General features: G+C 34.6%; 2 protein-coding genes across 2 annotated transcripts in view; one reads left to right on the top strand and one right to left on the bottom strand.

Moving 5' to 3' along the window:
- The window catches only part of CHAMP1 (chromosome alignment maintaining phosphoprotein 1), an 18717-nt gene extending 8697 nt beyond the window's left edge, over positions 1–10020 (bottom strand). The window contains exon 1 of the mRNA XM_074299625.1: positions 9785–10020. The gene's annotated coding sequence lies outside the window, so the exon portion shown is untranslated. The remainder of the gene's footprint in view (positions 1–9784) is intronic.
- A 33833-nt stretch (positions 10021–43853) lies between these two features.
- On the top strand, positions 43854–69779 carry LOC141560839 (F-box only protein 36-like). The gene is made up of 4 exons (XM_074299624.1): positions 43854–44029; positions 56950–57058; positions 64967–65139; positions 67940–69779. Exons 1-4 carry the CDS (start codon positions 43934–43936, stop codon positions 68105–68107), a joined length of 546 nt encoding a protein of 181 aa, XP_074155725.1. The 5' UTR covers positions 43854–43933; the 3' UTR covers positions 68108–69779.
- The last annotated feature ends 2310 nt before the right edge of the window (positions 69780–72089 follow it).

The following is a 72089-nucleotide window of genomic DNA, read 5'->3' as shown; positions in this document are numbered from 1 at the left end:
GATTTTAGTAATAGTTATTTAATGGATCTGGATACCAGTATGATATTATACAAAAAAGGCAAAATGAAACTCTAAAGTTGCATACTCAGATAAAACTTTGCAGGATACTGGGGTGATTCCCCTCTTTGCCAATGGCCCTTTAATTAACTCATTAGAATCTACTGTTCAATAATCTACCTAAACTTTTCCTGACATTTTCAACTAATACAACTTCATGTTCATAGGTTGCTAATTCATATATTTCTATAATTCACTATATAAATAAATGTTTCTTCTAATTGCAACTTAAACTTTAAGATGCAAAAGTGAAAGGACAGGGCTAGGAATTGTTTTGTAATTAAATCTGTAAACATGTATGGCATACATTTGGTTGCAATGTATCATATTACTTTATCTTGTTCCTATTGAAATTAGTCATTCATGCTTTCTTCTACTGATCTTTCACAATGTAACTTCATTCTCTGAAGCAATGGACAGGCACAGAAGTAGGAGAGATAAATACTACTTATTACTGAGAAGATTTAAGGCTTCTAAGAAGTAGAAGATGAATTTCTACTAGAATCAGGTGATACTTTTTAAATTATTAATCAGTCATCAGAAAGGAAGGAAAGAAGAGGCCAAGTAGATATGAGAGTGTTTACCTAAGCAGTTATGAACCCAGAGAAGAAAAGACAATTAACAGCCAGATTCTTACACAATGTTAAGGGGAAGTCACAAAGGAATGTATTTATCTCAGTAACTGAGAAGACAGACCTATCAGTCTACCTATCTGACTGTTCCTTGTCAGTCTCCCTTGCTGGATCTATATTCAGGTTTCCTCTATTAACTATGGGTGTTATTTAAGGCTATCCTTGGACCCTTTTCTCTTCTTCTCAATATCATTCCAAATGATAATCTCATCAGCTCCCATGGATTCAATTATCATCTGTATATAGATGATTCTCAAGTTTACTTATCCAGATTATGCCCAAAAAGTTATCAAAATGTGCATACCCTTTGACCCAGCCATACTACTACTGGGCTTATACCCCAAGGAACTACTAGAGAAGGGAAAGGGTCCTGTATGTGCCAAAATGTTTGTGGCAGCCCTTTTCATAGTGGCTAGAAGCTGGAAGATGAATGGATGTCCATCAATTGGAGAATGGTTGGGTAAATTATGGTATATGAAGGTTATGGAATATTACTGTTCTATAAGAAATGACCAACAGGAGAAATACAGAGAGGCTTGGAGAGACTTACATCAACTGATGCTGAGTGAAACGAGCAGAACCAGAAGATCATTATACACTTCAACAATGATACTGTACGAGGATGTATGCTGATGGAAGTGGATTTCTTCAACATAGAGAAGAGCTAATCCAATTCCAATTGATTAATGATGGACAGAACCAGCTACATCCAGAAAAGGACTGGGAAATGAATGTAAACTGTTATTTTTACCTTCTGAATCCAATTCTTCCTGTGCAACAAAAAATTCGGTTCTACACACATATATTGTATCTAAATTATACTGTAATATATTTAACATATATAAGACTGCTTGCCATCAGGGGGAGGGGGTTGGGGGAGGAAGGGAAAAAATCTGAATAGAAGTAAGTGCAAGGGATAATGTTGTAAAAAATTACCCATGCATATGTACTGTCAAAAAATGTTATAATTATAAAATAAAATAAAAAAAAAAAAAGAAAAAAAAAAAAAAAAAGTTTACTTATCCAGGCCTAACCTTTCTCATCTGACCTCCAGGACTGCATCTACAATTATCTACTTAATATTTTGAAGTAGATGTCTTATTGGCATCTTAAACTCAACAAGTTTCAAACTGAACTCACTACCTTTCCCTCTAAACCAGTGGTCCTCAAACTTTTTAAATAGGGGGCCAGTTCACTGTCCCTCAGACTGTTAAAGTGCCGGACTATAGTAAAAACAAAAACTCACACTCTGTCTCTGCCCCTCAGCCCATTTGTCATAACCCCACGGGCAGCAGCGGGTAGTTTGGAGTAGTTTGAGAACCCCTGCAAACAGTCTTCTCTTCCTTACTTACCTAGGCAAAGTTATCCTCCTAGTCATTCAAACTCAAAATTCCTCAGTCCTTCTCACCCCCTATCTATACAATTGCCATATCCTTTCCATTATATCTTTGTCACAAAAGGACTTATTACAAATAAGTCCCCTTTTCTCCTTTGACATTAGTATCACAGTACAAGCCCTTAACATCTCAGGGCCAAGACTTCAACAGCTTGATGGTCTTCCTCAAGTCTCTTCCTATTCCAGTTCATTCTCCACTAAGCGGTCAAAATGATCTTCCCAAAGTGTAGGTTTGATCTCCAGTGACTCCCTATTACCTTCATGATCAAATTTAAAATCCCCTGGTAGCCTTCTGAAGTCCTTCATAGACTTAGGATGAAAATGTTATCCCTCTCCAGAGAAAAAACTGGTAGAATCTAAATGCAGATTGAAGCATACTCTTTCTTTATCTTTCTTGTTTGTTTGGGGGTTTTTTTGGTCTGTGTTTTCTTTCACAACATGACCAACATGAAAACATGTTCTACTCAAATGCCTATGTATAACCTATATCAAACTGCTTGCCTTCTCAATGAGGGAAAGAGAAAGAAAATGTGGAGCTCAAAAGTTTGTTTACTTTTAAATGTTAACAACTGTTTTTACTGAGGAGAAAATTTTATATATATAAATATATAAATTTTATTTATTTATTTATATTTAAAATTCTTCATAACCTGGCCTCTTGTTACATGGGTAATGGGAGAGGGGCCTGCCACTCACTCATTCTCTTAAATTTATAATCCAACTATTTTCTTCTCTCTCTTCTAAAATCAATCATGTACTAGACTTTGTCAATTCTATCACCACATTGCTTCAATGAATTCCCCTGCCTCTCTAATCCCACTACCAGCAACCAAATACAGGCCAGCCCTCAACAATACTTAACTGGACTACTGCCTCCTTCTAAGACTTCCTGGCTCTCACATCTGAGTTCAAAAGCATCCACAACCTGGAATCACTCTGCCTTATTATTATTATTATTATTAAAGCTTTTATTTTAAAAACATATGGATAATTTTCAACATTCACCCTTGCAAAACCTTGTCTTCCAAATTTTTTTCCCTCCCTTCTCCCCACTGCCTCCCCAAGATGGCAAGTAATGCAATATATGTTAAACATATGCAATTCTTTTATATACATTTCCACAATTATCATGCTGCACAAGAAAAATCAGGTCGAAAAGGAATAAAATGAGAAAGAAAACAAAATGCAAGCAAACAACAACAAAAAGAATGAAAATGCTATGATGTTGTGACCACACTCAGTCCCTATAGTCTTCTCTCTGGCTCTCTTCAGTACAAGACCATTGAAACTCACCTGAATTATCTCATTGTTGAAAAGAGCCATGTCTCACAGGACAAAAATAGTGAATAACTATAGCAATCTAGTGTTTGACAAACCCAAAGATCCCAACTTTTGCAATAAGAATTCACTATTTGACAAAAACTGCTGGGAAAACTGGAAATTAGTATGGCAGAACATAGGAGAGTTTACCTCTCAGACTTGTGGAGGAGGAAGGAATTTGTGACCAAAGAAAAACTAGAGATCATTATTGATCACAAAATAGAAAATGTTGATTATATCAAATTAAAAAGCCTTTGTACAAGCAAAACTAATGCAGACAAGATTAGAAGGGAAGCAATAAACTGGGAAAACATTTTTTACAGTCAAAGGTTCTGATAAAGGCCTCATTTCCAAAATACATAGAAAATTGACTCTATTTTATAAGAAATCAAGCCATTCTCCAATTGATAAATGGTCAAAGGATATGAACAAACAATTTTCAGATGATGAAATTGAAATTATTTCTACTCATATGAAAGGGTATTCCAAATCACTATTGATCAAAGAAGTGCAAATTAAGACAACTCTGAGATATCACTACACACCTGACAGATTGGCTAAGATGACAGAAAAAGATAGTGACAAATGTTGGAGGGGATGCGGGAAAACTGGGACACATGCATTGTTGGTGGAGTTGTGAACAGATTCAACCATTCTGGAGAGCTATTTGGAACTATGCTCAAAAAGTTGTCAAACTGTACATACCCTCTGATCCAGCAGTGTTACTACTGGGCTTAGAGATCTTAAAGAAGGGAAAGGGACCTGTATGTGCCAAAATGTTTGTATGTGTATAGATGTATAATGATACCTCAGGTATCATTATACCTTTTAACCATATAATGCTCCACTATACATATGTTTCAATCAAAACGGACAACTTTCCACCCTACACAAACTTAGTAAAAAATCTACTCACATTTTACTCCCACATTTCTATGCTTCTGTACAAGCTAGTCTCTTGCCAGTGATGTCTTCCCTCCTTTTTTTCACCTGCTGAATTCTTTTCAATCTTTTGAAAGTCCAACTCAAATATCATCTCTTCCAAAAAGCCTTCCCTTACCACTACATAGCATTCCCAATCCCTCTATTTTTGTCTGCTTGCATTTTTCATTTCCTTCACAGGCTAATTTTACATTACTTCAAAGTCTTATTCTTCTTGTGCAGCAAAATAACTGTATGGATATGTATACATATATTGTACTTAACATATACTTTAACATATATAACATATATTGGTCTACCTACCCTCTGGGAGAGGGTGAGGGGAAGAAGGGTAAAAGTTGGAACAAAAGGTTTTATAAGGGTCAATGCTGAAAAATTACCCATGCATATATCTTGTAAATAAAAAGCAATAATAAATAAATAAATAAAATTTAAATGAAATAAATCTAAATGATAACAAACTCATAATTATATTATGGCATTGTAATTAATTTATGTTAATTAATAATAAAAAATAATTTAAAAAAAATTTTAAAAGCCTTCCCTTATCCCAATGATTTGTAACTTTTCTCCACAGTCTTCTTACTATATTTTCTTCACTACAATTTAATATTCCAGAAAGGAAGTTAAGAAAAGAGGGTGGAAAATCCATCAAGGGCTTTAAAGAGTATCAGTAATATCACAAGAAACTGTTCAATAAGAGGATGACTTAATAGAAATCTAGCTGATTTCCAGGGTACCTTTTAACTCTAAGATTCTATTAATAGACGAATGTAACAGAGGAAAAATAGAAACTATGTGCTATTGGACCGTGGCTTGGATGGCATCAAAATAAAGGACTTCTGGCAAGTGAGAGAATTGTCTTGTAATATCTGAAGGGAAAAAAATGTATATTAGGAGATTCTCAGCTGATCAAAAAGTTTCTAAACTAAGGGGACACAAAGAAAAATGGTCACACAGAACTGTAACGCTAGATTGTCTAGAAGATAGCATAATGGCAGTGTTACTCTTCTTCATATGGCAAAAGTTCAGAATTGAAAACAATTTATGATTTCAGATGTCTATATACCAAATATTGGTAATACTGCAAACTTGAAATTCTAACAAAAGAAGATAATCATAACCCCTTGTGTCATTGTGACTCAATAGAATGGAACTATGATTGGACTATGACCAAAGAATAGTGTTAACATATTCAAAAAAATAGAATTGATGGAAAAGATGAGGACATAAAAAAAAAAAAAAAGTTTCATAATATTTGTTGGTACCTAGCACAAATCCTCTGGACTTAAAGGTCTAAGTTCATTCTCTTTAAATGAGATTCTGATTTAAGTCACATTCTATGTACTTTTAGAGCTGTTTTTAAAATTTTAGTGAAATAACTATCACATAAACAAAAAAGATTTTGATCCAAGAAAACTAGATGACTCAAATATGCAATTCAAACTAAACAATCACAAAATATCTTGATGATAAACAGTAAAGAAAGATTTCTAAAAGAATTAAAAAGGGAGCTTCAAGATCTTAGATTTTAAAATACATGTATGGAACTGATGCTAAGTGAAATGAGCAGAACCAGATCATTATACACTTCAACAGCAATACTATATGATGATCAATTCTGATGGACGTGGCTCTCTTCAACAATGAGAGGATCCAAATCAGTTCCAACTGGTCTGGAATGAACAGACACACCCAGAGAAAGAACACTAGGAAATAAATATGGACCGCAACATAGCATTTCCACTCTTTCTGTTATTGTTCACTTGTATTTTTGTTTTTTCTTCTCAGGTTATGTTTACCTTCTTTCTAAATCTGATCTTTCTTGTGCAACAAGATAACTGTAGAAATATGTATACATATATTATATCTAACATACTTTAACATATTTAATATGTATGGGACTATCTGCCATCTAGGGGAAGAAGTGGAGGGAAGGAGGGGAAAAATTGAAACAAGTTTTTGCAAGGATCAATGTTGAAAAATTACCTATGTGTATATTTTGTATATAAAAAGCTATTTTTAAAAAAAGCACATGTATGAAATGTCAGAGTGGCATGAACATACCATATGAGGCCAGCATCAGGCCCAAAACTAAGATTTTGAAGCAATGTTAGAGACAACAAAAAGGGATATGAAAGAACTTTTTACAAATAAATTATGTTTAGAGCAAAATGATTAGCAAAGAAAAAACAAGAGACAGTGTTTGGAGAAGATGGGATAATAAATTAGAACAGAAAGAAACAGATTTTCTAAAAATTCAATTCTCACAATATAAAGAATAGAACAAATATCATTCAAAAAGTATAACATCAGGCCTCTGGATGTAGAGGATTTATAAACCAAATGCTAAAATAATTTGCAAATGTAATAAAAAAGCCTCCATTTGTAGTTTTTTAGAAAACAAAAACAGAATAAGTTACCAGAAGACTGGAGATAGACAAATTGATTTTTTAAGGGTAAAAAATGGATTCCAGATGTAACAAAGTTTTTAATGTTATTCAATGGTGAAATTCTACAACAAATTTCTAAGCAATGGTTTGTAGACACATATAATAATGATCACTCAGTGCCAACATGAGATTGAGAAAGATTATACTAAACGAACATTTTTATCATTTTTTGACTATTCAGCTGGAAGATGAAACCATAAACACATGTGATTTCAGCATATCAGATAACAATATTTCATGATAACTTCAAGGGATATTTTCCCCAAGAAGGAAAATAAGGGACAGTGGAATGGAGTCATACAACCAGAAGTGAATTAATTGATTGATTAATGTTTCATGGTAAATCTACAGATTCTAGCCTGTCATAAAAATTTCTATCCTTGGTCTATTCTGATCAATATTTAAATGAACTATTTTGATAAAATATAAACTTATTAAATCTGCTTATGACACTAAGTTGAGTAAGATGACAAGATTTCAAAAAGATCCCCCCAAAGTAGAAATGAGTCAAAACAAAGAGTTAGAAATGTAAGAGTGATCTAAATCTAGAATTGCAAAAATCTAGAATTTTGTTTGACCACAAATTCAATAATGAGCCAATTAATAAAAACCCCAAAACAACAAAACAAAAATAAAATTTTAAGGCACAGTAATATTGTGTTCAAATAAAAGAAGACAAAACTCCCACTCTCACTACAGTTGTGAGATTACAAAGAATCACTGAATGGCCATCTAATTGAATCCATATCAGAAAAAGAATGCTATGAATAATATACTAGACAAATGGATATGCAACTTGCCTCAAAATATCCAATGTAAAGAACTTGTGAGGCAGCCCACCTTATATTTAGATAATTTGCTAGGAAGCTTTTTCCTGATACCAAGCTTAAGTTTATAAAACCCCTTTGCACCTGTTGCTGCTCTTTCCTCAGAATCTTAGGACCAAGCAACACAGAACTAACTCTTCTTTTCTGTGCCAGCCTTCTACTGGCTAAACATTCCCAATCAGCTCTTAACCCTAAAGTTGACTCCTCCTTGGGACATTTCCCCCAACTTAATAATGTTCTTCTTAAAATGTGGAACCCAGAACTTACCACAAAACTCCAGATGTAGTGTAACCACACCTTTAATGAAATATAAGATCCCACTATTTCTCTTGGCTGCCATATCATCATACTCAGAGCCTAAGGTTTCAATGTGCTCAGGCAGCCAAGACAGCACTCCTATAGAGTTCATTTTAGACACCATATTATGAGAAGGACAAGGACAAACTAGAGAGCTTCTAGAGGAAAGTAATCAAATGTTAAGAAATCTTGAAACTATTTCCTGTGTAGTGCAGATGAGTGAGCCGTGAGCATTTATGACTTTAGAAGCAACGAGTCTCCAACAAGCATCTATTAGGAAGGAAATACAAGTATCTATTAAACTCTGCTAAGTGCTGGGGACACAAAGAAAGGCAAAAGACTGTCCCAGCTCTCAAGGAGCTTACAAGGGCAACATGATAGTTATGTTCAATTATTTGAAAGTGTGTCATGTGAATGGGATTAGGTTTGTTTGTGTTGCTCAAGAGGGCAGAATTAGGACCAACTGGATGTTACAAGGAAATAGATTTTGATTCAACATAAGAAAGAACTCTCCAACAATTAGAGCTATTCAATGAATGAGGAGTAGGCTCTATCACAAAACAGCAGTCAAGCAGAGGTGTGATGACCCTATCAGGAACGCCACAGAAACTATTCCTAATGTGACTATAGTATGGAAAAATTAATTTATCTCTATGATTAATCAACGAACTTTTCACTTTCAAAATTCCAAGACCCAAATCACAATGTTTAAATCATTCCATTTCTGACTACATATAATTCTAACTAATCCATAATAATTAAAATTACTCTTGTCCTATTCTAATCTACCCACAAAACTCAGCACCTAGTCTCATTTCCTTCTATTATAAATCTACTTCTTTTCCTAAATAGATAAACATTCATCTTTGCTCTGTCATCCCACCACTAGGTTCAGATTTTCCACAAAACAGTTTTGCATTTTTTATCTATGTAAATATATGTATATATACATATGTAAATATATGTATATAAACATATACATATGTATACATGTAAATAAATACATATTTTTTCCCCAAAAAATTATTTTTTTCTCCCTGCACTATCAATTAGCCATTTTATTCTACTTATAATCAAACATAAACATTTTCTGATGGCCAACTATGAGCAAGATATTGTGTAACAAAATTTTGTTGTGTAGCCTGCAAAACAAATTACACCACAGATGAAATTCTAGTAATAGTTTTTTCTAATTTGAAACATTTCTGTCATTGATCTTAACTGGGTATTGCATATATAAATTGATACTCTGTAGTTACAGACAATGGAAAACAGAGAGAATGATCATGAATAAGGCTCTCGGCTTTCAGAGTCTTTTTCACTTGTGCAATCTTGCATTCGCCCCCCACGGGTCTGCTTTCTATCTAGGCGGCAACATCTACAGAATTATGTTTGTTTTAAGCTGAAGAGTAATTGACGAAATGCTTCGGACCCAGAAAAAAACAGGTGGCGAGGCACATCAGCAGCTCACTTTTTTAAAGCTACTACGGCTTCTCCTCAGGAATACAGGCATTTTAAAGGGTTTCTCCTGGGCGGGGCACCTTGCACACTAGGATTCGCGAGACCCGACACCCGTCTCTCCAGTCCCTGTTCCAATATGGAAAAGCCCGAAGATTTTATTCTATATCAGACCCACAAGCATTGGGGGCTGGCACACCAGTATCCCGTTAAAAGCAATGCACGGAAACAAAACACGAAAGGGCGTGAGGGCAGATTCCCCCTCCCCCATCCATCCTGATCCCGCCCGCCCCAACACACATACACATATATATATAAACGCACGCGCGCGCGCACATACACACTCACTACCGCAGCCCCTCCCCCTCCCCCGTTAAGCCAGCTCCGCGCGCGCGTTCCTACCGTGCAGGGCAGAGGGGGGAGGGGGAGCGGCGGGCACGTGGTGTGCGGGGAGAGCCGGGCCAGGGGGGTGGGACCGGGACTCCGTTCCTCGCGGACCGGAGGCCACGCAGCGGCGGTGGCGGCGGCCTCCCAGACGGGGTCCGCGAGCCCCTGCTGCGCGCGCGCGGCTCCTTTCCCGAATGGCGGAGACGCAGCGACTCAGGCTGCTTCTCCGGGTGCGCGAGCGTGCGCGCGGTCGCGTGCGGGAGAAGGGGGGAGGAAGATGGTAACCGGGAGGGAGGAGGGAGGAGGCATGATGGGGGTTGGAGGGCGGGGGATGCAAAGAAAGGTTGGCGCCGCCACTTTCCGCTAAGGCGCGGTTTCTTTGCGCTGCCCAATCAGAGTGAGGATCCCCTGAAGCCTCCGAGGAGGGAGAAGGGGGTGTGTAGGGTGGGAGGTTCTTTGAACCGGAAATGCCCTGGCGTCCCTCAGATATCCCTCCCTCTCCTTCCCCACCCCCGCCGCTGCGCGCGCGCTGGGCCATCACACTCCGAGAACGCTCTGGGGCGCGGTGAAGGAAGCTCCTTAACGGAACCGGCGACGCCGAGACCCAGTGAACCCCTCCCGATGTTGGGGCTGTTGGCAGGAGGGAAGGTCGCGGCCGGTTCGGCCGAGTCGGGATCACAACTTCGTTCCAACCTGCCTGCGTCCCGGAATAGTCTATTCCGCTTTATTGTTCTATGTGGTCCCGCTAGATCAGGGAGTGGGCGGGTGCCCTGGCACCTGGCGGCCTCTTCCCCCCCCCCCCAATTCCAGGCCCCCACCAATTACATCTTCCTTTACACCTTGCTAGCACCGGGATTGGGTTCTTGGCCTTGTCAGTCAATCAGACTTGGCAAATTGAGGGCTTACTCCGAGCCACAGAAAGACACAGGGAGCTGCGTTCTAATGGCGAAAATGACTTGCTCCTGGTCCCAGGGACATGCAGAGTAGATGAAAGAGCGTCTCACAGGCAAGGGGGCGGTGTGGGGGTAAGAACCTGAAAAGGCCCCTGGAGAATTGCAATTTGTGCTGGTTTTCGAGCAGCTGAAAGGCAGGTGCACTCAGTGCGAAAACAGTCGGGGGGTGGTACGCGGGACAGCCCATAGGCCACAGAAGACAAGGGGAAGAAAGCTTTCCACCTTACAGCTCCGGCAAATTGAGACAAAAGGGTTACAGATTTGCAATTCAATCTCCTTAGACTGGTATTTGTATTCTCCTGGCACAGGGACGTGATTGTTGATTGAATTTTTCCCCAAGAGCTCCCTAACAAGATTGAAATCACTTCTCAGTATTTGGGTATGAATTTTAGAATAAAGTTTTGTCAACCAGCTCAGCTCCCTGGTGAATAATCAAAGATCCAGCGACGTCTCCCAATAACAAATATTGGAATTTATCACTATGCTATCTCTACACCGTGTTGTAGCATCCTTGACTGTAAGCTCCTTGTGGGCAAGAACTGTGTCTTTATAAAACTTTGTTAAGACTTCCCATCTCAGCCTCGTTCCCACCCCTTCTCTAGCCAAACTCCCTCTATAATTACAAATGGCCAGTTTGTTTGCAATTTAGGGTCATAGGTTTAGAGGGGGAAGAGAGCTATTGAGACCAGTCTCTTTTATTTTGCAAATATAACTCCCATGAGATTTAGGGACTTGCTATGATTACACCATTAGTATGTGAAGCAGAGTTTAACTCAAGATCTTCCTGACTTCAGGTGACACTTAGCTTCCTCTAAGAAGGAATTTTCCCCAAAGGATGGAAGGTTGAAATGACATGGGTGAAAGAAAGTGCTTGTGTTGTGTGATATTTTCATTTAAATGAAAAATGAAGAGGAAAAAAGACCCTTTCTCCAGTACTTCATTTCGAACTTGTCAATGAGTGATGTGATTAAAAAATTAATAAAACTTTAGAGTTTTGTAAACTAGAATTATCAAACCTGCCATATTACAACCTACAAAATTCTGGATGAGTTTAATCTGCCTGAATAATTAAATAAAATAATTAAATTAAAATTGGGAAATATTTAACAAAATAAAAATACAATAGAACATAGATAATGTTAATGTATAGTTCTCTCAATATGAGACCTCAGAGAACCATATATATAAGCTTTAATAAACCATTTCTATTGAGTTAATCAACACTTATAAATTGGGGTGAAAATGGCTTGGAAGTTTTTTCTGATAAGGTATAGATTCCCATCACCCCCTTGGTTAACTTAAATTTTTTTCTTACTGTTATCTTTTGTTTTTAATATCACCTTCATTTTCGGAATGCATTCCACTTCCACGCTCTACACAAGGAATGATAAAGAAAATTTTGAAAAGGCAATTTGGCAATATTTACCAACAATTCAACTGAGTCAACAGTTTATATCATACTCCATACTCATATTCTCCTACCCCTGCAAATGGAGTAAGATAGACTTTTTCATCTCTTCCTCTGGGATCAGCTGCCTTTATTTTTCAATAAAATTGGGTAGACAAAGATAAGGTACTTAACGAATTGTCTGAATCATCAAGAAATTAGTATAATATTATGAGATAACATAAGTTGTAGGAAAAAGCACGCTTTCTCAGATAAGCCCTTCCCAAATTCAAATTCAGTGTCATTCAATTGGAGATCTTGGTCAAATCACCCTCCATTGCTCTTTTGGTGGTGGCCCCGATACTCTTCAGGAAATTCCAGACTGGGAAAAAGCCTTCAAAATGATTTTATCCAGTTGGAGATCTTGGTCTGATAATCTCAAACTGCCTCCCAGCCCCAGGCCAAGACTTACCAATAAAATAGGAGTATGTTAAGACATTCTTTGCAAAATTTCTCATTAGGAATTTGCCCACTAAGAGAACTCTTTCTTAGTGAACAATAAACTTTTCTTTTTGCCACAGATTTAGGGCTTTGTGGATTCTTTCTCATTTGAATCTGCATCAACAGAGGGGATTTCCCACCCCAATTCTCACAACTCTCTGCACTCCCACTAACCATATCACTTTCAGAAAAAGAAGTGAAGAATATAAGAAAAAAAAAAGTCTCCCTCACAATTAATACATATGAAAGATAAAAGAGCATAAAGGAGAAATACCAGCAGCAGAAAGAAAAAAATGAACATTAGCAACAAAGAACAGAAATGAAGCCAAAAATTTTAAGTAACTAATTGGGGAGGAAGAAATGGGAAGAAGGGGAATGATTTAATATTGGTAAAAGTCATCAGTTTTGTTTTAAAAGAAAGGGGTAAAATTATATTGAAATTATAAAAGTATAGGAAGATTTATAACAATGTAAATTACTATATAAACTAAAAAATAGAATTGTCCTGCTTGAAAATGAAAACTTGGTAACATTTAAAAAAATATTTTGTTGTTATTGCTGTTTTGCTTTGAATTTGGCTTTTCCTTCCTAACCCCACATTAGAGAAGGCCAACATTTGACACATATATATGTGGAACCATACATATATCCATTTATCACTTTTTTCTTTAGAAGTGGATAGCATCTTCTTTCCTAAGACCTTTATAGTTGACTTGAATATTAATATTACTCAGAATAGCTTTGGTCATTCACATTCTGCAAATAATATTGCTGTTTCCATATACAATTCTCTTGGTTCAACTCATTTTACTTTGCATTATTTCAGGCAAGTTTTTCCATGGTTTTCCTAAAATCAACTTGCTCATCATTTTTTAGCACAACAGTATTCCATCACAATCATAATCATACCACAACTTATTCAACCATTCCTCAATTGGTGGGCATCTCCTTAATTTCTTTTTTTTTTTTGCCTGGTAACTCTTGAATTATTTTTCTGAGCTCCTTTAATTTTTACTTGTAAAGTTACTTGATTCCCCCAAAAATGTGAAGAAAAAGAAAATTTGAGCATATTTCAAGAAATCACAGAAGAAATTTTCTTGAAATTCTTGATCTTTAAGCTACAAATTAAAGAGAAACTAAATCCACTGGACACTAGCAGAAATGATGTCAGATTCAAATCACCCAAAGAATGTTATCCTCAGATTCCAAAGTTTCATTGACAAATAATTGTTTAGAGCCAACAAAGATTAGAAAATCACTTCAGGGGCAGCTAGGTGGTGCACCTAGGATAGAGCACCAGCCCTGAATTCAGGAGGACCAGAGTTCAAATGTGGTGTCAGACACTTAACACCTCCTAGCTGGGTGACCCTGGGCAAATCACTTAATCCCAGCCTCAGGAAAAAAAAAAAAAAAGAAAAAAAAAAGAAAGAAAGAAAATCACTTCAGAAAAATCCGAATTAAATGCCTACACTTGTCAAGGATTAAACAGGTTTTTTTCAGCCTTAATTTTTCCTCCAAATTGATTTTTGATAAAATAGGATTTACTAATTGTCTGGTTCCAAGCACCAGAGGGCTGTCTATAGGAGGCCCAAAACTGGTGTGATATCAAACATCCTAGTGGGGTTTGTCAAGAGACGGGACCTACTCCAATTTGGAGGGTTAGGATGGAGAACATATATCTGGAAGTAGAGCACCAAGTTAGTGAGATTGAGACAGAAAATGGAGCCTACTACCAGCTAGCCCATTCAGATCCACACCTGTGATAGTTGCCAGGCTACAAGAAAAAGGATTAAACAAAACCCATCCCAATTTGACCAAGAGTGCTAGGATTAAACAGAGCATTAAATCCCAGTCCATGAATGAAAATGAACACCGGGCACAGTAGAGACAATACCATAAGTAAGTAGTAGATAAATTTGCAATTAATTGATTAGATAACTAGATTCAAAAAAGTAGTCCTTTAATGGCTTAATTTCAGATTAGCAGATGAATCTAGAATCAAGAAATTTATTAGTCTTAACTGGGCTTTGGTGTTTTTTTTTGTTTTTTGTTTGTTTTGTTTTTGTTTGTTTTTTTATTTAGAATTTTTTCCCCACAATATACATACATGAGTAATTTTTTTTATAATATTATCCCTTGTATTCATTTTTCCAAATTATCCCTCCCCTCCCTCCACTCCCTCCCCCCCTCCATGACAGGCAATCCCATACATTTTACATGTGTTACAATAAAACCTAGATACAATATATGTGTATAAATACCATTTTCTTGTTGCACATTAAGTATTAGATTCCGAAGGTATAAGTAACCTGGGTAGATAGACAGTAGTGCTAACAATTTACATTCACTTCCCAGTGTTCCTTCTCTGGGTGTAGTTGTTTCTGTCCATCATTGATCAACTGGAAGTGAGTTGGATCTTCTTTATGTTGAAGATTTCCACTTCCATCAGAATACATCCTCATACAGCATTGAAGTGTACAGAGATCTTCTGGTTCTATTCATTTCACTCAGCATCAGTTGATGTAAGTCTCTCCAAGCCTCTCTGTACTCCTCCTGCTGGTCATTTCTTACAGAACAATAATATTCCATAATCTTCATATACCACAATTTACCCAACCATTCTCCAATTGATGGACATCCATTCAACTTCCAGTTTCTAGCTACAACACAAAGAGCTGCCACAAACATTTTGGCACATACAGGTCCCTTTCCACTCTTTAGTATTTCTTTGGGATATAAGCCCAATAGCAGCAATGCTGGGTCAAAGGGTATGCACAGTTTGATAACTTTTGGGGCATAGTTCCAAATTGCTCTTCAGAATGGCTGGATTCTTTCACAACTCCACCAACAATGTATCAGTGTCTGGGCTTTGTTTTTAATCAATAACTTGAAAAAAGGCATACATGATGTACTTAGCCATTATGCATATGACAAGAAGCCGAGAAAGCCAGTACAGAAGCTGAACCCAAAAATATTTTAATCGGCTATTCACTAATAAATAAACTAAGACTTATGGGTCAAATATAGTATTTTAAAATGTAAAAGTCAGGGCAGATTGTGTCTTTGGTCAGTTTGCTGAACCCTGAACCATAGCACTGGGAAGACTCTTTTATGATGAAATTTAAAAGGGGCAAATGTAAATATTTTATATTTGTAATATATATATATGTATGCATACTACAGGTATGTAACATATTATGTATACTCTATATGGTATGTATACTACTTGCATATAGTAAGTGTAAAGTGTTATACTCACAAATTGAGCTTCACACATAGAATTAGATAATAGTTTGTCAGAAAAAGAGTGGGGGTGTAAAGGTTGATTTAATGAATTGTAAACTCAATATGAGTCAGCATTGTGATATAATACTATGCTACTTTAAGAGAAGCATAGCTTCCAGATATAAGAATATGATAAATCCATTGTACTCTTCCCCAGTCATACCACATTTGGAATTGGTGTTTAGTTCTGGGCACCACAGATTAGGAGAGACATTGGCAAGCTGAAGAAAATCATAGGATCACAGATTTAGAACTGGAAGGGACCTTTCAAGTCATTAAGTTCAAACCTCTCATTTTATAAAAGAGGAATCTGAGGCACAAAGATTAATTCATTTATCCAAGGCCACATAATTCAACTGAAATAGGATTTAAATCCAGGTCTTCTTGACTCCCAGTTCAGTGGCCTATTTACTATTTTACTGCCTGAGTAAATGATAATGAAAAGCCTCAAGATCCAATGATGTGAAGTAACTCAGGATATTTAGCCTTGTAGGGAAAAAAATATTTAGGGGATATAATAGCTCTGCTCAAATTATCTGGAGGTCTATCATGTAGAAGAAGGACTAGATGTCTATTTGGCCCCAGAAGGCAGAACCAGAAACAAATGGTAGAAACTAAAAATGATAAATTTCAAGTCAGGAAAAACTTAACAGAACTATCCATAAGTGAAATGAATTTCCTTGAGAGGAACTCGGTACTTTTTGAGATAGAAACTAGATAACTACTTGTTGACTATGCTGTAATGGGGCTCCTTTTTGTGTATGGATTGGACATTTGTTTACTGAGGGCCCTCCCAACTCTGATAGTGTCTGATTCTGTGAAATTGTGATATAAGATGCTTAAATATGTTAAGGATGTTTATCTCTAATATATGTGAGTCTTCAAATTTATAAGAATATAGGTCATTCTCCAATTGATAAATGGTCAAAGGATTTAAAAAGACAATTTTCAGATGAAGACATTAAAGCTATTTCTAGTCAAATGAAAAAATGCTATAAATCACTATTGACTGGAGAAATGAAAATTAAGACAACTCTGAGGTACCACTATACACCTCTCAGATTGGCTGAGAGGAAAAGATAATGATAAATGCTGGAAGGGATGTGGGGAAACTGGGACATTAATACATTATTAGTGGAGTTGTGAACTGATCCAACCATTCTTGAGAACAATTTGGAATTATGACCAAAGGACTATCAAATTGTGCATACCCTTTGATCCAGCAGTGTCTCTGCAGAGGCTATATCTCAAAGATATCATTAAAAAAAGGAAAGGACCCACATGTGCAAAAATGTTTGTAGTAGCCCTTTTTGTAGTGACAAGGAACTAGACCCTAAGTGGATGCTCGTCAATAAGTTGTGGTATATGAATGTAATGAATGTTATTGTTTTATAAGAAATGATCAGCAGGATGATTTCAGAAAGGCCTGGAGAGTCTTATATGAACTTATGCTAAGTGAAATTAGTAGAACCAAAAGAACATTGTACACAGAAACAAGAAGAATATATGATGATAAACTGTTATGGACTTGGCTCTTTTCAACAATGAGGTGATTCAGGCCAATTCCTATAGACTTATGATGAAGAAAGCCATCTGCATCCACAGAGAAGACTGTGGGAACTGAATGTGATTCACAACATAGTATTTTCTACCGTTCTTCTTTTTGTTTACTTGCTTGTTTGGTTTTTTTTTTTTTTTTGTAATTTTTTTCCTTTTTGATCTGATTTTCCTTATGTAGCATGATAAATATGGAAATCTATTTAGAAGAATTGCACATTTTTAACCTATATTGGATTACTTGCTGTGTAGAGGAGGGGAGAAGTGGGGAGGGAGGGAGAAAAATATGGAACACAAAGTTTTGCAAGGATGAATGTTGAAAACTATCTTTGCATGTATTTTGAAAAATAAATATAAATAAAATAAAATAATATATGTATAATATAAATAAAATATAAAATATAAATAAATCAACAAAAAGAAAAGGTTGTTAAAAACATAACACTTCCTAGATGTGTGACCCTGGGCAAGTTATTTAATCCCAAATGCCTCAGCAAAAAAAAGAAACAAACATATTTGAGTCTTATTTAATGAGGATTTCATCAATGTATGGAACTCCTAGTTTGGAAACTTCTTCCACCAACAAAGACAGTAATCAATCCATGACTGAGTAATTTCTAGGGAATTATTTAAATCATAAGGATTAAGGGACTTGGTCATGATCATATACCTAATAAATATGAGAGATAGAATTTCAACCTTATCTTCCTGACTACAAGTCCAACAACTTTAAGTCATGTTGCCTCTCAGTGTATCATATAAATATTATTTTGTATATGTTATATGATATGGATACATAGACATAAAATATTTCTACATTTAAACAATAATGTGATAAAAGAAAAATCATTTTAAAATATTACTTAAAATGATGGACAAAATATACTAAATATTTGGGAATTGGCCTACTACTATCAATATAGTTCCCTCACAAAGGCAACTGTAAATAATTTTTTACCAAAATTAAAGAAATTTAATTGACTTATAAGATGATATTGAGTTAAGCTAGAAAAGATGATAGTATAATCAAGTTTATTTTTAAATATAATGTGACTGATCAAAATATAACTAGCACATTACATAAAAGGGACAAAATAAAATTCATTTGAAAGAGTAAAAGATCAAGGGAAATAATGGGGGGGGAGAAAAAAAGGGGACTTTCAGGGCTAAACCTCAAATTATACCATAAAATAGTCATTATAAAAACTAGATGGTACAAGTGTACAAAATAGACAAGTATATCAATAGATTAGATACATAAAGTGGCTTAGTATTTGCTATAAAAGAGATAATAAATAAAAAACATTTTGGAAAATCTGATGTAATAGGTTTTGAGCAAAAAGTAAAAAGGGAGCAAAGAGAATAGCATTTCACATATGTCACAATAAATTCTAAATGAACTACCAACCTAGGTATATTTTAAATCATTAAAAAAACTATAAGACAAAATATTATAATTTATGTAGCTAAGAATAGTGGAAAATTGTTAATGAACTGTGATTTGGAAAGAATTGTAAATGGGAAATAAATTTATATTAAAAATTCATATATGAAATATGAAAATTGTTATATGAAAATTAAAAGTATAACGAATAGCTATTTGTCGGAGAGATACCAGTTAAAACCTTATATCCATTGAATAAACAAAACAATAACAGCCTTTAAGGAAATATAATTTTGTCATTATAGCTCCTCTTTAAACCTATTCAGATTACAATTGACAATTTATATAACTTCGTAGTTGGTTTTTAAGATTTGCTAGGACACTTAAAATTCAGCTCCCTGAAATCAGTCTTCTGATAATTCACTCCAAACTTAAGTCGATCCCAGCACAACAGGATTATTGTTCATTATGAGTCTGTCTTTGAATCCTCTTCAGTTTGGTATGATCTGGTAGAACTTACACTGGTATACCTTTGCAAATGCAAAGTACTGACTAAGAGTTCTATGCCTTGAGGATAATGTATCAGAATAGAATTTTAGTAAAGATAACTGAAGATTATCATTTTAGTGATGATAATTAAATTTTATAAAATTCAATGCTACTGTGGATGTGGTAAAAAAGTCACTAATATATTGCTGTTGGGCTTATATCCTAATAATGATGAGGATGGCAGAAATGTGGATTTTAATTTATTAGCATGAGATAGACGTGAGTCATCTCATTAAACAGACCTATTTTGAATCATCAGGGTAGCTTAGAACTCACAGAAAAGTCAGAGAGCAAAGCTCAGTTGAAAACTCATTAGAGTAGTCATCTGAATGGAAGAATAAAAGCAGAGCCCCAAAACAGCAGCAACCCCAAGCAGAGAATGCAGAGAAGAAAGTGTTGCTTAACCCTGAATTGTTGTCCAGATTATTTCTGCAGAAAACAAAGGACTTCAAAGCTAGCAGTTTAGACTTGTGAGATGCATCAGATACACATGTTTCCTATTATATGTGTCTATCTTACGGTTCTATAAGTTTGTGCTCATTCTCAACTCATAGATAGTGTATACATTGATAGGAAGGTTTGTTCCTGGTGTATGGATAGAATGTCATGTTTTTATTCTTTGTTTTCTACTCAGTAAATGTTTTTGATTAAGAGTTAAAGGAATGAAAGAAAAATAGAAATGGTAAACACATTTTTACTGGTCATAATGCAATAAAAATTATATTCAGTAAAGAACCTTTGAAAAATTAATTGGAAACTAAATAACAATTCTGTTTATAGAAATGATAGAAATTTTCAGCAAAATAAACAGCAATTAAGAGAAAATATACCAAAATTTGTCTGTAACTAAAATATTTCTTAAAGGAAAATTTATGTCTCTAAATATTTTAATCAGCAAAAGAAAGGACAAAACAAATAGGCTTGCAACTACTACAACAAATCAAAAACCTCTAAACAAAACAGAAATTATGAAAATCAAAGAAGAGATTAATAGAATTAAAAAAAAACACTGATAAGTAAAAGTAGGAGTTTGGGAGGCTTGATGATAATAAAAATAGAAAAGCAGTTGAATAATCTGCTTTTTTAAAAGAGAGAGGAAATCCATAATGTTCAAGTTAAAAATGAAAAAGGAGAATGATAATTAAAGAGAAAATAAGAGAAATTATCATAAATTATTTTGCTTAATTATATGCAAACGAAACTGATGACTTAGATAAAATTGATGAATACTTACAAAAATATAAAATACCAATATTTTAAAAAGAAGAACTAGATTGTTTAATTAATCCAATATCAGTAAAAGAAATAAAATGAGCTGTGTGTGAACTCCCCCCAAAAAAGAAAATTCAACAAATAAATCAAGTGCACTTCTTTCTACTGTTTCTATATTAAAGCAAAAATGCTCTTTTAGCTTTTAGTAATCTCCCAATCTATATGTTCCAGAGCTCTCATAGATTCAAATCATCTGGGTCTCTGTACTCAAGTGCCTATACATACCTAACAGCTGAATTTTGGCTATATTAGGGTCAATTTATGTCACCATTGCAGGAAAACCTGAGTTTAAGTCTTGGCTTTGCCTGAAAAAATCTTCTCCGGGTCTCAATTCCATTTCTGTGAGTAAAGATCTCAGAAGAGGCTTCCAGTCCTTACTTCTAAGATAATATTCTTTGATCTGCCTTTTCATCTGCTGGTGACTATACCTAGATAGCACTTAAAAGGGGGTTCCTTCTGTAGCTACTATGAAACATTTCTCCAATCCTCTCCACAGACGATCTCTGGACCTGATTTTTGTTTCAGTGAGAGAGCAAGTCATTTTTTTCTTAGGGGAAAGGTAATTAGTCTCCCCACAGTCTCAGCACTTAACGATGACGTTTTCTGAGGTTAAGGTTAAACAAACCTATTCCTCTTCACTGGTCTTTTCCACTCCTGTGATAATGTGCCATGACAATTGTCTTAAAATTTTATTAAAACTTAGGCAGTTACATATTAGTGGGAGGGAAACACATGAGCAGTTCATCTTCTACTGGCATTCATGATGTCACAATAAAATCCTTGATCCCTTTCAAAACTGTAATTTTTGAGTTCATGTCTCTCATAAATGAGTACCTACCTCAAAATATTCCCTTGGTTGATCTCCTATAAAGGAGTGCAACATTATAGAGATTTAAGATTCTTTCATCAGCTTTTAGGCATGCATAGGCATGTACATAAGTCAAAGGAGAAAACTAGTGGAAGAAATAGTATGGAGTAAAGCAGTAACTGAATGAATACTGCTGGGAACATTATTATTGAACAGCACAAAGATAATTTAGAGTGTGTTCCTACTCAAAATCTTCGTGATAATATATTATATTTTACAAGTAGTATTCAGTGGTAGCTCACCATAAAATCTTCATTAACAACTCTCAACTAAACATTCTTTCCTCTCATGCTGATTTAATTTACCACATGGCATTGCTTTTTCTTACATCTCTAACAATCGTCTTTCTTGCATCTTTCTTTTTATCCCTCTCCAGTGGTGTAAATCTTCTTTATCACAACCCTTCCTTTATTGTTTTTTTTTTCTTTTTTTTTTCTTTAATGGATATGTGATCTGCATATAAGGCTTGTTTTAGAGTTAGGAATTTCTGGATTCTCATCTGTCCTCAGACACTCACTGTGTTACCAACCTCTAAGCCCAGTTACATTTATAAAAATAGAGATAATGCTCCCTATTCCCTATTCCCCAGGATGGTTATGAGGACCGAGTGAAATAATATATGTTAAGTTTCCTTGAAGACATTAAAATGCAGTGAAATGGATTAAAGGGTAAACCCAAGAGTAACTTTCTGGGCATAGTTCTAGATTGCTTTCCAAAATTGCTCTACCAATTCATAGCTCCACTAATAGTATACTAGATCATCTATTTGCCCAAAGCTCATCCAGTATTTATAATTTTCTTGTTTTGTTATCTTTCCAGTCATGTTGGTGAAAAGATAAAATTTCAAAATTGCTTTAGTTTTCATATCTCTAGCTATTAGTGATTTAGAGCATTTTTTCATATAAGTATTAATTAGTTTACAATTATGCTCAGAAAGTTACCAAACTCTGCATATCCTTTTGATTCAGGTATATCATTTCTTGTTGTTGAATCATTTTGGGTTCATCTTCATGATACATTTGGGATTTTCTTGGCAAAGAAACTGAAGTGATTTGCTATTTCCTTCTCTATTTTTTAAATGAGAAAACTGAAGCAAACAGCATTGAGTGACTTTCTACCAATATGTGTCTGAAGCCACATTTGAACTCAAGGTCTTCCTGACTCTAGGCTTAGAATTCTCTAATAGTGTTCCACTATAAGGATTATATTACAAAGAGATCAAAAGGAGAGGAAAAGAATACTTATGTACAAAAATATTTATAATAGTTCTTTTTGTGTTAGCCAAAAATAGGAAATGAAGAGGGAATGGCAAAAGAGACTGGTGATAATATAAGGAGTCAGCTTGGTGGCTCAGTGCACAGAGTGCTGGGCCTGGAGTCAGAAAGATCCGAGAACAAATCTAGCCTCAGACAATTACTAGCTGTGTGAACCTGGGAAACTCATTTAAACTCTTGTTTGTTGTAATCTACTGGAAAAGCAAGTGGCAAAACCACTATGTTATCTTTGCCAAGAAAACTTCATAGATAGCATGACCCATGAAGTTACAATAACTTGGACACAACTGAACAACAGCAAAAGAAACTGGTGTAGGAATATAATGGAATATTATTGTTCATAAAAATAATGAAGTGAATAATATCAGAGAAAACTGGGAAGACATGAATTGATGCAGAGTAAAGTAAGTAGAACTAGGAAAATGATTTATAAAATGATAATAATATTATAGACAAAAAATATTTTTAAAGACTTTTAGAGCCCTGATTATGGCAATGACAAGAGTCCAGAAGAATAAAGACAAAACACATCATATACTTCTTCACAGAGAGGCAATGAACTTATAATACAGAAAGATACATACATTTTCAAATATGGCTAATATGAGAATTTATTTTCCTGGATGATATAAATATGTAGTGAAGGATTTGGTTGTTTTTGGTTTTTGGCTTTTAAATTCATTCAATGAAGAGGGATGAGAGGGACAGATTTTTTTTAAAAATGTACATGTTTAAAATTTTTTAATAAAACTATAGAAGACATTAAAAAATAAATGTTTGTTTATTAACCAAAAGAAGAAAACTGCTCTTTGTATTAATATAAAGGTAGGAATCTGTGGGGGTGTTTAAGGAGCACTAGCATCTCTGATGTGAGTACTTTCTGGGCTCTTTTCAAGGCAACTCAATACGTCATTGATGTCTACATGGGTACTTTATTCTCATTTATAACTCTTAAGATGTAGTATCCACAATGGCCTCACCTTGGTAAACTATCTCAGCAAATGGGCTAAACCAGTTTGAGGGTAACTAGGGTCTCAGACTTGTCAGTGAATTTGAGGATGTCTATTCCAAGCACTTGAAGATTTTACCCGATAGAACAGGCAATTGGGAACAATTTTTTCCTATACCCACAAAGGCACCTGAAGCAGGTGGTGGGCAGTGCTTAGAAATTTGTCAGACATTGAAGATGCCAAGGTCATCCACTGCATCCCAGGTCATTATCAGTTGCCTTAACTTTTGTCTTGTCATTGGCCTTTGATAACTGAAAAGTTCTGCCAAACTTAAATTCAAGTCCCACACAAGTCAAGACATCACTCTATGATATCATTGGTCCTTTTTTGAAATGAAGAACAAATAACAATAGTATTACAAACACTAAATACAACGAGAATATTAGTAGAGATGCCAATAATTTATAAGATAAATTATTTGTCATAAATTATTTCAACGTGACTCAAGAAAATGCCTGCATACAAAAGCACACAAAATGGATAATGAAAAAAAATTTAGCTAGAATGTGAACATAGTGAAATGAAATAGAAATTAAAGGTACCACCATACCCAATACCAATAAGAACCAATAAACAAGAAATTTCAAAAGCATCAGAAAAAACAGCATCACCACTACCACCATTCAAACACTGGTCCTGCTTCCAGCCAGGACCCTATCACCATTGTCCAGGGGAACAATGTAGTCAATGTAGATAGTGTGCTACCTTGGAGTCAGGAAGTCTTCAGTTCAAAACTTCTCAGAGTGAAGATAATAAAAATGACAATACTATATAAATTAATCTACTTATTTAGTGCCATACCAATCAAAATCTCAAGAAATTATTTTACTGACCTAGAAAAAACACTAACAAAGTTCATCTGGAAGAACAAAAAGTCAAGAATTTTCAAAGGAATTAATGAAAAAAATTGCCAATGAAGGTGGCCTAGCTGTGCCAGACCTAAAATTATGTTATAAAGCAGTAATCATCAAAATCATTTGGTACTGGCTAAGAAATAGAATAGTCGATCGATGGAAAAGGTTAGGTTCACAGGACAAAATAGTCAATGATTATAGTAATTTAGTATTTGACAAACCCAAAGACCTCAGTTTGGGGGATAAGAACTCATTATTTGACAAAAACTACTGGGAAAATTGGAAACCCAAAATGGGTTCATTTTGACAAAAAGAGTGATATTATAAGCAAATTAGAAGAACCTCTCAGATCTGTGGAGAAAGAAGGAATTTATGTCCAAAGAAGAACTAGAACTCATAATTGAGCACCAAATAGATAATTTTGATTAAGTTAAAAAGTTTTTGTACAAACAAAACTAATGCAGATAAGATTAGAAGGAAAGCAATAAATTGGGAAAACATTTTTTACATTTAAGGGTTCTGATAAAGGTATTATTTTTAAAATATATAGAAAACTGACTCAAATTTATAAGAATTCAAGCCATTCTCCAATTGATAAATGGTCAAAGGATATGAACACACAATTTTCAGATGAAGAAATTAAAAACATTTCTAATCATATGAAAAGGTGCTCTAAATCACTATTGATCAGAGAAATGCAAATTAAGACAACTCTGAGATACCTATACATATGTCTCAGATTAGCCAAGCTGACAGGAAAAGATAATGACGAATGTTGGAAGGGATGTGGGAAAACTGGAACACTGATACATTGTTGGTGGAGCTGTGAATGGATCCAACCATTCTGGAGAGCAGTTTGGAATTATGCTCAAAAAGTTATCAAACTGTGCATACCCTTTGACCCAGCAGTGTTTCTACTGAGCTTATATCCCAAAGAGATCTTAAAGGAGGGAAAGAGACCCACATGTGCAAAAAGATTGTGGCAGCCCTTTTCATAGTAACAAAAAACTGGAAACTGAGTGGATGCCCATTAATTGGGGAATAGCTGAATAAGTTATGGTATATGAATGCTATGGAATATTATTGTTCTATATGAAATGATCAAGAAGATGATTTTAGAGAGGCCTAGAGAAACTTATATGAACTGATGCTAAGTGAAATGAGCAAAACCAGGAGATTATTGTACATAGCAACATCAATATTATAGAACAATCAATTCTGATAAATGTGGCTCTTTCCAGCAATGAGATGACTGATGCCAGTACCAATGATCTTATGATAAAGAGAGCCATCTACACCCACAGAGAGGCTTAAGGGAACTGAAAATAATATTCTCACTCTTTTTGTTGTTGTTTGCTTGCATTTTGCTTTCTTACTCATTTTCTTTCCCTTTTGAAGTGATTTATCTTGTGCAGCAAGAGAATTGTATAAACATATTTACACATATTGGATTTAACATATATTTTAATATGTATAACATATATTGGAGTGCTTGCTATCTAGGGGAGGGGATGAGGGGAAGGAGAGGAAAATTTGAAACAAAAAATTTTAAAACCCATTGCTCAGATACATATTAGTTATGTGACTTTGAGCAAGTCATTTAACTTCTCTCAGTCTTAGTTTTCTCATCTGTAAAATGAGGGGATGTGATAGTCTCTTAGATTTCTTTCAGATCTAAGGCTGTGTTCCTGGAAACTGTCTCTGTAGGTGCCACTGTCCCCATCTCCCTACTGAGGACCCAGAAAAGAATATTTAATTTTTTTGGCACTATCAAACAGATCAGTGTCAGAGATATATTTTTTAAATAATACAAATGATTCCAAAGAAGATGCATTATGATTTGCTTTGTTGCTGCACCATAAAGATCATGTGATTTTTCTGTCTTGCAGCTGAAACCTTCCATATGTTGTAACGTGCTCTCCTGGCAGTTACAATTACTAGCTTAATAACCGGTAGCGCACTCAAGAACAGCCACGTGTAATCTTAAAAGCCTTTATTATACCTACTCACATAATGCCCTAACTGATGCCCTGACTTGTTGGTTCCCGAGTGAACACCTGGTCAGAAGACTCACGTGTTCACTACCAAAACCCTTACCTCTTTTGGCTATCCATCTTGGCTTGGCCACCCAGGCTAGGGAGCCAGGGTGAAGAGCGTCAGATTAAAGAGAGCGATTGCTGCCTGCAGTGGGCTTACATAGGGCCTGTGAGGTCACACACACAGCCAATCAGCGAGAGAGTCACCCAATAAGAAGCTATCTCAATATGGCCAGGATCCCGCCCAAGGGCAGTCCTAATATCCACAGAAATTACTTCCGGGCCTCAATCTCCCGATTTGCTGTGGCACCCATTTAAAGGCCCCTTACAATTCCCTTTCTCTTGTTTTGCGGGAACCGCACATCTCACCAAGCTAAACTTTTAGCACCAGCTATAGTTCACTTGATCCATGAGATGACAGTGTTATGCCCAAGGAGGTACAAAGCAGCAGATCAGTAAACAGAAGTATGACAATAAGAACCAGGCTCAACAGTGGCCCAAGTGTTCAACCCATTCATCAAAGTCATACTCGAGATAGGATGCCAATGAGGTAGGATGTCAACACTGAGGTGGGAAGTCAACAAGGTAAAACATCACAATTCTAATTAACAATTAAATATCAGTGAGATAGGTTGTCACAATTCTAGTTACATTTATCACAGTTCTAGACCAATTCTAGCTTCTTACAATTTTCTGTGGCACTTGTCATAATCCTAGAGCAATTCTAGCTTATCACAATTCTCAATTGCACTTTTCACAATCCTAGAACAATTCTAGCTTATCACAATTCTCTATTGCACTTTTCACAATCCTAGAGCAATTCTAGTTTATCACAATTCTCTATTGCACTTTTCACAATCCTAGAGCAATTCTAGTTTCACGGTGCACATAAGCAAAGTCATGTCCAATAACATTGTCTCAATAACAACGGCAGGTGGGTGTGTTGGTTTTTCACCCACTAATTTAAACGCATAGTCCTTCAATAGAAAGCATAGGGCAAAGCCTCTTCCCAGGCCACCATATGGCAAGTAGCCACGGGAGAAGCAAGCAGGCCCATTGTCCATTTACAGTCTTTATATTGCATATCACCCAAAACAGTCCATTTCATCTGCAACACTGGAACTGTGTCTGGTGTTTCTGGTGTCACGGTCAGGAGGGGCATTGCTGCCATCAGCGCCTGAAGGGCTGCGATCATCTGGCTGGTCCCTCTGGGCTGTTGTCTGGTCCTTCTCTTGGATCCCCAGGTTACAAATGTCTCTTGTGGGGATGAACTCTACTGCTGGATCTGCACCTAGGAAGGAATGTCCCCGGGGCCCAACTTGGGCCTTTCCAAATGCCATCCAGGCCTTTCCACATCACAGTGGAAACAAAGTTGTTGTCAAAAAGATTAACAAAAGTCAGACAAAAGTGAGTCAGTCTGTCACTTAGCTGCACTTTCTGTGTATGCCCGAAGTGCATTGCTAAGGTAAAAGGCAAAGAATTTAAAAATGTAAAACCAAAATAATTTAAAAGCGTAAAACCGAAATAGATTAAAAATGTAAAACCAAAATAACTTTAAAATGTAAAATCAAAATACTTTGAAGATGTAAAATCAAAAGTGTTTAAAAATGTAAAATCAAAATTTAAAAATTGTAAGCAATCACATATCCCAAAATTCCCTTCTCTTGTTTAGAAGAGAAGATCTTGGGGATAGTCTGTGCAGTAATGACTTTACTAATCGGATTATAAGAAATGCCAATGGAATGTGCAAAATCAAATTCAATGCAAAAACCTAAAGGCAAAATATTTGTAAGCCAATCCTGTCTTAAATGCATGTGAAATTTCTACAATAGAAAAATGGTTGATCACATGTCTAGCTGCTTCTCCAGATTGGAATGAAACCATAATGTCCATTGGTCTTAAAACATCCACTCATACAGTTAATGAAAAAAGAACACTCGGCTATTTCCCTGAATTCTTTTGCCTAAAAATCAAAGTTTGAGTTTCTGATACCGAATTGTACTCCAGGAGTGTGAATCAATAAATCTGATATTACTTTTCCTCCTGGGTCAAAGATCACACACTGTCTATTTATTCTAGTGATTAAAACAGCAATTTTCCAATCCATTCTAGACATAAACACTGTTTTATAAGTACCCGTAGGGGGTTGGGAAATCAAGCTCACCTGTGGAAGTGGAAAATCCACGAGGTAAGAAAAGAGAAGTTCCAACTCTCCAAAGACGATCCCAGCAGTTTTACAAGTATAAAACTCCACTCTCTCTAACTGCAAGGTCTTGTCCCTGTAAGGTTTCTTAGAAATTAACTGAACTGTATTTTTAAAACTTTTCTGATTATACTCAATACCCCACAATTCCTTTTTGCCTTGGGGCATAAAGCCTACTCCTGTCCTTTGAAATGAAGACAGGAGTTTTAAATGGATTAATGGGCAGTGCTGATGGTATTATCTCCCTTCCTTTTCCTCCTCCCCCTTCTCCCTTGGCCCAAGAAGGTGAGACAGAGGGAAGAAGAATTGGAAAATTCCCCAAAGGCTGATTTAAAATCAAACCTGAGCTTTGCACATAAAAAGAACTAAACTTCTCAATGGAAGAGTAATCAATAAATTCCTTAAAACAACAATGCACAAGGTAAACCAACAAAACACTAAGAAGAATTTCTCCAACTGAAGTCCATGTGGTTCGTTTATTTCCCTCCTTAGCTTCAGACACTGGTTTGAACTCTTCCTGTTCTATCTGTAGTAACTTAGCTTTTTCTTCTTTCTCTATCTCAATCTGTAGTTTAACCTGCAATTCCAGCAACTCTTGCTGTGGCATTTTATACTCTATACTGTCATACATACGCATTAGCTCTAGGTTGCTCCCTCTCCGAGCTATATTTAATGGGTGTGTGGATAGCCTTCTGGGAGCTTGATTACAAGCTTCCTGCTGTTCTTCAGTGGTGATCTTTGTTAAAAGATCTTCCATCTGGCTCTTTAACCTTTTTATATAAGCTTTATGTTCAGCTGTGTCCTTGAGCCTGATCCCAGAGTTACCTGGGTCCATATTGCTTCTCTGTCTTCCCTCTTAAGTGGCGTTTCTACCAGATCTTTCAGAATCTTAATTCTGAATATTAAATATTTTCAAAACCTGATAATTCCTGATGCGTCCACGTTGAGTGCCATTTGTAACGTGCTCTCCTGGCAGTTACAATTACTAGCTTAATAACCGGTAGCGCACTCAAGAACAGCCACGTGTAATCTTAAAAGCCTTTATTATACCTACTCACATAATGCCCTAACTGATGCCCTGACTTGTTGGTTCCCGAGTGAACACCTGGTCAGAAGACTCACGTGTTCACTACCAAAACCCTTACCTCTTTTGGCTATCCATCTTGGCTTGGCCACCTAGGCTAGGGAGCCAGGGTGAAGAGCGTCAGATTAAAGAGAGCGATTGCTGCCTGCAGTGGGCTTACATAGGGCCTGTGAGGTCACACACACAGCCAATCAGCGAGAGAGTCACCCATTACGAAGCTGTGTGGTACGGAAATGGTGAGGGAACACCATTTAATAAAAAAAGCTGGAGAGAGCTCTAGAGAAAAGCAAAGTTTATTGTACATTCTCGTGAGAAGGGAGTCCCAATCTTCGAGTAGACTATCGAAGAGAGGAAGCACCTCCTGTGGGCAGGACAGCACCTTTAATCCCTAACGCAAAACGCCCCCTCCCACCACTGACCCTCATCCTCATTGGCTGAGAGTCTTACATTCTAAACGCGAGATCTATCCATGGAATTGAACTTGACCAATAAGTACATAGTTGCCCATATTTGGATGAAATAGGAAGATGTCATAGAGGGGAAGGCAATGTCCTTTGCTCGAACTTCAGAGTCCTTCAGGCCTACTTGAACTCTGAAGTAGATGAAGCCTTACTCGATTTTCACAACTGTCTTGAAAGATCTCACCTCATCTCATTCAAAGCTATCTCAATATGGCCAGGATCCCGCCCAAGGGCAGTCCTAATATCCACAGAAATTACTTCCGGGCCTCAATCTCCCAATTTGCTGTGGCACCCATTTAAAGGCCCCTTACAATATGTGATATTTTTGTTTTCAACACATCACAGTAAATGATTTTTCATCCATCTACCTATCCATTCATTTATACCAATGATGACCCTTACTCCAAACATTTTTGAACCTCCTTTTGGAAAATTACCTGTTGAACTCTTGGCACATTCTATTAAGCATCGTTGATAATGGCAGATCTATGTCTTTTGAGGATGGATTTGAATTTTTGGAAATAGCTAATTAGTTAATGAAGTGAGTAATCAGATTAGGTGATAGTATTGAGGGTTAAAAATAAGATATAACTGTGAAAATATAAGTTGTTAATTATATAATAATGATAGGTGACTTTAACTAGACATACATTGTTGTTTTTTCTCTGCCAAAAACAGCAGCTAATGCCTCTTTTTTTTCTTTCTTTTTTTATTATAGCTTTTTATTTACAAGATATATGAATGGGTAATTTTTTTAGTATTGACTCTTGCAAAACCTCTGTTCCAACTTTTCCCCTCCTTCCTCCCACCACCTCCCCTAGATGGCAGCTAGACCAATACATGTTAATATGTTAAAGTATATATTAAATACAATATATGTATACATATCCATACCGTTATTTTGCAGCACAAGAAAAATTGGATTTAGAAATAAGATAAAATTAACCTTATAAGGAAATAAAAAATGTAGGCAGACAAAAACGGATGGAGTGGAAATGCTATGTAGTGGGTCACACACATTTCCCAGAGTTCTTTCGCTGGGTATAACTGGTTCTCTTCATTATTGAACAAATGGAACTGATTTGGTTTATCTCATTGTTGGAGAGGGCCACGTCCATCAGAAGTGATCATCATACAGTAGTTATTGAAGTGTATAATAATCTCCTGGTTCTGCTCATTTCATTCAGCATCAGTTCATGTAAGTCTCTCAGGCCTTTCTGAAATCATCCCGCTGGTCATTTTTCACAGAACAATAATATTCCATAACATTCATATACCATAATTTATTCAGACCTTCTCCAATTGATGGGCATCCTTTCAATTGCCAGTCTTTAGCCACTACAAAGAGGCTGCCACAAACATTTTTGCACATACAGGTCCCTTTCCCATCTTTAAGATCTCTTTGGGATATAAGCCCAGTAGTAGCACTGTTGGATCAAAGGGTATGCACAGTTTGATAACTTTTTGAGCATAGTTCCAAATTGGTCTCCAGAATGGTTGGATGTATTCACAATTCCACCAACAATGTATCAGTGCATCTCCAACATTGTGCATTATCTTTTTCTGTCATCCCAATCTGACAGGTGGTATCTCAGAGTTGTCTTAATTTGCATTTCTCTGATTAATAATGACTTGGAGCATCTTTTCATATGGCTAGAAATAGTTTTCATTTCTTCATCTGAAAATTGTCTGTTCATATCCTTTGACCATTTATTAAATGGAGAATGGCTTGAATTCTTATAAATTAGAGTCAATTCTCTATATATTTTGGAAATGAGGCCTTTATCAGAACCTTTGTAAAAATGTTTTCCCAGTTTATTGTTTCCCTTCTAATCTTGTCTGTTTTTGTTTGTACAAAAGCTTTTTAATTTGATGTAATCAAAATTTTGTATTTTATGATCAATAATGATCTCTAGTTCTCCTCTGGTCACAAATTCCTTCCTCCTCCACAAGTCTAAGAGGTAAACTATCCTATTTTCTTTTAATTTATTTATAATCTCATTTTTTATGCCTAGATAACAAACCCATTTTGACCTTATCTTGGTGTACAGTGTTAAGTGTGGATCAATGTCTAGTTTCTGCCATACTAATTTCCAGTTTTCCCACCAGTTTTTATCAAATAGTGAATTCTTATCCCAAAAGCTTTCCTTTATTTTTAGTCTGTCATCCAGTGTATCATTTATTCCTTCTCAATTTATTTGATTAATTGATTAAGCATACTTTCTATATTTTGACTAGTCATTAATACAGAAGCCTGACATAAGCCACTTTTTTTGGCCTTCCTATCCTGATATTAAAATAATATGTGTTTATAAAGCACTTTAAGGTGTATTTTTCTCCCAGAAACCCTGCAAGGTTGGTTTTTAATCAAAGGAGAAACATCAATATTTATTTAAATTGAAATCAATAATTGTTATATTTAGTGACAGGGTCAATTATTTCTCTTACTTTATTCATTGCCTGGAGAGGTATTATAGTATAGTAGATATTGGGCTACCTTGGAGTTAGAAAGACTTTGTCCAAATCCTGCTTTTGACAGATGAGTTGTTTGATCAGAAGCAAATCATTTACCCTTTTGTGCCCCTAGGCAATCTAAATTATGAAAGAGCTATCAATCCCTACTTTGTTGAAATTATATGTCCAAATCCCCACCTCCTCAATCCTTTGCTTTTTATTTCCCATTTTTGATAAGTAGAAATTGAAAATTTATTGACACAAATATTTTTAAATTATTAAAAAAATAAAAACATATGAGCCAATCATTTGCTGATCCAAACCCAAGGAAAATCTAATCAACAGCATGTGTTAAAAATTAGCACTACTATTCTATGGCAGCAAATACTTGAAATTCAAGAATAGTACTTAGGAAAACATATCCACAAAGCTTGGACTTGAAAATCTAATAAGTTATGAAGATAGTGACACATCATTTCATCCATAATAGGATCTAGCTTTATGAGCCCTATGAATTGAGTTACAAGGAAGATCCAGGCTAATCTGAATTTTTTAAGCACATTTTTATCACTGGGTAATAGGAGGAGATAATTCAGAAATGTACTAGGGAGAAAGTCAGCTAGATATGAAAAATTATCTATACATGATTTTCAAGGCAGAATGTACATACAAATAAGCTGTCTATATAAATGTGTCATATTGTGGGAAGATGAGCTATGTTTTTCACAAAGATAAGGCAAGACCTTGTTGAGGAACACATTGACATGGCAAAGTGTTTCTCTGTTAGGATACTAATATATTTATCCAGTGATATTGATTGATTTTCCTGTGTAGGAAAGTAAATTAACAGTCTTCTACCCCATTATAGAGAATCTAAAGCAGTAAACAATTTATTTCAATTTTCACTTATTTTAATATTTCATCTATTTCAGCCAAAGCCCCAAAAGGATAAGTGATTTTGAAAATATGAAAAAAAATTTTTTTTAAAAAAGAAAGTATGACTTTTAAAAAGTCACATGAGCAGTAAGTAGCAAAGCCAAGATTTGAAACTAGATATTCTGACTCAGAATCTAATGTTTTTTTTAAAATTGACTATTTTTAGCATTAAGAAAATTTAGCTACATATTCTCACTCTTCTTACAGTTCCTCCCCACCCATTTTTTGTTTTGGGATTTTTAAAATAGGATTTTATAGTTTTCTAATTACACATAAAGACAATTTTCAACTCTCATTTTTATGAGATTTTGAGTTCTGAATTTTTCTCTTATCCTCCTCTCTCTCCAAGAAATCAAGTAATCTGATATGTTTTACATGTTATAATCATGTTAAACATATTTCCATATTAGTCATGTTGTAAAAGAAGAAAAGGAACAAAAGGAAAAAAATTTAAAAATCAAAAGAAAGTGAAAATAGTATGCTTCAATCTACTTTCATACTCTGTCAGTTTTTTATCTAGATAAGTTTAGCATTTTCCACCATAAGGCTTTACGAATTGTCTTAGTTCATTGTGTTGCTGAGAAGAACTAAGTCTAACAAAGTTGATTATTGCATAATGTTGCTGTTACTATGTACAATGTTCTCCTATTTTTGTTCATTTTACTTAGTTTGAGTTTATATTAGTCTTTTCAGGTTTTTCTGAAATCCCCCTATTTATCATTTCTTGTAGAACAATAATATTTCCTTATATTCATATACCACAACTTCTTCAATCATTCCCCAATTTCTTATTCTCTGCCATCAAAATTATTTTTGTACATGTAGGTCCTTTTTCTTTTTTATGATCTCTTTGGGATACAAATGTAGCAGTGGTATTACTGGATCAAAGGATATGCACTGTTTGATGACCCTTTGGACATAATTCCAAATTACTTTCTAGAATAGTTAGAACAGTTCACAACTCCACCCAATTTGTTACATCTCCAACATTTATCATTTTCCTTTTCTATCATATTAGCCAATTTGATAGATGTGAGGTGGTACCTCAGAGTTGTTGTAATTTGTATTTCTCTAATCCATAGTGATTTGGAGCATTTCTTCATATGACTATAGATAGTTTTGATTTATTTATATGAAAATTGCCTGTTCATAACCTTTGTCTATTTATCAGTTGAGGAGAATCCAATGTTCTTTGCAGGTGCCAAATGAAAAAATGAGAAAGTTACATGCCAAAATATGACTCTAGAAGGAACATTAGGAAAGGGTTCTACATATAGGAATTGAGATTTTCCAAGGTGATCTAAACTCATTGTAAACCAAGATAGCAGACCAGACCAAAAAATATGCATTTTAAATATAAAATATTTAATCAGAGCTGGAACAAAATTGTCTCCCTCTAGCCCTCCTTTCCTCATAATAGAGAAGGATACCATTTGGCACATGTTTGTATACATATAAAATTATGCTATGCATACCTCTATTTATAAGTTCTTGCTCTAGAGGTAGAACAGTTTCTTCACTGTTTTTTTGTGATTGATTTGAGTATTTATAATGCCCAGAATAATTTAGTCATTTATAGTTATTCTTTGAACAATATTGCTGTTACTCTATAAAATGTTCTCTTGATTCTGCTCCTTTTACTTTTCATGATTTCATCTAAGTCTTTCCATGTTTTTCTAAAATCAGCCTGCTTATCATTTCTTACAGCAGAGTAGTATTCCATCGCCATCCTATACCACAATTTGTTTAGTCATTCCCCAATTGATAAAGAATTTCTATTTCTTGTCTCACTTTCTAGTTCTTTGCCACCACAAAGGAAGCTGCTATAAATATTTTAGAACATATAGGTTCTTTTCCTTCTTCCTTGATCACTCTGGGAAACGGACCTAATAGTGATATTACTGGGTCAATGGTTAATATACAGTTTTATAATTCTTAAGGCATAATTCTAGATTGCTTTATGAAATGGTTAGATCAGTTCACACTTCCTTCAACAATGTATTAGTGTCCCAAGTTTTCCACATTTTTTCTTCCTATCATTTTAGCCAGTGTGATAGCTGTAAGATGATATCTCAAAGTTGTTTTAATTTGTATTTCTTTATTCAATAACAATTTAGAGCAAATGCGTATTTAACTCTATATAGCTTTGATTTCTTCATCTAAAAACTGCCCTTTCATATACTCTGTCTATCAATTGGGAAATGATTCATAATCTTACAAATTTAACAAAGTTCTCTCTATATTTGAGATATGAGACTATTATCTGAGAAACCGTCTATAAAATTTTTCTCCCAATTTCTGCTTTCCTTCTAATCTTGGCTATATTGGTTTCATTTGTATAAAACCTTAATCAAAATCATCCATTTCATAATTTTCTCTGTCTTTTGTTTATTCGTAAATTCTTTTCCTATCCATGAGACTGATAGGTAAGGTGTTTCATGTTCTTCTAATTTACTTATGAATATCTGCCTTTATATCTGGGTTATATATCCATTTTGATACATGGTGTCAGATATTGATCTATACCCAATTTCTGCCAGACTGATTTCCAGTTTCCCCAAGAATTTTAGCAAATACTGAATTCTTATCGCCAAAGTTTAAATTTTGACATTTCTCAAACACATGGTTACTATAATCATTTAATACTGTATATTGTATGTCCACTCTGTTCCACTTTTTATTTCTTAGTACCAAAATTCTTTGATAATTACTCCTTTGTAATATAATTTATGATCTGGTACTGCTGAACTGCCTTCTTTTATATTTTTCATTAATTCCTTTCATATTCTTGACCTTTGTTCTTCCAAATGAATTTTGTTATTTTTTTTTCTACCTCAATAAAATAGATTTCATGGTAATTTAATTGGGGTGGCATTTAATAAATAGATTAGTTTAGATAGAATTGTCATTTTTATTATATTGATTCTGTTCTACTTCTCTCCCTTAATGAATAATTGATATTTCTCCAAATATTTAAATCTGATTATTTATATTAAAAAGTATTTTATAATTATGTTCATGTAGTTTTGGGGTTTGTCTAAGCAGATATACACCCAGGTATTTTATGCCATCTACAATTATTTTAAATGTAGTATCTTTTACTATTTTTTCTTGTAAGGTTTTATTTATGATATATAGAAATGCTGATGATTTGTGTGGGTTTATTTTATATCATGCTGCTTTTCTAAGATTATTGTTTCAACTAGCTTTTTAATTGTATCTCTAGGATTTTCCAGGTATATCATCAAATCATCTAAAAAGATATAGTTTTATCATCTTATTGCTTATTCTGATTTCTTCAATTTCTTTTTCTTCTTGTTAGTATTTTAAATACAATATTGATTACTATTGGTGATAATGGACATCCTTGTTTCACTTCTTACATTATTGGGAAGGCTTCTAGCTTATTGTACTCATTACAAATAATGTTTTCTGATGATTTTAGATGCTTCTTATCATTTTAAAGAAAAATTCCTTTATACTTGTGCTTTCAAGTGTTTTTTTTTTAAGTAGGAATGAGTGTTGTGTTTTTCCAAAAGCTTTTTTTCTGCATCTATTGATATAATTAAATGGTTTTTGTTACTTTTATTATTGATAGAATCAATTATGTTAATAGTTTTCCTTTTTTATACACATAATTTTTCTTCTTCTTCTTCTTCTTCTTCTTCTTCTTCTTCTTCTTCTTCTTCTTCTTCTTCTTCTTCTTCTTCTTCTTCTTCTTCTTCTTCTTCTTCTTCTTCTCCTCCTTCTCCTCCTCCTCCTCCTCCTCTTCCTCCTCCTCCTCCTCCTTCTTCTTTTTTTTTTTTTTTGCTGAAGCAATTGGTGTTAAGCAACTTGCCCAGTATCCCAGGCCCTCAGAGAAACCTCTGGTCACTGTCCTTTCTGTTGCTGTCTGCTTGCATTTTTGTTTTTCTTCCCAGCTTATTTTTACCTTTCTAAATCTCATTTTTCTTGTGTAACAAGAAAACTGTATAAATATGTACACATATATTGTATTTAAGATATACTTTAACATGTTTAACATGTATGAGACTGCCTGCCATCTGGGGAAGGGGTGGAGGGAAGGAAGGGAAATGTTAAATAAGAAGGGTTTGCAAGAGTCAATGTTGAAAAATTACCCATGCATATGTTCTGTCAATAAAAAGCTATAAAAGAAATGACCAACAGGATGATTTTAGAGAGGCCTGGAGAGACTTATATGCACTGATGCTGAGTGAAATGAGCAGAACTAGATTATTGTACATGGCAACAAGACTATATGATGATCAATTCTGATAGATGTGGCTCTTTTCAACAATGAGATGACTGAGGCCAGTTCCAACTGGCCATCTACACCCAGAGAGAAGACTGTGGGAACTGAGGGTGGATCAAAATATAGCATTTTCTATATAAACTATTTGAAAAAATAGGGGATGAAGGAGTCCTACCAAACTCTTTTTATGACACAGACATGGTACTGATACCTAAACCAGGTCGATCGAAATCTGAGAAAGAAAATTATAGATCAATTTCCTTAATGAATATTGATGCTAAAATCTTAAATAAGATATTAGCAAAAAGACTTCAGAAAATCATCCCCAGGATAATACACTATGATCAAATAGGATTTATACCAGGAATGCAGGGCTGGTTTAATATTAGGAAAACGATTAATATAATTGACCATATTAATAATCAAATTAGTAAAAACCATATGATCATCTCAATAGATGCAGAAAAAGCATTTGATAAAATCCAACATCCATTCCTACTAAAAACGCTTGAGAGTATAGGAATAAATGGACTATTACTTAGACTAATCAGGAGCATATATTTACGACTGTCAGTAAGGATAATATGCAATAGAAATAAACTGCAACCTTTCCCAGTAAGATCAGGAGTGAACCAAGGTTGCCCACTATCACCATTACTATTCAATATAGTCCTAGAAACGCTAGCCTCGGCAATAAGAGCCGAGAAAGAGATTCAAGGAATTAGAGTAGGAAATGAGGAAATTAAACTATCACTTTTTGCAGATGACATGATGGTATACTTAGAGAACCCCAAAGACTCTGCTAAAAAGCTATTAGAAATAATTCAGAATTTTAGCAAAGTTGCAGGACACAAAATAAATCCACATAAATCCTCAGCATTTTTATATATCACCAACAAAATGCAACAGCAAGAGATACAAAGAGAAATTCCATTCCAAACAAATGTTGAGAGTATAAAGTATTTGGGAATCCATCTACCAAAGAATAGTCAGGAATTATATGAGAAAAATTACAAAACACTTGCCACAAAAATAAAGTCAGATTTAAATAATTGGAAAGACATTCAGTGCTCTTGGATAGGCCGAGCGAATATAATAAAGATGACAAAACTCCCCAAACTAATCTATTTATTTAGTGCTATACCAATCAGACTCCCAAGAAACTATTTTAATGACCTAGAAAAAATAACAACAAAGTTCATATGGAAGAATAAAAGGTCGAGAATTGCAAGGGAACTAATGAAAGAAAAGTCAGAGGAAGATGGTCTAAGTGTACCTGATCTAAAGCTATATTATATAGGAGCAGTCACCAAAACCATTTGGTATTGGCTAAGAAATAGACCGGTAGATCAGTGGAACAGATTAGATACAAAGGACAAAAAAGGGTACATCTATAGCAATCTAGTCTTTGACAAACCCAAAGATACCAACATTAGGGACAAAAATTCATTATTTGGAAAAAACTGTTGGGAAAACTGGAAATTAGTATGGCAGAATTAGATATGGATCCACACTTAACACCATATACCAAGATAAGATCAAAATGGGTCCATGACTTAGGCATAAAGAATGAGATAATAAATAGATTAAAGGAACAGAGAATAGTCTACCTCTCAGACCTGTGGAGGAGGAAAGAATTTATGACCAGAGGAGAAATAGAGATCATTATTGATCACAAAATAGAAGGTTTTGATTACATCAAACTAAAAAGTTTCTATACAAACAATACTAATGCAAACAAGATTAGAAGGGAAGTAACAAATTGGGAAAATATTTTTAAAGTTAAAGGTTCTGATAAAGGTCTCATTTCCAAAATATATAGAGAATTGATCCTAATTTACAAGAAATCAAACCATTTTCCAATTGATAAATGGTCAAAGGATATGAACAGACAATTTTCAGATGATGAAATTAAAACTATTTCCACTTATATGAAAGAGTGTTCCAAATCACTACTGACCAGAGAAATGCAAATTAAGACAACTCTGAGATACCACTACACACCTGTCAGATTGGCTAAGATGACAGGAACAAATAATGATGAATGTTGGAGGGGATGTGGGAAAACTGGGACACTGATACATTGTTGGTGGAGATGTGAAAGAATCCAGCCATTCTGGAGAGCAATTTGGAACTATGCCCAAAAAGTTATCAAACTGTGCATACCCTTTGATCCAGCACTGCAGCTATTGGGATTATATCCCAAAGAAATACTAAAGAGCGGAAAGGGACCTGCATGTGCCAAAATGTTTGTGGCAGCTCTTTGTGTTGTAGCTAGAAACTGGAAGATGAATGGATGTCCATCAATTGGAGAATGGTTGGGTAAATTATGGTATATGAAGGTTATGGAATATTATTGCTCTGTAAGAAATGACCAGCAGGAGGAATACAGAGAGGCTTGGAGAGACTTACATCAACTGATGCTGAGTGAAATGAACAGAACCAGAAGATCGCTGTACACTTCAGTGCTGTATGAAGAGGTATTCTGATGGAAGTGGATATCTTCAACATAAAGAAGATCCAACTCACTTCTAGCTGATCAATGATGGACAGAGGTAGCTACACCCAGAGAAGGAACACTGGGAAGTGAATGTAAATTGTTAGAACTACTGTCTATCTACCCAGGTTACTTATAACTTCAGAATCTAATACTTAACATGCAACAAGAAAATGGTATTTACACACATATATTGTATCTAGGTTATATTGTAACATATGTAAAATGTATGGGATTGCCTGTCATCAAGAGGAGGGAGTTGAGGGAGGGAGGGGATAATTTGGAAAAATGAATACAAGGGATAATATTATAAAAAAAATTACTCATGCATATATACTGTGAAAAAATTATAAATAAAATAAAAAAAATAAACTTGTATTTGAACTAAAAAAAAAAGAACATAGCATTTTCACTCTTTTTGTTGTGGTTTGCTTGAATTTTATTTTCTTTCTCAGTTTTTTTAACTTTTTAATCTTATCTTTCTTATGCAGCAAGATAATTGTATAAATATTGGATTTAACATACATATATATATATATATATATATATATATATATATATATATATATATATATTTTTTTTTTACCCATGTTTAACACCTGCCATCTAGGGAAGGGAGTAAGGGGAAAGGGAGAAAAAAGTGGAACACTTTTTTTTTCCAATGGTCAATGTGGAAAAAATTATCCTTGTATATATTTTAAAAATAAAAAACTTCAATTAAAAATAAAATAAAACATTCATTTTTAAAAATATTAGGCTATTTAGTCTCCAATTAATTCTCATGTGTTTCTATGGATCCTTATAATATATTATTTTATTTAATTATGATCTGACAAGGATGCATTTAATTTTCTGCTTTTTTGCATTTAACTATAAAGTTTTTATGCCCTAATATATACCAAATTTTTTCTAAAAGTATATACTTCTGAAAAAAAAAGAGATATATTCCTTTCTAGTCCCATTTGATTCTTTCCTTATCGCTCTAGATATGTAGCATATATAAGATTCTTTTCATTTTCTTTTTTTTCTTCCTTCCTTGCTTCCTTCTTTCCTTCTTTCACTCCTTCCTTCTTTCCTCCCTTCATTCCTTCTTTCCTTCCTTCATCCCTCCCTCTCTCTCCCTCTGTCCCTTTCTTTTTCTCTCCCTCCTTTCTTTCTCTCCCTCCTTTCATTCTCTTTCTCTTCCTTCCTTCCTTCCTTCCTTCCTTCCTTCCTTCCTTCCTTCCTTCCTTCCTTCCTTCCTTCCTTCCTTCCTTCCTTCCTTCCTTCCTTCCTTCCTTCCTTCCTTCCTTCCTTCCTTCCTTCCTTCCTTCCTTCCTTCCTTCCTTCCTTCCCTTCCTTCCTTCCTTCCTTCCTTCCTTCCTTCCTTCCTTCCTTCCTTCCTTCTTCCTTCCTTTCCTTCCTTCTTCCTTCCTTCCTTCCTTCTTTCTTTCTTATCTTCTTTCTTTCTTTCTTTCTTTCTTTCTTTCTTTTCTTTCTTTCTTTCTTTCTTTCTTTTCTTTCTTTTCTTTCTTTCTTTCTTTCTTTCTTTCTTCTTTCTTTTCTTCTTTCTTTCTTTCTTTCTTTCTTTCTTTCTTTCTTTCTTTCTTTCTTTTCTTTCTTTCTTTCTTTCTTTCTTTCTTTCTTTCTTTCTTTCTTTCTCTTTCTTTCTTCCTTCCTTCCTTCCTTTCTCTTTCTTTCTTCCTTCCTTCCTTCCTTCCTTCCTTCCTTCCTTCCTTCCTTCCTTCCTTCCTTCCTTCCTTCCTTCCTTCCTTCCTTCCTTCCTTCCTTCATTTGCCTTGTTGTAATATAGTGTATTCTTATTGCAGAATCCGAGACAAATGAAATAAGCTACTATTGTGTCCACCCTCTTTGCAGAATTGTGAGACTGTGACTTTGAAAAACTATAAAATGAGAGACTTTTAAATATTAGTTTTGATGAATTGTTTACTGTATAAAATGTTCAGACTTTTAAATATTAGTTTTGATGAATTGTTGTTTTTTTCCCTTTTTAAAAAAATTCTTATTATGAAGAATGACTCTTTGGAGGAGTAGATAGAAGGAGAATATAGGAAATACCTAAAAAAAATCAATAAAAATTTATTTTTTAAAAAGGACTGTTTGAAAATATAGTCCTCCTAGCTGTGTGTGACTCTGGGCAAGTCGCTTAATCCCAATTGCCTCAGCAAAAAGCAAAAAAAGAAAGGAAAGAAAGAAAGAAAGAAAGAAAGAAAGAAAGAAAGAAAGAAAGAAAGAAAGAAAGAAAGAAAGAAAGAAAGAAAGAAAGAAAGAAAGAAAGAAAGAAAGAAAGAAAGAAAGAAAGAAAGAAAGAAAGAAAGAAAGAAAGAAAGAAAGAAAGAAAGAAAGAAAGAAAGAAAGAAAGAAAGAAAGAAAGAAAGAAAGAAAGAAAGAAAGAAAGAAAGAAAGAAAGAAAGAAAGAAAGAAAGAAAGAAAGAAAGAAAGAAAGAAAGAAAGAAAGAAAGAAAGAAAGAAAGAAAGAAAGAAAGAAAGAAAGAAAGAAAGAAAGAAAGAAAGAAAGAAAGGAAAGAAAGAAAGGAAAGAAAGAAAGGAAAGAAAGAAAAGAAAGAAAGAAAGAAAGAAAGAAAGAGAAAAGAAAGAGAGAGAGGGAGGGAGGGAGGAAGGAAGGAAGGAAGGAAGGAAGGAAGGAAGGAAGGAAGGAAAGAAGGAAGGAAGGAAGAAAGAAAGAAGGAAAGAAGGAAAGGAAAATAAAATATAATCCTCATTATAGTATATTCAAGTGGCACATAATTTCAAGGCAATGCAAATCTCCTTTGATCTATTAAAAGGACAATGCTTCCATTAGGAAGATGGTGAAATTTATCACTTTCCTAAACTCAGTAAATATTTCAGAGTCTCTCACTGAAGCTATTCTCTAAGTAAGTATACCAAGTTTCCCAACAGAAATAAAGACATCCTTCCTATCTATTCATTCATTCACTCATCATTCCTGAACACTTACTGTACTTCTCCTGACCCTTACCCTTTCGTCTTCTTATGAATATAAATTAAAAGTGCTGTTCTGAATAAAGAGAGGCTAGGCCTTTCCTGTTGGCAATTGTTCATGCCTGAAGACTTGACTGGATAGTTTGGTTTCTTTTTTATTCACTGTTGACTGAATGGGTCTCAGTCCCTTTTCAAAGAGCATTTACATTGTTCCCTGCAAACAGGAGTGGTAGAAGGTGCTTTTCACCAAGGAGGCAGCCACAGGAACCAAGGTAACAAACTTTTTCTGATATGTAAGTAGAGGAGGAAACTGAGCATGTACCATTCAGAACACAGAAAGCATTCGATAGAAACAATTTGGGTACCTATTACTGGCTTCAACATAGAATTCTCTCCTACTGATTATGACTTCGCTTCTGTTGGATGTTCTATATGAAACCTACAGCCAGGCTCCTGCTCCTAGCAAGGATTTCCATCTTTTTACCATCACAAAAACTGAGGTAAAATGACTTTTAAATAAGGGCAACATATTTTAGTTTTGACTTTTCAGTATATTTGTGAGACATTTTTAGCTGGCAGAACTTTGGTAAATGAAAATCAACATATTATCCAATAGTGAGATAACTAACATTTTATTCATAGCCACTCAATTATAGAAGCATTCTATAAAGGCTTCAGTGGATTGGTGATCTCTATGTGTTCCCTCCAAAGAATCAGGTTTTTTTTTATTTGAAACTTTGGGGCACCTAGATGGCACAATGGTATTAGCATAGGCACTGGAATTAGGAGGACTTGAGTTTAAATCCATCCTTAAACCTTTACTAGTTATGCAACCCTGGGCAAGTCACTTAATCCTGATTGCTTCTTTTTTTAAAAAAAAAATTTAATTCTGATTCTGAACTTAATGAAATAGAACAAGTATTTGTAAATATAGTAGAAAAGAAAAAAGTATAATAAAACCTATACAGAACTAGAATATCTGAGTTCAAATTCTGCTTCTGTTGTTTACTATCTGTGTGATCCTGGATAAATCACTTAAGTGTTTTTTTTTTTTTTCATCTGTAAAATAGTAATAATAACAGTATCTATTTCAAAGAAATGTTGTTAGTGCCCTCTGAGATAATTTATTCAAAACATTTTGTAAACCTTAAAAAAAGGTTTTGCTTTTGTTTTTACAAAAAAAGTAAAGCTTTTAATAAATACTGATACTAATAAGAGCAGATCTTCCTTATGTCCAGACTTTTTTTCTTTTTAAATATATAATAAAATCAACCTGTAATATTCAAAATTGTACTGCTTACCTGACCTTTTTTATGACCTTCCTTCTGGTTTTTCTTTTTTTTTTTTTTCTCTTCATTTCAGTGAACTAAGTCTCAACCTATCTTTGCTTGCTCATTATTTCATTTCTGCAATTGGTTGCTCCGTGCCCTTGTCCACTCCTGGTTCCCATGGCACAACATTATTTGAAAAAGCTTAGGTCTCATTTATGTAGTAATGAGAATTTGGACATCTACTAGAGAGCCTCTCTTCCCACTTCCACTCCCAGTTTGAACCCTCATATTTCTATATGTTTTATCTTCCCTAGGGGAAAGTTAAGTGTTTAGATAGAGATGGGAAAGGATGAGAAAAGAAATGAAGACAAATTTATTCTTTCAAGCCACTTATAGATTATTTACAAAAAACACTCTCCTTTTGTGAACACCAACTATTCTATTCATAGAAGTAGTAGGCTTATAACATGCCAAGTTAGGAGGACACCCCTCTTAGAAACTAGCGAGCAGTATGGATTCTTAGAACTACCATTTTTTACTGGGTGAAAAGTATCTACCCAGGGTGAGGGTGGGGGTGTCTCCTAAGTTGGAGTGGATATATTGTTCCTGACATCCAGAATTTAAAAGCAACATGATATAATGGATAGGTCACTGAGCTTGGAGTCAGAAAGACCTGTTTTCAAACCTACTTTAAAAATCTATTGGCTAAATGATTGAATGACTTCTCCATGACTCAGTTTTCTCACTTGTAAGATGAGGGAGTCAGACTTAATGGTTTCTAAGGTCTCTTCCATTCCAAATCTATGATCCTATGTGATGCTATGAGTTTACCCATAAAAACCCAACATCATTGATGGTGATTATACACATAGATTAGTCCTGGGTATATAACATCTTTTTAACACATAAAAAGATCTGAAGTACTATGCATTTTTCCTATTACTGAGTTTTTCATTATAAATGTGTTTATATTAAAAAAAAATTATGGGGTGGCCTGGGGATTACTCCTCACAAAACACTATTTTCATGGGAAAGATGGTTCTGAGAGGCAGTGGACAAGTGAACTCCCATAATATAACTTTTTTTAAAAGTTATACTTAGGGGGCAGCTAGGTGGCCCCGTGGATAGAGCACCAGCCCTGAATTCAGGAGGATCTGAGTTCAAATGTGATCTCAGACACTTAACACTTCCTAGCTGTGTGACCCTGGGCAAGTCACTTAAGCCCAGCCTTAAAAAAAAAAAAAAAAAAAAAAAAAAAAGTTATACTTAAAAGTATTACTTAGTATAAACACCAACGTACTATTTCCCAAAAATTTTTGGTCAGTATCATCTCCATACTCCCAGATGAATTGAATTAAAAGAGATGGTTCAGGTTTGTGTAGATGGATGTAGGAACATGATGGTGTCTTTAAATTAGTATCTCCAAAGCCCAGAAATGAGAGTAAGTACAGAGGAAGCTCTTGGAGAGGAAGAATGTTCTGGGCTTTGTCCCGCCTGAAAGTAGTATCAGAGGTATTCCTGAGTGTATACCCCAAGGCTTAGCAACAGTAAGTTCTGGGGGGGGGGGGGGAACCTTTGAGTAGTATTGATGTTGGAGCCTGAAAGAACTGAGTTCAAGATTTGCTCTTAATGCATCAGTTATGTGACCTGTGTGACAGATCACTGAGCTTCTAAGTGCTCTTGGAAACTAAGAATATAAGCTACAGGCCTACATTGATGGAGAAATGTTTCTTCATCTGGGAGTTCCTTATATCAATAAAATCACAGATTCAGTTCCTGTTCTTTGCTTAAGAGTTAGTAGGTTCTAGAAATTGGAGTTTTGAAGGTTGGGACTGAGATAATTTTCAAGACATTTAATTCCTTGTCTAGAAAACTGGACACTAAACAAAATTATTAGTAACCTTAAAAAGTTGTGGCTCCCTCATAACTTATTACTTAAAAGTGACAGGTACTAGGAGTACATGTTTATAATTCTTAAGGGTCATTAATTATGACTCATTATCTTTCTGTGCTATTTTAGGAATATATTTATTTTTAATACACATTAATTTATGAATCATGTTGGGAAAGAAAAATCAGAACAAAAGAAAAAACCATGGGAGAGGAAAAAAGTAAACATAGCATGTATTGATTTACATTCAATCTCCATAGTTCTTTTTCTGGATGCAGATGGCATTTTCTGTTCAAAGTTTATTTCAATGTCAAAAATGAAGACAATACAGAGGGGAGGTGACTGGCTCATGGCAGAAATGGAAGCAGGGCTCAGGTCTATTGGCTCTCAGACATATCCATTGAAATGGCACATATTCTGCATGTTTTTTCCCCCCACTCTAAGCAACCTTGATATCTGAAAATCTATATTTACCCAAAATACAGTATTACACTGGCCTAAGGGTTACAAAGGATTCTGGACTCAGGCCCAAGGTTAGGAATGAGGAGTCAGTTTTTCTCTTGTAATCTACCCCCACTCTTGGGTAAATTCAGAGAAACCTCTTCTGAAACAAAGCTAAGGTATGGCTTGTATAGAAGGTTTCCCCAGAAATGCGTAACAAGGCTCTTTCTCACTAAGGTACTCAATGTATAATGTAGGTATCAGGTATGAAGCACAGCTCTTTGAAAAGAAACACATTCTTCTCTAGCCCCTCATTCCCTGAAGAGAATGTTATTACATTTAAAGTGGTGACAATAACCATTCCCCCAATCAAGTTCACTTCTAGGAATTGTATAGTCCATACATGAATTACTTCTTTGCTTTCAGGACTGGATGTTACAGTGACCAGACTAATTTATTGCTAGACTAGCTCAGTCTGGCAGATTGCGTCTCAGTTTTGGGTCCTCATCAAGCTCAAGACTCCACTATGGACTCCTATCTCTGTGGACTCTTTGGCCCTTTTGAAGTTTACAAACTCAAATCAGGTCATAATCTGGTCCATTCCATCTCTGATATTCATTCACCTAAGGATAGGAAACAATAGGCATAACAGGTACAAAAGAAACACAGGCATAAGTTCATAGCTACAGAATGGGAGACAGATACTCTCTTTATTTAGATGTTCACCATATTTTTTCCATGTCATTAAAAAAAAGAGGAATCTTATCAGCTCAGGTCTTTTTGTGTGTGTGTGGTTTATTTTATTTTATTTTTTAATTTTTATTTATTTATTTAAAATTTTTAAAAAAAATTTATTAATTTTATAATTATAACTTTTTTTTTTGACAGTACATATGCATGGGTAATTTTTTTACAGCATTATTCCTTGTACTCACTTCTGTTCCGAATTTTCCCCTCCTTCCCTCCAACCCCTCCCCTAGATGGCAGGCAGTCTTATACATGTTAAATATGTTATAATATATCCTAGATACAATACATGTGTGCAGAACCGAATTTCTTTTTGCACAGGAAGAATTGGATTCTGAAGGTAAAAATAACCTGGGAAGAAAAACAAAAATGCAAACAGTTTACACTCATTTCCCAGTGTTCCTTCTCTGGGTGTAGCTGATCCGTCCATTGTCCATGGAACTGAATTAGATCTTCTCTTTGTTGAAGAAATTCACTTCCATCAGAATATATCTTCATACAGTATTGTTGTTGAAGTGTATAATGATCTCCTGGTTCTGCTCATTTCACTCAGCATCAATTAATGTAAGTGTCTCCAAGCCTCTCTGTATTCATCCTGCTGGCATTTCTTACAGAACAATAATATTCCGTAACATTCATATACCATAATTTACCCAACCATTCTCCAATTGGTGGCCATCCGTTCATTTTCCAATTTCTAATCACTATGAAAAGGGCTACCACAAACATTTTTGCACATGTGGGTCCCTTTCCCTCCATTACGATCTCTTTGGGATATAATCCCAGTAGGAACGCTGCTGGATTAAAGCATATGCACAGTATAACAAAGATTTTAAAAGAAAAAGAAAAAATTCGAAAAAACCAAGCAATGCATGAAAAAATATTTTATTAACATGCAATGTTCTATTACCTGTAGATCCCAACCAACCTCTGCAAAGTAGATGGGGAGAAGTATTTTCTCAATTCTCTTTTCTGGAGTTAACTTCATGCTTTATAATTTTTCAACATTTGGTTTTGATTGTTTTGTGGTTAAAGATTTTTTACATTGTTATAATTATTATGTACGTTCAAAAAACTTCACTTTGTATCAATTCATCTTAGGTCCACCTGACCCAATAGCATGCTTTTCTGTATTCATCAAGCTCATTATTTCTTACAGCACAGGAATATTCTAGTATATCTATGGTACCATAATTTATTGAATTATTCCCAACAAATATACATATACTTTGTTTCTTGATCTTTATTACCATAAAAAATCCTTCTATAACTATTTTGGCATATATAAAGATTCTTTTGGAGGGAGTCAATAACCTCCTTGAGATATAAGTATCTCAAGATATAAGCAATGGAATCCCTAAATTATTTTAGTCATTTTATTTGCTTAATTCTAAATTGTTTCCCAGAACGTTTTTACCAATTCATAGCTCCACCAATAATGCAGTATATTCTTATCTCTCTACAATCCCTCAATCATTGACTATTCCAGTCTTTTATCATCTTTGACAACTTTCTGGGTATGAGGTGAAATACCAAAGCTGTTTTGATGGGCATTTCTCTTATTATTAGTGATTTAGTGCATTCTTTAATTTGGTTAATGCTTGCACAATACTTTTCTTTGAGAATTATTCATATCTACAAGGGATAATGTTATTTAAAAAAAGAGAGAGAGAATTGTTCATATCCTTGGAGAAATGATTATTTTATGGATTTATATGGGGGTAACTTTTATACATATAAAAAGACAAAAATTAATATTACCTCATTTCTATTGTATGATTTCTGCTATATTGATTTTATAATGTAATTGAATTTATGCTGTTGATTTTTTCTTTAGAATTTTTAAAATTTTTTCTCAATTTTAAGATTTATTTTTTAAATGTAATTTTTGAATTCCAAATTTCTTCTCTCTCTCTTGCTGTACTCCTTTTCCGTGAGAAGGCGAATATGTTGATAGAGATTATTTTTGTCCAGTTATATAAATCAGATTTACATATTAGCCATGTTGCAAAAGAGAATATGAACCAAAAACAAACAACAAAAACCTCCAAGGAAAATAAAGTTAAAAAAAAAAGTGTGCTTCAATCTGCATTCAGCATCTATTAAGTCTTTCTCTGGAGGCAGACAGTTTTTTTTTCATCATAAGCCCTTTGGAATTGTCTTTTATTGTATTTACTTATGATAATTAAGCCACTAGTAGTAAATCACTATACAATATTGTTACTTTGTACAATGATCTGCTTGCTTTATCTTGCAACAGTTCATATAAGTTTTTCCAAGTCCCGGCTGGGGTTAAGTGACTTGCCCAGGGTCACACAGCTAGGAGGTGTTAAGTGCCTGAGACCAGATTTGAACTCAGGTCCTCCTGAATTCAAGGCTGGTGCTCTATCCACTGCGCCACCTAGCTACCCCCTCCAAGTTATTTTGAAACTGGCTTATTCTGAACCAGGAAATTATTGTACAAAGCAACAGCAAGATTATATGATGATCAATTCTATTGGAAGTGGCTCTTTTCAACAATGAGATGATTCAGGCCAGTTCTAATGGTCTTGTGAGGAAGAAAGCCATCTGCACCCAGAGAGAAAATTGTGGGAATTGAGTGTGCATTACAACATATTTTCACTCTTTTTGTTATTGTTTGCTTGTATTTTATTTTATTTCTCTTTTTTTCCCCTTTTTGATCTGATTTTTCTTGTGCATCATGATAATTGTGGAAATATGTATAGAAAAACTGTACGTGTTTAACATATACTAGATTATTCACCATCTAGAGGAGGGGGTGGAAGAAAGGAAGGAAAAAAAATTGGAACACAAGATTTTGCAGGGATGGATGAATGTTGAAAATTATATCTATGCACATGTTTTGAAAAGAAAAAGCTTTAATAAAAAAAGGAAATATTCTGCTCTTCATTTCTTACAGCACAATCATATTTTATCACAATCATATACCACAACTTTTTTCAGCCATTCCCCAATAAATGGGCATCCTTTTGACTTTCAAAATTTTGCCACTATAAAAAGAATTGCTATAAATATTTTTGTACGTGTAGGATCTTTTTTTTTTCTTTTCCTTTGATCTCTTTGGAATATAGATATAATAATGATATTAGTGAGCCAAAGAGTACACAGAGTTTAAAGCTCTTTGAGCATAATTCCAAATTAATCTCCAGAATGGTTGGATCAGTTCAAAACTCCACCAACAATGCATGTGTCCCAATTTTTCTATATCTCCTCCCAAATTAGTCATTTTTCTTTTGTGTCATATTAACTGATGTGATAGGTATGAAATAGTGCCTCAGAGTTGCATTTCTATAATTAATAGCAACTTAGAGCATTTTTCCTACAGAGAACTTTGATTTCTTCTGAAATCTATTTGTTCATATCTTTTGACCATTTATCAATTGGAGAATGACTTACATTATTATAAATTTAACTCAATTCTCTATCTATTTGAGAAATTTGAGAAATGAGGCCTTTAATCAGAATTTTCTGTAAATTCCACCCCTACCTCTATGATTTTTTTTTTGTTTTCCTTCTAATCTTGGATGTATTTGATTTGTTTGTGCAAAATTTTTTAATGTACTGTAAAATTATCTATTTTATGTCCTATCATGTTCTCTAGTTCTTGTTTGGACACAAAAATTTCCCTTATCTATAGACCTAAGAAGTCTATAGATACTCCATAGTCCCTATCCATACTCCCCTAATTTGCTTATGATATCACTCTTTATGACTAAATTGTGTGCCTACCCATTTTGAACTACTTTGGGAATGATGTGAGTTGTTGGTTTCTGCCTAGTTTTTAATTAAACTGTTTTCTAGTTTTCCTAGCAATTTTTGTCAAATTATGCATTCTTGTCCCAAAAGATCTTTGCATTTATCAAGAACTAGATTACTGTGGTCATTTGTTACTGTGTATTGTGTACCTAATCTATCCCATTAATTGGGAACTTTTAATTTGTTCTTTTGCTAGTTTTTTTTTTAATTGAATGTTCAGTTTATTGATGTGTTCTTTTTCTATCTTATTGGTATGAGTATTAAAGATATAAAATTTCTTTTAAATACAGCTTTAGATTCATCCCATGAATTATATGTTGCCTCATTGTTTTTATTCTCTTTAATGAAATTATTGATTGTTTCTATAATTTGTTCTTTGACCCACACATTCTTTAGGATTAGATTATTTAGTTTCCAATTAGTTTTAGTCTGTATCTCCATGGTCCTTTATTAAATATAACTTTATTTGCATTATGATCTGAAAATGATTGCAATTTAATATTTCCATTTTTCTGCATTTGATTATGAATCTGCTATGTCTTTATTTTTGTCAAGGTGCCATGTACAGCTGAGAAAAAAAATGTATGTTTTGTTCCCTTTCTATTTAATTTTCTTTAGAGGTTTCCTTTCTTGTTTATATTTTTAGTTTGCTTTATCTAGTTCTAGGAAGGGAAAGCTGTATGATTTTCACTAAGAGGAAGTAGAATAGTTTTTACAGAGAGGAAATAATATACTTTTTCCTGTCCATCATATAGTGCTTATAGAGGAGAAATAGTATAGTTTTTCCTGTCCATTTTTTCCTCTAATTCATTTAACTTTTTCTTGAAGAATTTGGATGCTATACTATTTGGTGCATGTATATTTAATACTAATATTATTTCATTGCCTGTAGCAAAACTTCTTAAAACCTGTAAGTTAAAACCCCCATAGGATCATAAACTAAATATGTAGGTCATGAAATTAAGATTTATTATCAGTAAATGTTTGATTTGTATACCTATTTTATATACCATTATACCCAGTCATGTAAAACTTTCTCAGGCAGAAAGGTTCATGAGTGGAAAAAGTTTAAGAAGTCCTAGTCTATGATACCTTTCAACAAAATGTAGTTCCTCTACTTATCAATTAGATTTATCATTGTTCTTGTTTTGTCTGAGATCATGATTGTTATTCCTGCTTTTTTTTTAACCCCAGTTAGAGCATAATAAATTATGTTCCAAGATCTTATTTTTATTCTGTGTGTATCTCTCTGTTTCAAGATTCTTATAAACAACATATTGTTGGATTCTGGTTTTTAATCCATTTTGTTTTCTGGAGGTGAGTTCATTCCATTAACATTCAGTTATGATTACAAATGAAATTTTCTTCCATTTTATTTTTCTCATAATTTCCTTCTCTCTTTTTACCCTGTTTTTCCTCAAAAGTCTGTTTTTTTCCTAATCAAGGCCTCCTTTAATTCCCCCTACTATCACCACTATCCTCCATCTCCTTCTCCTTTTACTTTCCTGTTGGATAAAATGGATTTCTATACCCAAATGAGTATGTAAATTATTCTGTCTTTGAGCCAAATCCTATAACAGTAAAGTTCAAGAGTTGCTCATCACTCCATATCTTCCCTACTCTGTGTATTAGCTTTTCCTTTTGCACCTCTTTTATATGAAACAATTTGCCCCATTCTTCCTCTTCCTTCTCCCAGTGCATTCTTATTTCTCACCTTTTAGACTTATTGTTTTGAAATCATCCCATTATTCCATTATCCCATCCTGTGCCTTCTGTTGGTATATTCTTTCTAATTGCCCTTTAATGATAAAGTTCTTAGTATTACAAGTATCATCTTCCCAGATAGGAATGTAAACAATTTGACCTAACTGAATCCCTTGTGATTCTCTTTTCTGTTTCATTTTTATGCTTCTCTTGAGTCTTATTTGAAAATCAAATTTTCTATTCAGTTCTGATTTTTTTGTCAGAATCCTCTATTTCATTAAATATCAATTTTTTTCCTGAAGAACTGGATTATGTTCAGTTGAACTGGTTAGGTTATTCTTGGTTGTAATCATAGTTCCTTTGCTTTTTATAATATAATATTTCAAGTCCTCTGATACTTTCATGTAGAAGTTGATAAATGTAGTATGCGTTCTAGAGCCCACATATTGGGGTGCCAAAATATACTATCCGGACTAGTTCTCTAGAGGACCTCAGGACCAGCCTGAGACTTTGGTCTTAGTGGAGGAGTGAAGATAGCAGGGGCCCCACGAGGATGGTCAAAGATGGAGTCCATTTATTTCAAGTGCTCTCAGCCCCTAAATACCTTAATACTATTACATCACTGCAGCACATTGAGCATGTGCAACTGTAGAACCATTACATCACCACATTACCACAACACACTGCACAAGTGCTAACTATAGTAGCATTACATCACTACAGCACACTGCACATGTGCTAACTATAAGCACCCTGCTATTGATATGTAAATACCTCTCTTTACTGTAAGTATCCCTTGCTTCAAGTAGAGCACAGATGGTCATGCCCTCCCCGACTTCTCAGGAAGGATGAGAGTCTTTAGGGGAGATGGGAAGCTGAACCAGACATTGTCAGCCAGTTTCCTCTGAGCTGAAGGATCTTATACCTTATCCAAAGCCCCCCACTATCTGTGGCCTTCTACACTAGATCTTATACTGACTGAATTGTCTCTTTCTAACTGCTTGTAATATTTTCTCTTTGATTTGGAGCTCTGGAATTTGGCTATAATATTCCTAGAAGTTTTCATTTTGATCTCTTTCAGGAACTGGTCAGTGCATTCTATCAGTTTCTAGTTTTACTTTCTGGTTCTATGACATTAACTTAGTTTTTCTTGAATTTCTTGAAAGGTAATAAGTAGTCTCTTTTTTTTCTTCCTTCTTTCTTTCCAATATTTTTTGTGTGTTTCTTTTACCATATTGTTGCATCTTTTTTTTCATAATTTTATTGCATCACTTTCATTTTTCCCCATTTTTTGCCAAGCTCTCTTATTAGAATTAAAAAATTCTTTTTGAGCTCTTCCAGGAATTCTTTTTGGGTTTCTGTACAATTCACATTTTTCATGGAGGCTTTACAGTTTATTGTACTCTAGGTTTATGTCTTGATCTTCCCTGACCTCATAGTATCTTCTCTGGTCAAGTTCTATTTTTGTTTCTTATTCATTTTTACAACCTATTTCTTAACTTTTAACATATTAAAGTTGGATTCTGTCTTGGGGAACTGGAAGGGACACGGTTCCAAAGACACTGTTTCAAGCTTAAATTGTGCTATATTCAGAGATGCCATTTCATCATGAATTCCCTTTTCTCTGATGGAGATTTTATTTGAGGGTTATCTCTCTGAGGGATATATGTTTCTTACATAGTACTCTCCTTCATACATTTTAGTTTCACCAAACTAGTTTATGTATTCCTTGCACATGATGTTTCCTTTTCCATCTCTGTGCCTCTACAGAGGCTGACCCCTCTGATTGGAATGCACCCATTCCCTTCCTAGTCTGCTCTGAAACTCAACTCAAATATTATCCCTTGTAAGAAGCCTTTCTTCTAATATCTCTAGCTGTGTGTCTTTTTCCCAATTACTTTGTGTCACATGAATACATAGCATATATGCATGCTCTGTGTATATACATATACATGGGTAGATATAAATACAGATATATAGAATGTAAATTGTTTGACGTGCCTGATATGTAATAAATGCTTAAGAAATGCTTGCTGTATGAGTGAATGGAGAAGAAATGTCTTTCAGATATAGTACATTGCCTGTGCAAATTGCAACAGAAAATGGAATGTGTGAACAAGAAATACTTATTACAGCATATATGTGGCTAGAATGGAAAGTGTAGTAATTCAAATAAATAAGATTCACAAACTGGGTGGGAACCAGTGTGGAGAGCTTTAAATGCCAGGCTGACGGTTTTGTATCGTATTCTAGAGGCAGGAGGGAGTATTAATGATTTTTAAGTAAGGGAAGACATTGTTAGGTCTATATTGTCGCTTTTTAATATTTAATTTTTTCCTAATTACATGTAAAATTTTTAACATTTGTTTTTTAAAACTTTGAATTCCAAATTCTCTCTCCCCTTCTCCCTTCTTCCCTCACTGAGAAAGCAAGCAAAAATGCAAATTAAAACAATTCTGAGGTACTACTTCATACCTATTAGATTGTCTAATAGGCCTGAAAAGGAAAATGACAAATGTTTGGAGAATATGTGGGAGAAATAAGACATTACTGTATTGTTGGTAGAATTATGAACTGATTTAACCATTTTGTAGAGCAATTTGGGACTATGCCCTTTGGGGCATATGTTTGACAAAGCATATTTCTATATTAGTCATATGAAAAAAATACAAACAAAAAGGAAAATAAAGAAAAAAAATTTAAACTATACTTTGATCTGTATTCAGATTCTATCTATTCTATCGATGCTTTCTCTGGAAGTGGAAAACATTTTTCATTATGAGTCTTTCAGAATTGTCTTGGATCATTGTATTGGTGAGAATAGCTAAGCTATTGATCATCAAACAGTATTGCTAGTACTGTGTACAATGTTCTCCTGGTTCAGCTCACTTTACTTTGAAAGTTTTTCTAAGTTTTTGCGAAAAACATCCTGCTCATCATTTATATATTTATATATTTATTATATATTATAATAGTATTCTAACACAGTCACATATCACAACTTGTTTAACCATTGCCCAATTCAGCATCCTCTTGATTTCCCATTTTTTTGCTACTATAAAAAGAATTGCTATAAATGTTTTTGTACGCATAGGTCTTTTTTTTTTTTTTTAATCTCCAACTCTATATTTAATGACTATGGAGAGAAGAGGTTAGAAGCTAGTCACTTAGTGTTAGGGATAAAAGGCAGACAATTCATTTCTACTAATGGTATCCTCCCAATGTGAAAAATAATACAAAGAAGGCACCTACCACCTTGTGTAGAAGCATTAAGGTGAACTTACAAGAGGACTTGAATGTGAGTAAGGATTGATAGATTAATACAGGTAGAGAATTGATCACATAAATAAGATCACAAATGTGCTGAAGTATCAGAGAATGGATTGTACTGGAGATGATTCCTGAAGTGCTTTGCATTTCTAAGAGTGTGTGATTCTGTGGTGTCTCAACATTATTTTGAGAATTTTTTTTCCTTTAGGATTTCTTCCCTCTTCCTTTCTTATTTTTCCTGCTTACTAGCATCTTTCTGTTTCTGGGTCTTACAAACCTCAGTCTACATTAACTCCAATTGGTTTTGTTCTTCTGGCAGATTATCTGGAAGTCATGGAGCATAACTTTACGAACTGGGCCAAGAGCAGCCTTTCCTCGAGAAACAAGGAAGTTACATGAAGAATTTGTGATGAATGAACATCAACAGAGCAAGTATTTGAGGCTCAGTGTTCTAGAATCTGTGACCAATAGCACTAGTTTATCTCTTAGACAAGCCAGGGACCTGTCAACCTACTGGCCAGCAATGATCTTGGCCATTTTCTTTCTCCTTCTTCAAAAAAAAAAAAAAAAAAAACTTTGGGTTCTGACTGATCAATTCCTAGGTTAAGATTATTTTAAGGGAGGGCACTCAAAGATCATAATCAGCTTTGTTTTAATGCTGTTTGTTTTATTGTTGTTATTCAATCACATCTGACTCATTGTGACCCCATGGATCATACTGTCCATGGAAAAATAAGAAAAATACTGAAGTGGTTTACCATTTCATTCCTGCAGACTAAGGCACACATAGTTAAATGACTTGCCCAGGTAATCCTAGTAAGTGTCACAGCCAGATTTAAATTCAGATCTTCTGGACTCCAAGCCCACTGAACCACATACCTCTCTTATTTACCATAATTAAGAGAAGTAGGATAGTGTAATGGCCAGAGAGCTAGTCTTTTGCCAGGAAGGCCTAGGTTCAAGTTCCACTAGGATACTAGGTGATCCTCACCTCTCAGTGCTATAGGCAACATCTAAGACCTTAACATGTAGATCTGCATTTTCATTGGCAGAGGAAATGTCTTCTTGAATACCCAATATCCATTTCAAAAGTGGTAGAGAAAAAAAAAAAAAGATGGCAGGAAGAATGAGGTTAATCCCAGATTACTGATACTTCTTAAAAATCTGGCTTGCATCTTCTCATTTTGTTGTTGTTTTTTGTTTCTTTGGGGGCTTTTGGCAAGGCAGTTATACAGGGGCACAACAGCTAAGTAATTGTTAAATGTCTGAGGCTGGATTAGAACTCAAGTTCTCCTGACTTCAGGGCTGGTGCTCTATCCACACTGCACCATCTAAGTTGCCCAATTCTCATATATTTTTGTCTAATGTTTGCAGTTGGAACTTCCATCTCTAAGAAGCAGAAATGAGGTTTTTCTTTTCTCCAAAGCCAGTCTAGGAAGCCTGATAAGATCTACTGGATAGTGTCTTTGGTTTGTTGCTTTCTTCCCACGACTATTCTGGTTCACTATCAATTTTTTGAGTTCAGTTTGGGTCTGAATTAACTTAGTTTTCTAGAGGCAAGGGGACTGTTTCTTTCAATATTATTCCTGGTGGGATTTCAGAGGATGTGGAAGATGAGAACTTTCTTCCTACATGGGATTATTTTTATTGTTTGTTTCTCAGGTGGTCTTTCTGAGTTCTAGACAAATGGAGACATATCTCCAACCCCTCAAATGACCAAAATCCCTAAATAATTTAATTAGAAAAATTTGCAACACAAGGTTTTGCAAGGGTAAATGTTGAAAACTATCTTTACATATATTTTGAAAATAAAAAAGCTATTATTAAAAAAAAGAAATAACTTAGTCATCCCAGTTTTCTGGAGACAAAGGGTAATACCAAAACATTAGGGCCACTATCAGTAAACAAGTACTGGGAAGTTAGGCTGGTAGTAATCTTAATCAGAAATCAAGTCAGCAGACTTATTGAACATGCTTGTACCTTTGACTCCTCCTTCCTTCATGGGGAAAGAATTATCAAGGACCTCCCTCCCCTTTAGGAATGTGCCTTTCCCTTCCTAATTAACTTTCTTTCATCTCTTTTGAGCATGACTTCCCTTTCAAAATCCAATGACATATGGCCTCTATTATTAGCCATAAGAAAAGTCAAAAAACTCTTGCTTATTCTCCCTATCTCAACACTTATTTTGAGAATATTTTTTTCCTTTAGGGTTTCTTCCCCCTTTCTTTCCTATCCTCTCTGCTTTCCCTGATATTAAGTATCTTTCTACTTCCAGGTCTTACAAGCCTCAGTGTACATCAACACCAGTTATTCTAAATGACCTCTCTAACCCTCATCTAAACCTAAGATGGATTGCTCTCTTTTTATTATTATTTGTAAGAATTAAACAAAATACATACATAACAATTTCATTGCATTCACTGCTTGAAAAACAAAGTAAATATCTGGGACAAAGGTGTACATATATGTATGTATATAAAAATCATATAGGTATCTATACTTTATATATACATACATGCTTATATATAAGCACATAAATTTATATATATATGTATATATATATATATATATATTTTTTTTACCTTGTACACTGACACACACACATACATGGACATGTGTGTATGTATAGTCCACCCCCCCCAGAGACAAATAGAGAGGTTTAAAGTGAGTAAATGATCCACCATACAATTATGTAAGAAGAAAAGCAAAGAGGTAAAAAAAGCCATGCTTGTTTTTCCACTGGATTATTGGAGCAGCATCCTTTGTACTTGCATCTATCCTAGTTCACAAGTCTACATAATTGTTCTTGACTTCCTTCATTCTCTCATCTTGCTAATGGAATGATCCATAAGGGATTAGGACCTGGTGGACTAGCCAGACTTACAGCAGTATTTAATAGTATAATGTCAACATGGAAGGAGGGTTCCAATGGAATGAATAAGGAACTTGTGTTTGGCTTTATGCTGTTTACCATTTCATAAATGACTGGGATAAAGAAATAGATGGTATAGCTAACATCCTTGATTGCAGTCATAATTCAAAAAGACATTGACCAGCAAGAACACTGGGCAGGTCTAACAAATCAATTTGTTAATTAAGCAGAATTTATTGAGTGCCTCCTATGTGCCAGGAACCATACTAGATACAGTGGGAGGGGGCACAGGGACACAGAACAGGGTCAAGCATAGATTGCTGGATCATTCCATTAGCATTAGACGGTAGCTCAGGTGATTAAGTGATTAAGGAAGATCGGGCTGGATAGATAAATCTGGAAAACTTCTGAATTAAGGTGACAATTGAAACCATGGGAGAGAAAGTTAATGAGATAAAAGTGAATATGAACAAAGGAGAGGAGCCAGGACAGTCTTAGCCACAGTTAGGGAGAAGAATATAAGTCATGGTACTGCCAAAGAGACTTAGAAGAGGTCAGAGAGGTAGGAGGAAAACCAAGAAAGTGACATAAAAGTCCAGGGAGACAAGAGAATTTAAGAGAAGAGGTAGTTGAGGGAGTCAAATGCTGTTGAGAGAACCATAAAGATTGAGAAGAGATGTGGCAGTTAAAGAGAGATCATTGGAGAGATCCTGGAGAAAGCAATTGCAGTTGAGTGAGTGATCAAGATCAAAATCCTAGAATTACCAAATGTCTGAGGTAGAAAGCACCTTAGAGGGCATTTCATTCAGTCCCCACATTTTACAGATGAGGAAACAATTTCAGAGAAATAAAATGATCATTGGAAGGTAACACAGTTTATTAATGACAGAACTCTGAATCAAAGCTGGGTTTTGGCCATCAGGGTTGTGGGCTTTCTGCTGGGATCAAGTCTCAAGCCTGTGAGGGAAGCTCACTTTGAAGGAGGGTGGAAGGAGAGTCTCAGAGACTCCAATTAGTGCTGGCAAGGTGATGTATCCCATGTGAAAAAAAGAACCTATCAGAAACTTCCCATTATCCTTTAAAGAATCATTTGTGTTATATTGGCTGTTTTCCTAAGTGGATATAGTTACAGGCAAGTATATTTTGTATTACTTTGGTCTTGTTTAGTTTCTATTTTTTTTTTATTTTAAGTGCATATTTGCATGTAAAATATATATCTTTGTATATGTGTATAAACATATACAAACAATACCATACACAATATATATGTCTGTGTATGTATTTATGTTCACATATATAATCTATACATACTCAAAAATACTTATACATATATGTGCACTGAGTATACATATTTTATGTATATGGTAGATATGTACACATCTATATATAAACGGATATATATATATATGCATGCATATACATACTTGTCTATATAGCTTACTATTTTGTCACTTCATTGGCATAGGGAACTACCTATAGGGAAACTCCCTCTATCATTGTAAGTCTACTTGTCATGTTGAGAGCATTAAGTGGTTAAGTGATTTGATCAGATTCACATCCAATATGTGTTAGCTTAGATTTAAGGGGTGCAGCCTGTATAGGAGAATAGGCTATATTTGCACCAAGACAGTAAACAAACCATTCCATATGATATTATAAATATAGAGAGCTACATAAGTTCTTCCTCTTATTACTACTTAAAATTCCAAACTATGATGTGGTTTTGGTTTTTTCCCCTTGAGATTAAAAAAATGGTAATTGGATTTTGAAGGCATCTGGTGCTTCTTTATAAGCAAATAGAAAGCTTTTAGTATTCAGGTCTATACTTTGATTCTGCCTCAGCAAGATGGGCTTTGAGAATCAAATAGAATATGTTCATTCATTTGAAAGATGTCATTTTCCATCTGATGTGCCTGAGCAAATCACATTCACTTGGTCATTAAAGGTTACTGTGGAAACTTGCCAAGATTTCATGCAGATTAGCAATTAATTTTGTTGTCAGTTATTTCAAGTGATCTGCATTTCTAACTGTTATTGGGAGAGAAGTAGGAGGAAGGTGAGCCAACAAATAATATTTTGAAAAAAATTTGTTTAATAACTACCTATGACCAAATGGACTTTAAAAAATAAATATTAAAAAGTGAATGAGACAGAGTTGAAAAAGTAATGAACCTGAAGTGAGTATGATTAGGTTTAGATTTTAGCTGTACTATCAACTAGCAATGTCAGCCTAGGCAAATCACTTTACTCTCTTAGTCTTAGCTTTCTGGTCAGTAAAACAGGGATTATAATACTTGATATTATATTACAGATAGCTGTAAGAAAAATGCTTTATAAATCTTATAGTGTCTCTATATGTATAGTAATAATGATGATGATGATGATAATTATGTAAATCATCATTTGAAATGGTGATAATTTAGGTCTTCATCACCTTCCTCTTTGCCACAAGTCTTCTGTTGTCTTCTGTTTTCAAACCACTATATATTATATGAATGTTTTTCCTAAAGAATGGGTCTGACCGAAATAACTACACCCAGAGAAGGAACACTGGGAAGTAAATGTAAATTGTTAGCACTACTGTCTATCTACCTAGGTTACTTATACCTTCGGAATCTAATACTTAATGTGCAACAAGAAAATGGTATTTACACACATATATTGTATCTAGGTTATATTGTAACACATGTAAAATGTATGGGATTGCCTGTCATCGGGGGGAGGGAATAGAGGGAGGGAGGGGATAATTTGGAAAAATGAATACAAGGGATAATATTATAAAAAAATTACTCATTCATATATACTGTGAAAAAAAATTCTAAATAAATAAAAAAAAATTCAGAGCAACAATAGGATGTCACAATTAAAAAAAAATGGGTCTGACCATGACATTTTCCTGCTCAGCAATCTTCAGTGGCTCCTTAATGTCTTTAGAATAAAATACAAACTCTTCAACTTGATATTTAATGTCTTCAATAATCTGATTCCATCCTAACTTTCCAATCTTATTTTATTTTATTATCCTTTGTGTACTCTATGTAATCTAACTTCCATCCTGGATGCATGGTACAGGGGTAGCCCTGTGTTGCATATCATTTGTAGAATGTGATTTTTCATTGTTGGAGAGAATGCCACCACAGTCCAGCTTGACTACTGGAATGATAGAATTGATAGGAAAATTTTGGAGAGGAGAGAGAATCTTCATTTCATGATTTCAGACTTTTTTGGGTTGTGACTTCACATCCATAGAGAGGAAAAGACAGAGATAGAGAGACAGAAAGAGTGAAGCAAAGACCAGGAGAGATAGAAATAGAGAAAGAAAGAAAGTTTAAAAATTCTAGACATATAGAGGAGCTGGCTTTTCAACATATCCCTGATTTCCAGAGACGGAGGCTGAAATTGGGCTTCTTGCTTGGTTGAGTTGAGATTTCATTTGATTCTCATATAGAGAGCTCATTCATTCTTGTGTATTTTCTGGCATATCCTAATCTGTAGAACTCCTTCAATTTTTGTTTGCCATATGCTTGGTTAAATGGATTTAATTGATATTCACTATTTGTGATGATCTTTATGTGACCAGCATCTGGTGAGAAGGAATCAAGTTTATAGGTTTAAGTTTGGTTTATCCTTCCCATATAAAGGAATAGCTATCAGGTAATCTAACCCTTTTTAAGTTCAAACCTAAAAATATTACATCCCTAGAATAGCAATATTTGGGGAGACTGATAAAATTCTAGTCTACTATCCATATCTCTCAGAAGTGAATGAAATAATAGTGCCCCATGGCATATTCTGCCACCCTCAAGACAGGAATCAGAGTCTTTTTTGCAGAGTAAGATTTTAGATATCTGTGCCTCCCATGACCCATTTAGACAACTCATGTGGACATACACAACTGACATGAACAGCACATACTTTATATGCCATTCCAAGCAAACTAAACTGTTTTCTGTTTCCAAAACTCAAATTCCATCTTCAGCATCTGCATATTCACACAAACCACCCTTCCTCTCTGGAATATACTTCCTCCGTGTCTCTTGCTTTTTAGAATTGTTGGTTTCCAGTAAAGCTCAGTTGAGATGCTACCTCGTCTATGAAACTTTCTCTGGTACTACAGTTTTTATTCACTCTCCTGGTGCAGAGGTGACTCAGGATATTCAAAGGCTATTTGAGCCAGCTCCAGCTAGTCTAGCAAGGTTGGAAAGCCTTGGAAAGCCTGCTGGTGCTTGTGTATCTTTACAGATGAGATCATAGAATCATAATCATTGACAATTGTAGAAACTGAGGCCTTGGGAAGGAGGTTAAATGATTTGTCCAAAGTTTTATGGTTGGTATCTGAAGTAAGATCTGAATCTAGGTCCTTCCCCCCCCTCCCCGATTGTAAAGCTAATATTTTATCTACTGCACAACACTGCCAGCTGAGATCTCCTTCCCTTTTTTATCTAATCTTGTGATTGTTTTAAAATAAGGAAGTCTTCAGAGGGAAACTCCCTCCCCTGATGCTAAACTCCCTTCTCTGTTGTGGAGGACATGTCTTTTGTAAGTTGGGGAGCATTGAGAGTCTTTGGCTTGCCAATTGGTGTATGTCATAGGGAAAGTTTGATCAGAGATCTTTTTGGCACTGACCCCCAGATGCTGTCTCTCCAAGGACTTAAGGGAATCATAGAATTTAGAGTTAAAATTGAAATGGACCATAGAGATTTAATCCAACCTCCTCATTTTGTGGATAAGGAACCTGAGAAGTGATTTGTTCAAGATCATTATAGCTAGTAAGCCACAGAGTTGGAAACTAGAATCCAGCACTTTTAACTCTTAGTATATTGTTCCGTACTTTACCCTGTTGCCTGAGTACAGAAAGAGTTATTGCCAAAGGATCAGCCATCAGATGATGGTAAGAGTGTGAGTGTGTGTGCACATGTATATGAATGAACAAATAAAGAGACAAACGAATAAACTAAGAAATAAACAAACAAACAAATAAATATTGGCCCTGACAACCCAACTGTTACTGAACTAGCAGAGTTCACCAGCGGGGTTAGAAATACTAGGCTAAAGTGTAATGATCCATTGTGATTAAAATGAGAATAGAGGAAGGATCTTTTTGACTTTTAAAACCAATCCAAACCAAACCAAATACCTCAATCCCTTCACCATCCCAGTCATGCTTTTCTATATCCTTTCCATTTGTGAATGTCTTTCTAATAGTGCATTTAAATGCTGGTCATGTTGTTCAACTTTTTCTTTAATAATGGAGAATTGCATCAATCACTTAGACTGCAATTTATTATTATTATTTATTATTGCTTTCCCTGTTTGTTTGTTTTTTTCCCTAATGCTTGTTCCAGTTTGAGATTATAATTCCTGAAGTAATCCATCCCTTCCTATGATATTGTTGGGTTTTTTTTTTTTAATAGAAAAGTGTTTTGAGGCTTGATATATCTTAATTTTCCTCTTTGCTTTTCAGAACAGTTGCAAAAGGTATTTGGCAAGAATGTGCTAGAATATGCTTTGAATTTATGTTCTGGACATTATGATTTTTTAGTTCGAATGCCTGACGATCTACTCATACACATCTTCTCTTTCTTGGATTTGGATGACATTAGACAGCTGTCAAAAACCTGCAAAAAATTCCAAAAGGCAAGTTGAAATATTTTGAAGCTAAAAAAAAAAAAAAAAAAAGACTTCATTTGGGAAACATAAAGGAGCTCCATGTAGTGAAAGTTGTACTAGGGCAATAATTGTACCACTCTTTATCTTTTGGCCTAGACCTCCACTGGAGCAATTGGTTCCAATATGAGGTCTTCCATCTTGGTGTTACCAGCCACTTTATATGTATCCTATATCTTATTAGGAGATAAATTCCTAATTTAACTAATTCAGCTTCCACATTCCTCAGTTTTATAAGTATTTATTTGCATGTATTTAACAATGCCACACATTCTTAACAATTTATATACTTAGCACTTTTCTCTTTAGAATTTAAGTTTCTTAAAGGCAGGGACTGGTTTCATCAGATCCTTTTAAATTCCCTTCTCAGCTTTGGTTCTGACTCTAGACTTTGCTACTTCAGCCCTCTTTTATGTCTTATCTTCACCTATTAGAATGTAAGTTGCTTTGAGAGTAGGGACTTTTTTTGTTTTTATTTGTATCTCCAGTACTTAGCATTTCATAATAATACCCGATAAATGCTTATTTCTGGAAAAGGGGAGTTGTTTTTTTTTTTCTTTTCCAGAAATAAGGGGAGTTCGTTAGATGCCTGGAATGGTTTAGTCACTTCAAAGTGTTAGCAAGTTTTTTGTTTTGTTTTGTTTTTTCCTTACATGAAATCTCTTTTTCTACCATTTCAATCTGTTGCTCTCTCAGATGTCTCTGTCTCAGTCTCTGTTTCTGTCTCTTCCCAAAAGTTTGGGATCCCAGACTGGTGTCATGATGTATCTCAAAAGACTTTGCAGGCTTGAACCTATCTCCTAATCAAGGGGCAAAGTTTATTGAGAGTAATGGTAATGCCATTACAAAGTGGACTGAGTTGTAAGAGAATTCAGCAGAGAAACATTAACAAGGAGATATATTTATCCAGCTTTCAATCAAAGTTATGCTAATCCTATGGCTCATAGGTAGGAAGGAGTAGTCTCTGGAATTTGGTTCTACCATTGGCATATTAATTCTGTGTCCCAAAGGTAGGGCTAGGGAATAGTCTCCAGAATTTGGTCTGCAAAGACCAGATTATCTGTCAGCAATGAACTGAGGGGTGGTCTCTAGAATTTGATTCTTATTGATCATATCAATCAGCAATGAACTGAGGAATAGCTCTGGAACTTGGTTCCCACTGACAAGATTATCAGTCATCCCAATACATTTATTGGGAATTGTAAGAAGTCTTTGAGGCAGACTCCAAAACCAAAAGATTTAGGATTTCTTGACTTATTATTAGAACAGAAGCCCCCCCCCCCCCCTAAAATCAGGAAACCACAAAATCATATTATACCAGTAGTCTTTTTAAAAACTTGAGGACTTCTATCACTGTCCTCTCATAGTTTTTCTTTGTTAGATTCAACATTCCAAATTTTTGGTTTGTTTTTAAAAAAACTAATCTCTACATAGCATGTTCTTCAATCTTCTCATCATTCCAGCCATGTTCTTCTGTACTCACTTAATTTGTGAATATCCTTCCTAAACTATAGTTGCTAGAATTAGAAACTATATGCCAGATATCAGTCGGTGAGTATATAGTGTTATGACATTACCATTTCCCTTACTCTAGACACTGAACTTCTCTTAATGGAACTTGAACATACTCTCTTATTTGTTGCTATCTCACCACACTTTTGACTCACTTTGAACTAACAAGCCACCAAAATGGGCCCTATCTTTTTTTACATGAACTATTATCCAGTCCCACCTCCTCCATACTGTAGATGTTACTGGTTTCTTTCAATGGCTTATAATATATCATTAATATCATTGTGTTATTAATGAAATTAATACATAATATAATTAATATAATGATATAATTAAAATAAATACAAGCCATTATTTCATCTAGAATTTTTATAGGGAAACAAGAAATAAATTTAGAAAACTATGGACAAGAGTTAAAACAGCTTCCAACTTCTTTGGTTTCAGACAGGTTTTTGCATATCTTTAACAATGCTAGAAACTTCATCTAGTTATCTGACTTAAAATTGTTAAAAAAACAAAACAAAACCAAAAAGCAGAGGGGTGAGGAGGAGAGAAAGGACTACTTAAGAATTCCACAAATATTTGAAATAGATATCCTATATCAGGGCTTCTTAATCTTTTTCCATTTGCCACCTCTTTTTGCTGGAGAAATTTTTATGTAACTCCATCTAGAATCTGAGTCGGAATTTTTTGGGTAGTATTTGTGCATGTGCAGTGCAATGTATGCATATTGTGTATTCAGAACTAAGGCTTCAGTGAACATCATTCATTAAAATATAGGAAACAGCTCAGACTCATTACACATTGATTTTGATTTAATTTTTAGTCATTGTATTCAGAAACCTTTTACTGTTGCCATATTTATTTATATAACCCAGATGGCTTTGTGACAAGGTGGATAATATTAGAGCCAAGACAAACTGAAGTTTGGATTTGGTTTCTAACATATACCAGCTGTTATAATCCTGGGTTAGTCATTTAAATTTTCAATTACCCTAAGCTAAGACCTATAGTGGTACAGGGAGTCTTCTTATGTTATATAGATCTCTCTACCAATGAAATCTAAGATCTACTAAATGCTTGCTTTAGTTTGCTTGCTTTAAAATTAGGAAAAAACATTATTTGGTTTAGTTTCTCCCAGATTAATGATAATGTGTTTCACTGAGTCATTAAAACAACATTTATAATTATGCTATGATTGTAACCATTTATCTTTCAAATGCTAGGTTTTTGTTTTTGTTTTTCTTTTTCTTTTCAGATGTGTAACAGTGAAGAATTCTGGGAGAAGATTAAAACACTGCAAAACAAAAGTGCTTTTGACATAAAGAGAGTGGGGCTAATGGTTTATAAGAAGCTGATAAATTTCCATCAAAATAACAACCACCAAAGGCAGCCTAAGCAGAGGAGACAAACTGCATTCTTCTAAATTATTGAAATAGGAATTTTCACTCAGCAACCAAGATCATAGTTATATCATGTTTATAACTGTAATTGAAGTGAATTTGAGCAATGCAATTTATACACACATAGATTTGTGTGTACACATGCAATATACTGCATATGAAATGTTTTCAAAATAAAAATGAACTTCTTCAATACTCAGCACATAAGCACGCAATGTCTTTTCATCTATTTAATCACTTAAATTTGAGGGAATAGAAATATTCATAGATCATTATTTGACATTATCATGTCAAATATTAAAACTTATTTGCTTAGGTATAGGAGCATATTCCCTCTGGATTAGTGGTTTCCAAAGCTAATCCCCTGAGGCAGTGCCAAATGGGCAGTGGTGAGTGGACACTCAGAGAATGGGTACATGGATTGTATCCATCCTCATTTCCCCATTGTCAATTGTGGGTTTGTTTCCAATGCAAATACATCACACCTTTTAATATCACTCCACTAAAGACTCCTTCAGAGCTTTACTTCCTAAGTAGCACTCAGTTTCAGCCTTCTCAGGATAATAGTCTGAATCTTAACACTACAGCAACTGATCAGGCAAACCCTACCTTGTTCAACTCTCTCTGCCTATTCCAGTTCCCCCATCCCTTAGTTAATTACTCTGGATCTGAGTTTTGGGGTGATGGTGGCTAGAGAATAAACTCCATTCCACCCACTTTTGATTTTTCAATGGGGAAATCCCCCTCCCCACTTGACTTTTCTGAAATTTTGTATTTCCATGGAAAATATCATCTTTCCTGTCTTCTTGTTTCTTAACCATTCCTAGAATTGACTTCTCAATTGAAACTTCTGTCTTCAAAGTTACCTGCAATCTAATTGTCAAATTTGATGTCTTAGTTATCTTACTTCCTTAATTCTGTAGTATTGGACCTTGTTGGACTCTCCTTCTAGAAACCTACTTTCTTTTGCCTCATTCACTTTTGCTAAATAATCTTATGTCCTCTAATTAGAGTTCAGTCTTAGGCTTTCCCTCCTCCTCTCCCTCCCTCCCCAACGCCACTAAATGACTTCATCAGTTACCATGGGTTTAATCATTGGGTATCTATGGGCTGACTCTCAGATTTATGTAATTAGTCCGAATGTCTCTCATGCTCCAACTCCTTATCACAAATTTCCCATTGGGCATTTTGAACTCAATGCTCTATAAGATCTCAAACTTAGTATGTTCAAACTAGAACTCATTACTTTCCTCCAAAAACTCATCTTCTCTCTCAGATGTACCTATTTCTGTTAAGCATAACATTTTCTTAAATGTAGGAAGGCAGAAATAATAAATGCCTTCTTCTCAGATCACAATGCAATAAAAGCTACATTCAGTAAAAAGTTAGGGGTAAATAGACCAAAAAGTAATTGGAAACTGAATAATCTCATCTTAAAGAATGACTGGGTGAAAGAGCAAATTATAGAAACAATTAACAATTTCACCCAAGATAATGATAATGATGAGACATCATATCAAAATCTTTGGGATGCAGCTAAAGCAGTAATAAGGGGAAATTGTATATCTTTAGAGGCTTATTTGAAGAAAATTGAGAAAGAGAAGATTAACGAATTGGGCTTACAACTTAAAAGGCTAGAAAAAGACCAAATTATAAATCCCCAACCAAAAATTAAACTTGAAATACAAAAATTAAAAGGAGAAATCAATAAAATTGAAAGTAAAAAAACTATTGAATTAATAAATAAAACCAAGAGTTGGTTTTATGAAAAAGCCAATAAAATAGATAAACCTTTGGTAAATTTGATAAAAAAAAAGAAAGAGGAAAATCAAATTGATAGTCTTACAAATGAAAAGGGGGATCTTTCCACCAATGAAGAGGAAATTAGAGAAATAATAAGGAGTTACTTTGCCCAACTTTATGCCAATAAATTTTATAACTTAAGTGAAATGGATGACTTCCTCCAAAAATATAGACTCCCTAGATTAACAGAGGAGGAGATAAATTGCTTAAATAGTCCCATTTCAGAAAAAGAAATAGAACAAGCTATTAATCAACTCCCCAGGAAAAAATCCCCAGGGCCAGATGGATTCACATGTGAATTCTACCAAACATTTAAAGAACAATTAGCCCCAATGTTATATAAATTATTTGAAAAAATAGGGGATGAAGGAGTCCTACCAAACTCCTTTTATGACACAGACATGGTACTGATACCTAAACCTGGTAAATCGAAAACTGAGAAAGAAAATTATAGACCAATCTCCTTAATGAATATTGATGCTAAAATCTTAAATAAGATATTAGCAAAAAGACTTCAGAAAATCATCTCCAAGATAATACACTATGATCAAGTAGGATTTATTCCAGGAATGCAGGGCTGGTTTAATATTAGGAAAACTATTAATATAATTGACCATATTAATAATCAAATTAACAAGAACCATATGATCATCTCAATAGATGCAGAAAAAGCATTTGACAAAATCCAACATCCATTCCTACTAAAAACTCTTGAGAGTATAGGAATAAATGGACTATTCCTCAGAATAATCAGGAGCATATATTTAAGACCTTCAGTAAGCATAATATGCAATAGAAATAAACTGCAACCTTTCCCAGTAAGATCAGGAGTGAAACAAGGTTGCCCACTATCACCATTACTATTCAATATAGTACTAGAAACGCTAGCCTCGGCAATAAGAGCCGAGAAAGAGATTCAAGGAATTAGAGTAGGAAATGAGGAAATTAAACTATCACTTTTTGCAGATGACATGATGGTATACTTAGAGAACCCCAAAGACTCTGCTAAAAAGCTACTAGAAATAATTCAAAATTTCAGCAAAGTGGCAGGATACAAAATAAATCCACATAAATCCTCGGCATTTTTATATATCACTAACAAAATGCAACAGCAAGAGATACAAAGAGAAATTCCATTCCAAACAAATGTTGAGAGTATAAAATATTTGGGAATCCATCTACCAAAGAAAAGTCAGGAATTATATGAGAAAAATTATAAAACACTTGCCACAAAAATAAAATCAGATTTAAATAATTGGAAAGACATTCAGTGCTCTTGGATAGGCCGAGCGAATATAATAAAGATGACAATACTCCCCAAACTAATCTATTTATTTAGTGCTATACCAATCAGACTCCCAAGAAACTATTTTAATGACCTAGAAAAAATAACAACAAAATTCATATGGAAGAATAAAAGGTCAAGAATTGCAAGGGAACTAATGAAAAAAAACTCAGAGGAAGGTGGTCTAAGTGTCCCTGATCTAAAGCTATATTATATAGCAGCAGTCACCAAAACCATTTGGTATTGGCTAAGAAATAGACCGGTAGATCAGTGGAACAGATTAGATACAAAGGACAAAAAAGGGTACATCTATAGCAATCTAATCTTTGACAAACCCAAAGATTCCAACATTAGGGATAAAAATTCATTATTCGGAAAAAACTGTTGGGAAAACTGGAAATTAGTATGGCAGAAATTAGATATGGATCCACACTTAACACCATATACCAAGATAAGATCAAAATGGGTCCATGATTTAGGCATAAAGAGGGAGATAATAAATAGATTAGAGGAACAGAGGATAATCTACCTCTCAGACTTGTGGAGGAGGAAGGAATTTATGACCAGAGGAGAACTAGAGATCATTATTGATCACAAAATAGAAGATTTTGATTACATCAAACTAAAAAGTTTCTGTACAAATAATACTAATGCAAACAAGATTAGAAGGGAAGTAACAAATTGGGAAAATATTTTTAAAAACAAAGGTTCTGACAAAGGTCTCATTTCCAAAATATATAGAGAACTGACCCTAATTTATAAGAAACCGAACCATTCTCCAATTGATAAATGGTCAAAGGATATGAACAGACAATTCTCAGAGGAAGAAATTGAAACTATATCCACTCACATGAAAGAGTGTTCCAAATCACTACTGATCAGAGAAATGCAAATTAAGACCACTCTGAGATACCACT

This window comes from Sminthopsis crassicaudata, chromosome 3 (assembly GCF_048593235.1).
Source record: "Sminthopsis crassicaudata isolate SCR6 chromosome 3, ASM4859323v1, whole genome shotgun sequence".
Lineage (NCBI taxonomy): Eukaryota > Metazoa > Chordata > Mammalia > Dasyuromorphia > Dasyuridae > Sminthopsis > Sminthopsis crassicaudata.
Note: the sequence above shows the minus strand (reverse complement) of the source record. Positions and strands in the feature narration are given on the sequence as shown.

What these genes read in the sequence shown, in the direction of transcription:
- LOC141560839 (XM_074299624.1), top strand. Translation starts at nt 43,934, where the DNA reads ATGACTTCGCTTCTGTTGGATGTTCTATATGAAACCTACAGCCAGGCT. An exon ending in TTACCATCACAAAAACTGAG is followed by an intron (nt 44,030 to 56,949) that starts GTAAAATGACTT and finishes TTCTTCTGGCAG; the next exon opens with ATTATCTGGAAGTCATGGAG. An exon ending in GATGAATGAACATCAACAGA is followed by an intron (nt 57,059 to 64,966) that starts GCAAGTATTTGA and finishes TTTGCTTTTCAG; the next exon opens with AACAGTTGCAAAAGGTATTT.